Raw genomic sequence first — 72,089 nt, 5'->3', positions numbered from 1 at the left:
GACAATAATCCCCTGGCCCACCTTGAGAATGCTAAACTGGGGGCCTTAGAACAACGGTGGATGGCTCGCCTGGCCAAGTTCGACTTTACCATCAGTTATGCTACCGAAAACGCAAATGCGGATGGGCTGTCAAGAGTGCCTGTGGAGACTCCAGTGGGGGATCTTGATGAGCAACTCGAAGAGGAGGAAACCCCAGACTTCAATAAGTTCAAGCCCCCAATGGTTGAGGCCCAGTCAAGAAGGGAGGCCTGCGCATTACCCGATCCCTGGGGAGAACCAATGAGGAATGGGGACACGTTCAGGATGAAGACGAAGGGCTGAGACAGATGAAATGGGTAACGCAAAAGCGGAAGCCTTGCAAACAGGAGAGAGATAATCTGGACTCTGTAGTGAGGAGTGTGTTGCACCAGTGGGATAGACTGGAAGTGTGAGAGTCAGTACTATATCGTAAGAGGCAACAGCCAAAAGATATGGAAGTAAGGTGGCAAGTGGTCATTTCAGGAAGAATAGCTCAAGAAATAGCTAAAGAGCCCACGAATTCGGAGCGCACTTCGGCCCCGCAAAGACCTACCAATGGTTGCAGCGGTATGTGTATTGCCCCCGGTTGGAGCTTGTGGTGGAAGAGGTTTGCCGGCAGTGTCGAGTATGTGACCTCATTAAGAGTACTGAACAGGGGGCACCCATCCAGACCATACAAACTAAGGAACCGTTGGAAGTCTTGATGATCGACTATCTCCTCGTGGGACACTCGGCCCGGGAGCTGCAATACTGTTTGGTGATGACCGATCATTTCTCTAAGTTCGCAGTAGTCACTCCGACTAGAGACCAGACTGCGGAATCGGCGGCGCGAGCCATCTGTCAAGACTTCATCCGGGTGTATGGGTGCCCAAATCGCATCCACTCCGACCAAGGCGCATGTTTCCAAGGCAAGGTGATGGAAGAATTGTATCGCATGTATGGCATCGAGCGGTCCCGGACCACCCCTTACCATCCTCAAGGCAATGGAGCTTGCGAACGCTTCAACAGAACCTTGCTTCAGATGCTGAGAACATTGGAAGAGGATAAGAAGGTGTGTTGGCCAGACTATCTGCCAGAATTGGTCTGGACCTACAACAATCGGGTCCACTCCACTACGGGTTATACCCCCTATCTACTGTTGTTTGGAAGAGCTGGACGAGAGATCATTGAGCTGAATTTGGAACAGCCAGAGGAGCTGATGGAGCGAAATGTCACCTCATGGGTGAAAGAGCATCGGCAACATTTGCAAACGATACGGCGGTTGGCGGGTCAGCAACTGCAAGAAAAAGAACATACGGCCCGCAAACCGACTCAAGAGTTACCGCTCCAACCTGGAGACCGGGTATTGGTCAGAGAGAAACGCCCTAAGGGAAAACTAAGTGTGATATGGGAAGTACAGCCGTAGAAGGTTATCAAACGAGTGTATGCTAACGGCCCTGTCTACAAGGTACAGATTGAAGATGGGGCATCCGCCCCTAGAGTACTTCACAGAAATATGCTGCGGCCTTGCCGGTCTGATGTCTGTTCTATGCCATTGTCGCCTGGAGGCGCCACTCCACTTCCTGAATCTGTCATGCCTGATGACCAAATCGATGATGAGTGGTGGACCGTCCCTGACACAGTAAGGGGTCCTCAGCCGCCCAGAGATGGTAATCTCATGAATGTACCAGTACCGCCATGCGAGGATGAGACCAGACAAGAGCGCACTATGTCCCCTGCAACAAGTGTTCCTCTGGAAGATAGTCAAGCCTTGCCTGACAGCCAAGATCTTCGGAGATCCCAGAGGTCTAATGCAGGGGTTCCACCAGTCCGATATGTAGAACAGTGTGCTCTGTCTGTTTTTACACCTTTGTTGCCTCCTCCATTACATTTTTACCCTGATGCTGTGATGGCCGAGGACGACCACCATTAAGAAGGGAGGCATGTAAGAGGGTGGTGCTGTTATGGACAATAAGAAACATGCTGTCACTTTAAGAGGCTGCATCCTCTTGTCTGGTGTGATGGTATGTTCTGCTGTTCTCCCCTGCTCTTATGTTTGCTATGTACTGGTCGGGGCTGTGTGCAGGGATGGAGCTGAAGCAGCGTGTGGAGGAAAAGTTTCAGAGGGAACTGAGAGAACTTTGTGCTGTTCTGTCTGCAAGGAAGAGTCATTGGCGGCAAGAAAGATTACACAGCTTGAGACGAACTGCGTTTATTAAATAGACTTTCCCGGTTACAGCAAAGGGTGGCTGTTCTGTGCTGGTTTGTGAAGCCATGAAGATACTGAGAAGGGGACTTACGGTTTCCAGGAGCAAGGAGAAGACCACGCTTTGCAGAGCTGACAGGAATCCGTGCGCACCACCGTTTTGGACTTCGGGGGCCCCCTGAGACTGTACCTGTGTCCCCAACATCACCGTGAGTTGTTCCTGTTTGGTGCACCTGTTAGGGCCTAGTGCAGGCTTCAGTAGTTAGAGCACAGTAGCCGTGTGGCCTGCGTAGTAAAGGCCAGGGAGGTTATCTGCAGAGTAGCATCTATATATGTTTTATTGTGCAAAGTTTCTTGTGAGACAGATTCTGAGTTTGTAATTGTTGATGCACTGTGCTATTTTACAGACAAGATAACTCATGTGCAATATCTTTTGCTATTGTAAACCCCTGTTTGCACCTTCCTTGTCCCTTCCATTCCCTGTCTCCCAATAAATCTATCCTTTGTTGTTTGCACTTCATCTTGTGTACAGTAGTCTTCCTGCACCGTGGTGGTCCCCCGGCCATCGCTTCATTAGGACCATCCCAATTTGGGTCACCTTGACGCTGGTGGGATGGATTTTCTGAGAGGTCAGAAAAGCTGCTGTAGGGGGATGTGGTGGGGGCACATACTTTTCTCAATATATTGGAATGTATCAGCACTTGATATCTGGAGTAATGTCCTCTTCTAGCCTGACATGGCAGTTCTTATCCAATTCCAAAGTATATGGGCAGGAGACAGCATTTTGGTGTAATGTCCCTTTAATTGACCATGTTTACATGCTCAGTAGTTGGACCCGAGGTCACGTGCTCTGAAAAATGACATAGTTCACATTCCTAGGAATGTTTTGGCTTTACAGCAACATAAGGGTTGAATGAAATAGCAACCACATAACTTTATATCAATGACGCCTGCATAGATACCAAAGAGAGCACAAATTGCAAAATTGAAATATATAAATAGCAGAAAAGATGGAGAATAACTGGAGTGTGGGGGAGGGGAAGGGACAACCTTTATAAGCTGCACATTTCAGGTTGGATTTATGATATTCTTTCATGACAAATTAAATACAGTAATGGACCTCTAATGAGACAGCGGTCCAGAAATCTTAATAATAGACCTCTGGACTCAGAGAGCTCTGGGGGACTTGCCCTGTCCAATATAACTAAAGAAGAGTGAATCGATCCCCCGGACGCCGGTCTAGCGGAGACATCAGTAGTCCATTGCTGTCGGACGGGAACTCGGCAAACTGCCTCCTACCTACCGGCGGAGCTTGCTTGCTGACAATCCACTAGGCCTCAAACTGCGGGTATCTCTCTTTTTGTCCACCTCCTTACAGGAAGAAGCTGAGTACAGCGCTCCACTATTTCTAGCCATCCCATAGACAATGCATGGAGAAAAGTTTCAGCTCTTCACTCAAGGATGGGGCTCCGCAGAGTTCTGATTCATGGGATCAAGAACCACATTCTCCAGATTGCTGAGGTCTCTATCCATTGGTTTTTATTCTGAGAATAGCCCATTATTGTCTCCTATGGTGGCAGTGCTGGCAAATTAAACACATAGGGCCTGATTGATGATTGCATTTATGCAGCGCCCCAGGGTCCTGGTCGTTGCAGTGATGTCATTCTTCCACCAGGGGGAGTGATGTAATGTCTGAAGGCAATAAAGGAGATCACTTTACCAGGTATCACAAACCATGCAACACACTTCACACTCCAGCCCACTGGGGGAGCTATGCTCCTATTTATTAGGGCACTCTTCACAATTAGGTAAAACTGGTGGTCTGGATAGGAAGTTAGTCAGAAGCTGACTGGGCTTCACCCAGGCAGTACCTGTCAGGCAGACAGAGGAAAGGAGGAACATCTAGCAGTTGTCGACAGAGTGGTCCCTGACAGGGGTGGGATCATGTCAGAGGCCTAGACAGAAGGCCACGGAGCTGCGACTGCCTACTGATGCGGCAGAATCCTAAGGAAGGACACAAAAGAGAATTGTATTGTAGAGGGTGAGAAACGAAGTCATAGCAAAAGGAGAGGAAAACCAGAAGGAGTTCTGCCCTATACAGGCTGCCTCCTTCTGAGGCGCAGGATCCGGTAGCCGGAACACCAAGGGAGCAATCGTCTCCATGCCTTGCTGCAGAGACCGGCAGGACAGTTAATTTCACATTGCTGATCCGCACCTATGCCCAGGAGGCACGGTGGCAACTTGTGGGGGCTGGGGCGTGCTAGAGTCCCTGTAAAAAGCCTCAGGCCATCAGTCATACGGGTTTGTTCCTATCCATCTGGGGGACAGAGAGAAAGACACTACAACAACCAGGCGCTAGAGGAAGGCTACTGATTTCCACCTGGATAAGGGGACTCTGGATTTGCCTTCACACCGGCCGGACTCTGCCTGCCCTGTGATCTGTGCTCTGGACTGTGGACGCTGAAGCCTTCAGTAAAGGTGAAGAGACTGCAACCTTGTGTCCTCGTTATTCACTGCACCTTACACCATTCATCATCTACACACTGGGAAGCCCTAGGGATACACTTCACCTGTGGGAAGGTATACCATCTAGCTGCCATAACATCACCCCAGCGGACCCCTAAGCAGCGTCGGTTACCCTGACCGAATACCACAGGTGGCGTCACGAACATTTCCCCTTTAAAGACCTTTCCCCCCATTTACAACGGACCTCCCGAGGGCCACGGACCGGGTCAGCCACCGTGACATTCCCCTTGAGAACCGAAGGGCCCGGTACCGAGTACCCCACTGCCCTAGGGGGGCGATCCAACTACTCCTATTTTTGTCTATTTTTTTCACCTGTTTCTCATTTGCTCTTTATTCTTCTTTCAGTTTGCACCTTATTTAAAATCTATTCCGCCTCTTGTTTTTTTGTTTTCATCACTGAGGGCAAGGTTTGGGCTTTCCAGATATTTGAGACTGATTTGTCAATCGCGACTTCTTAAAAGATATTTCTGCAAATGTATTCCAGTCCACCCCCATGGTTTGATTCTATATGGTTGATATTGTTTCCACAACGTTTGCAATATTTTACTACATTTTTAGAAGAACATGCAATTTTTTGCTGTTAACCCCTTTCCGACATCGGATGTAATAGTATGCCTATGTCGGACTCCCTCCCTTTGATGTACGCTCCAGTGCTGAGCCCACATCTTTTCTGGCACATATCAGCTGTTTTGAACAGCTGACATGTGCCTCTAACATCCGCAGGTGGAATCGCGATCCACCCACGGCTCCTAACCTGTTAAGTGCCGCTGTCAATCTCTGATAGCGACATTTAATGCTCGCTTCCGGCAACCGCACTGGAAATCCCGCCCAGTGGTGAACCCATCACGTGATCGTGGGTCACCGATGGGTTGGTATGACAACCTCTATGGTTGTCAATGCCAGATTGCTATGAGCGCCGCCTGGTGAAAGTCACCAGGATGCTGCAAAATGTTGAGCAAATGTGGTGTGCTTTATGACTTTTTTACGCCAATTTTTACCCAATTTTTTACAAAAGCTTTGTATTAGAAGCAGTAGGTAACTGCACCAATTTTGCTTTGCACCAGTTTTGATGAATCCCATGCTATCATTACATAGGAATCACAAATTGGAACAGAAAGAAGCAAGTAAGCGGTGACTCAGACAATAAACAGGAAATAAGCTTCCTCCATGACCTCCATGACACTGGAGCTCTGTCTGTGCTAGATAAACTGCATGACCTGAAATAAACTAGGCCTCTTAAAGGGGTTATCCATGACTAGGACACTCATGATGGGAATATGCTGCAGCACCAGGCGCTCATGTGGAGCTGCTGTGCCAATGTAAACCACCAATGGACATGGCGCTTGCAGTTATCGCACCAATGAAACGTAGTAGGCTATCCTAGGATATGCCATCTATAGTCTAGTCCTACAGGTCCCCTTTAATGGTGTTATAAGACATGCTTCTAGTTATGGTAAATACTAATTGTGGAGACATGAGAGTCATTGGGTGCACTCGTCCACTAGCCTGGCTGTCTTTATAAAGACCGCATGGACCGTGGCTCATTTCACTTAATGCCCGCTCTCCTTCTCCGTGAGCATAACACTACTCAGACAACACAGGGTGAGGGTAGCACAGTGTGGCAATACTTTATTGACCATCAACAGTCAGTAACAGGTAGTATAGTCGCAGCAAATCAAAGGCATATCTGGGGGGGCAGACGGGCCATCTGCCCCGGGCGCAGCCTGCAGGGGCGCACAGTCGAGCCGCCTAATGCAGCGGTTCAAAGTGTCTCCCCCAGCAGCTGCATATTGCCGCCTCCAGACTAGAATTTGTGAGCGGGCTGGCTCCTAGAAGGTGCAGCGCAGCGGCTCCCAGTGATCAATTGTACTCACCTCTTGGAGACACATGTACAATTGAAGCTCTGACCGCTGGGTAAGGGTGACATCAGCAGCGTGATCAGGTCACGTTACTAATAACGTCTTCCTGCACCTCCCCCTGTTCTTAAATCCATTATAAATCCCCTGCATCCCATTATTGCCCTCTTCCCCACCCCATGATTGCCCTCTTCACAACCTCCATTATTGCTTTCTCCCCATCATCCCATTATTGCCCATTCCACCACCTCCATCATTGCCTCCTCCCCACCACCATCATTGTCCTTTCCACTGCCAACATCATTGCCTCCTCCCCACCACCCCCATCATTGTCCATTCCACTGCCACCATCATTGCCTTCTCCCCCACCACCCCATCATTACCCATTCCACCACCTCCATCATTTCCTCCTTCCCCACCACCCCTATCATTGCCCACCCCATCAACCCAATCATTGCCTTCGGCCCCATCACCTGCATCATTGCCCTCTCTGTCAAGCCAATCATTGCCTTCTGCCCCATCACCCCATTGTTGCCCTCTCCTCCACCTACACACACAGACACAGACAGCACCATTCACCTCGCAGCATGCACACACACACACACACCACCTATGTGCACGGTATCCTGAAGCCGCACCATTGCCGGCAGTTTCCTTTCTCGCACAGCCGCTGCGCTGAATGATGATGTCATTCAGCCGCTGCTGTGTGACAAGAAGTGCGGGCAGGAAGCAGGATGGATCCGTTCCCTGCAGCTTCGCTCCGCTGCCTTCTTCTCTTGCAGGCAGCGGAGCTGCAGGGATTGCTCCCTGCCCGCTACACATGAGGGCAATCTGGCCAGGGGCCCCCCGGGGCCAGATGAACTGGCCAAATTACCCTCATTATTAGCCGCCCTGCAGGCAGAGCCGTTTTTAGGCAAAGTTGGGCCCTAGGCAAAGTTTAAAATGGGGCCCCAAATGCTAACATATTGCACATCACACAGAAGCATTTTGGTTGTATTTACATGCGCTGAATTCAAGCCGCTAAATGAGTGTGATTGACAATATTTATATCGTTCAACGCTTGTTTCCCAGCCTCTTTCCACCATCTGAGAAAGAATGATGGGAACAGAATGATCACTAATAGATCACTAACAGATTACCACATTACCACAGATTATACATTGTCTGGGTGTTATGTTTGACTCTGATCTCTCCTTCACCCCCATATACAATCTCTTGCCCGCTCGTGCCGCTTACACCTAAAGAGCATCTCTAGAATCCGCCCTTTTCTCACCATGGAAACAACAAAAACCCTCACTGTCGCCCTGATCCACTCCCGCCTGGACTACTGTAATGCTCTATTGATTGGCCTCCCCCTCACACGACTTTCCCCTCTCTAGTCTATCCTTAATGCGGCAGCCAGGGTTGTCCATCTAGCTAATCGGTATTCAGACGTGTCCGCTCTTCGCCAGTCGTTACGCTGGCTTCCCATTCATTACAGGATACAATTCAAAGTACTTGTTCTCACCCACAAAGCTCTCCACAGTGCGGCACCCCCTTACATCTCCTCCCTCATTTCTGTGTATCGGCCTAACCGACCGCTGCGCTCTGCAAATGACTTTTGACTAACCTCTGCACTAATCTGTACCTCCCACTCCCAACTCCAAGACTTCTCCCGTGCTGCGCCAATCCTCTGGAATGCTCTACCCCAAGAAATTAGGACCATCCACAATTTGCATAGTTTTAGGCGCTCCCTCAAAACACATTTGTTCACAGCAGCTTATCACGTTCCCTAATCAAAGTAATTTTATGTTTGTGTGTGTGTAGCCCAATTAACTATCAAATACATCATTGTAAATACACACCTGTACTTTGTATTTCCCCACCTCATTGTAGATTGTAAGCTCTCACAAGCAGGGTCGTCTTATTTCGCTTTAATGTTAACGTTGTTACTTATGACTGTTGTGTTGAAACTGTTACACTGTAAAGCGCTGCGGAATATGTTGGCACTATATAAATAAAGATTATTATTATTATTACATTATTTACTGTGGTGGGGGAGATTTAATGTAAAGGGGCAGTAGCGTAGCTACCGGGGGGACAGAGGGTGCGGGCGCCCCTGGCCCGGTGCTCTGAGGGGGCCACCCGATGCTACGCTATTGTAACTGTACTTTCTCAGTTACTTTCTGCGGCAGAGCAGGGAGAATTGAGCAGGTAAAAGAGATACTTCAGTTAAAGGGGTTGTCTTTAACATTGATGGCCTATCCTTAGGAATGTCTGATCAGTGCGGGTGCAACACTTGGCACCCCTAACGATCTGCTTTTTTCTGTGTCGGCGGCGGTCGTAACTACTCAGTTATGGAGCTGGACAGCACAACTCTATAGACGGAATAGTGAGAAATAGCCAGAGATGTGCGCAATTTCTAATAAGATTATTTCTGAAGATGAATCACCTTTAGTAGTTTTACTGAACTGATAAGTTCTGGCTCAGGATCCATGATTCCAAAGTGTTATATTTCCTGTCCCAAGTCCTCCTGACATGCAGTACACATACTGCCCTGGTGGTGTGATAGCATTTACTATATGCCTGTTCAAAGAATGGGCCAACCCAATGAAGAGCAGACCACTCGATGTCACAACTGCTGAGAACAGAACACTAAGCACCCCTGGTCGTGCCATAATTCATTCCTTAACACTGAAATTGCAACAACAAGAAGGCAAAATTATGAAATTCTGGAAATCACAGGATTTATAGACATGTTGCGTTTATGCACCTATTCAGTGGCACTGTTGGGATTTATGTCCTAATCCTCCCACAAAATGGAATTAGGATGAATGCACCGATGGGGCCATAGACTATACATACAACATATGGACCTTTGCAGTCCAATAGCTCATCGTAATGCACAATGCAACCTGTTTTGGAGTTGGAAATGGGCCCCCTCACCTTTTGGGCCCCTGTAGGCCTGCACAGGTTGCACCAATGATATATCTGCCCCTGCATGGGAGCACTTTTAATTTTACTTTTTTGAATGACATGTGGCCTGCAGTTGCTACGTGGAAAAATGGCTCCTGGGACACTTTAGCGAAATTGCCAGAAAGAGAGCGATAAGGGAGTCATCCATTTATCCATAGCCATATACAGTTGTTATCAAAAGTTTACATACCGGCTTTCTTGGCCTTAACCATAAACGTTACATTTGCAGAGAGGTCAACAAGGCCTATGATGAAAGGAACACCATTCCTACTGTAAAGCACGGAGGTGGATCGATGATGTTTTGGGGATGTTTAAGCTGCAAAGGCACAGGAAACTTGGTCAAAGTTGAAGGAAAGATGAATGAATGCAGCACGTTATCAGCAAATATTGGAGGCAAATTTGCACTCATCAGCCCAGAATCTGCGCATGGGACGTACTTGGACGTTCCAACATGACAACGATCCAAAACAAAAGGCCAAGTCGACCTGTCATTGGCTACAGCAGAACAAAGTGAAGGTTCTGGAGTGGCCAGCTCAGTCTCCTGACCTCAATATCATTGAGCCACTCTGGGGAGATCTCAAGCGCGCAGTTCATGCTAGACAGCCCAGGAATTTACAGGAACTGGAGGCTTTTTGCCAAGAAGAGTGGGCAGCTTTACCATCTGAGAAAATAAAGGTCCTCATCCACCCCTACCATAAAAGACTTCAAGCTGTCATTGATGTTAGAGGGGGAAATACACGGTATTAAGAAATGGGGTATGTGAACTTTTGATCAGGGTCATTTGGATGTTTTGGGTTATCATTATGATTTAAAAAGAGAAAACACAGTGGTTTGACAATAAATGGCTTCACCCAACCAATAACCATGAGTGGAGAAAATGTTTTGGTGTTATCATTCATATTCTCTGAAAAAAGGCCAAGAAAGCAAAAACTATGCCGGGGTATGTAAACTTTTGAGCACAACTGTATGTTAAGGTCAATCTGACATTACTAAGAGCTCGGATCACAATGCATGGTCTAGCCGGGCATCTTCCAACCCCGAGAGTGACAGCTTCATATATTTCTACGAGGCTACCTGGGATGTGAGATTTGTGGCTAGTCCGTGCATTGTGATCAGAGTATGGACCGATGATCTTGGACGTCTTAAAGAGCCCTAGGGTTGTGTTTGTGTTAAAGACCTCGGAAAGTTATACACGTCTTTTTCTGGGGAATTGGAAATTTTGTAGTACCGTACTTTCAATTTGCCGCAAATCAAATTTTTTGTAAAATGTTGGCGAATCCGACTTACAGCAGATTGGCTCATCTTAACCTCTCTCTCTGTGACATGCTGTATTTGTAATTTATCTTACTGATCTAACCGGATTGGAATGTTAACCTGAGTAAATATTATCAGAATATCGTTATACTACAATCATCACAAGACGTTGTAAACTTGTAAATAATTTTTTATCTCAGCTGAACTCCTTTATCCCTTCGGCTAGAGCAGCAAGTAGCGCCACCGAGGCCCAGAAAACCTGTAGAATAACAGCTCCATTTCTATGTTATAATTCGTCTTGTGGCCATCTGAAAACCGTGCCATGTTTAGCTTTTTTTTTTTTTTGCTCTAGGAAAAAATTTAAGCTGAATCAGTTGCGGTAATCGCATGTATAACTTTCCTACACAGTTTCATAACATACCCTGGTTCTAATCTCACTCTTCCCACGTGACCAATTTCCGTTTTTGCATGTTTGTTTGTATTTTCTCTTCTTTTCCAAGAGCCACATCATTTTTTATTTTTCTGTCCACATAGATGTGTGAGGGTTTGTTTTTTTGTTATACTTTTGAGTAACACCATACATATTACCACGTAACGTACTGTAAAACATGAAAAAAAAATTGCAAGTATGGCAAAATTGCCTAAAAAAATGCAATTCCGACATGGTATTTTGAGAATTGTTGTTACAATGTACATTACATTTTAAAACTGACCTCGCAATAGGATTCTCCTCATCAGGACGATTGTAGTGACACCAAACTTGCCAAACTTTTAAAAATTATTTTAGCAGGAAAAAAAAATCATAAATTTATAAAAAAAACTTTTTTAGGGGGGATTGTGTCACCATTTTCAGAGACTTGTTTTCATTTTTCGGTCGATAGAGCTGTGTGAAGGCTTGATTTTTTTTTGTAGGGGCGAGACGACATCTTTATTGATGCCATTTTGGGATATATATACCATTTTGCTCGCTTTTTGCTGCATTTTTTTGCAAACAAAAAAACTTCTTTCTGTTTTTACCGACTAGTTAATTTTAATTGTTGATTAATTTATTGAGTTCATTTTATATTTTGATATATCAGATTTTTATGGATGAGGTGATATCAAATAATTATATTTTTTTACATTTTTTATTTTTAATGGGGGAAAAGGGGAGATTCAAACATTTATTTTTTTATGTTTTTCATATTTTTAAAACTTTTTTTTTAGGTTTCACTGTATTTGGGTAGTCCTCTTAGGCGAGTATATTTTACTCTGCGATGCTGCACTGTTTCAGGGAGGATACGGCCAGGGACTATGCATGTGATATGACTAATCCAAGGTGGCTTCTCTCCGTCCCGAGCTCATAGACTGACCGGTCTCTCCTTCTGTGAGTATTGGAGAATTTATCGACCTTGGACTTCCTGGAAGTCTTTGATTGGATCCTGAACCGACCGAAGTCTAAAGGTACCGTCACACTGAACGATATCGCTAGTGATCCGTGACGTTGCACCGTCCTGGCTAGCGATATCGTTGTGCTTGACAGGCAGCAGCGATCAGGATCCTGCTGTGACATCGTTGGTTGGTGCAGAAAGTCCAGAACTTTATTTCGTCGCTGGACTCCCGCAGACATCGCTGAATCGGCATGTGCGGCTTTACCATTATTAGGCACTGCTGGAATAAGGGTGGTGGACAATGGCTGTCCACCACATAGTGTACAGCATAGTGTAAAGGTACCGTCACATTTAGCGACGCTGCAGCGATCTAGACAACGATCCCGATCGCTGCAGCGTCGCTGTGTGGTCGCTGGAGAACTGTCACACAGACAGCTCTCCAGCGACCAACTATGCGAAGTCCCCTGGTAACCAGGGTAAACATCGGGTTACTAAGCGCAGGGTCGCGCTTAGTAACCCGATGTTTACCCTAGTTAACAGCGTAAATGTAAAAAAAAACAAACACTACATACTTACATTCCGGTGTCTGTCCCTCGGCGCTGTGCTTCTCTGCACTGACTGTGAGCGCCAGCCAGAAAGCACAGCGGTGACGTCACCGCTCTGCTTTCCGGCCGGCGCTTAAACAGTGCAGAGAAGCACAGCACCGGGGGACAGACACAGGAATGTAAGTATGTAGTGTTTGTTTTTTTTTATGCTTACGCTGGTAACCAGGGTAAACATCGGATTATTAAGCGCGACCCTGCGCTTAGTAACCCGATGTTTACCCTGGTTACCCGGGGACTTCGGCATCGTTGGTCGCTGGAGAGCTGTCTGTGTGACAGCTCCCCAGCGACCACACAGCGACGCTGCAGCGATCGGGATTGTTGTCTAGCTCGCTGCAGCGTTGCTAAATGTGACGGTACCTTTACACCACGCTGTCCCAGAACGAGGTCTTCCTGGGTATGACCTTTGATAGTCCAGCGGTAGGATGATGAAGAGCATCTTGTATTACATGGAAATCCCGTTGATATGAATTGGTACTGTGCATTGTTTTATTTCGCCTGAGGTGGTGTTGCAGAGAAATTAAACACTTTGAAGTTTCCCCATAGATCATAGCTGATAGCTGAGGATCCCAGCATGGCGACACTTTGTATTGTCAGAGCACCAAGAAATCAGGCCGGCCTATTCTCCTCCTGGCTGGATTGTTGTCACGAAGCACAAGTCACCTCCAGTGATGTTTGGTGTATCCACAGTAAAACAATGCTGATCACAGGTTGTTCTGCTGCTTAAACGCTAGTCAAGCAGTGCTTTGATCAACAGATGAAGCCGGCAACAAGTGCGCCACCATAGGAGTCATGCAGTATTACATGGGGTCCACTGAAATCAATGTGCTTGTTGTTTCATCCACGTTCTTTGCACTTTGCATTACTCATGCAACCAAATAAACCCATGCAGATAGCAATATGAGCAGTAGGAAACTTGCACAAGCATAATCATCATGCCGATGTTGCCCTGGTTGATACAAAGAGCCCCAATTTTGCGAGAACTTGTTCACGCGTGCACAAGTTTTTCAAGGTTAAAAAAATAAGCCTTTTACATTTCCAACACAGTAAATAAGATTTCTGAAATCTCGCGCACGTGCTGCTTATTTTTTTTTCTTGAGGATTAACCATCAAAGCGCTTTACTTATATATCTGCAGCGTGTCAATTAATTCATCCATTTAAATGAATGGGGAAAAAATGAATTAAAAAAAAAATATTTAAAAATGTGTAAAAAATGCACATTTTTACTAGCACTCTATTTTTTGGTGCAGATTACCGGTAATTTGCAATTATTCAGTACATGAATATAACCTAAAATGGTTAATACTAGCTACTTACATAAACACAAGCTGCCCGGGTCTGCTGGGAGTTATAGTTTTGCGCTGGATGGCAATAATTGCATTAAGACACATTAAAATGAGAACAACAGCATAATGACCACACTTTCATCAAGTGGATTTTAAACAAAAAAGTTTCCAGAAAGGTTGTGAAAAAGTGACTTCTGTCCAACCGCAGAATTGGAGACTAATTATTTTCGCTGAGGTCATTCTATAGTGTTGATGGGAAATAATTAACTAGAAAGCCACTTTACACCCGCACCCTTGTACATTTTCTACATATCTGCCAAGACCTTCACTATCTATCAAATACAATCAATTACATCTTAGAAATGTTTTCTCAGAGCTTATTAATATTTAACTGGAATGAGATGTGACTCGGCATCCGGGGAATATCATCGGCAAATGGAGGTGAAATCCGCGGCTTTACCATTATTAGGCACTGCTGGAATAAGGGTGGTGGACAATGGCTGTCCACCACATAGTGTACAGCATAGTGTAAAGGTACCGTCACATTTAGCGACGCTGCAGCGATCTAGACAACGATCCCGATCGCTGCAGCGTCGCTGTGTGGTCGCTGGAGAGCTGTCACACAGACAGCTCTCCAGCGACCAACTATGCGAAGTCCCCTGGTAACCAGGGTAAACATCGGGTTACTGAGCGCAGGGCCGCACTTAGTAACCCGATGTTTACCCTGGTTACCAGTGCTAATGTAAAAAAAAACACTACATACTTACATTCCGGTGTCTGTCCCCCGGCGCTGTGCTTTCCTGCACTGACTGTAAGCGCCGGCCGTAAAGCAGAGCGGTGACGTCACCGCTGTAATCTGCTTTACGGCCAGCCGGCGCTGACAGTGCAGGGAAGCAGAACGCCGAGGGATGCGACAAACACCGGAATGTAAGTATGTAGTATAGACGAAAAGAAAGCGGCAGCACTCACCGGTCTTCTTGCAGGTTATTTATTAGTGAAAAGAATCTTCACGACGGCCGTTTCGCACCTCCCAGGTGCTTCAACGGGTCCCGTTGAAGCACCTGTGAGGTGCGAAACGGCCGTCGTTCAGCCCCCACATGTCCTTGTAACCACACACCCCCGTGCCGTGAAGATTCTTTTCACTAATAAATAACCTGCAAGAAGACCGGTGAGTGCTGCCGCTTTCTTTTCGTCTATATTCCATATGGCATGTTTTCAGGCTATTAGCACCCGAGGTCTGCGATCCAGCAAAGGTGTTCTGACCAGGAAGTGACCACAGTGGGTGGTCGGTGGTGCGGGTTGCTGTTTTCTTTTACGTAAGTATGTAGTGTTTTTTTTTTTTTTACATTTGCAGGGCCGCGCTTAGTAACCTCATGTTTACCTTGGTTACCAGTGAAGACATCGCTGAATCGGCGTCACACACGCCGATTCAGCGATGTCTGCGGGAGATCCAGCGACGAAATAAAGTTCTGGCCTTTCTGCTCCGACCAACGATGTCACAGCAGGATCCAGATCGCTGCTGCGTGTCAAACACAACGATATCGCTATCCAGGATGCTGCAACGTCACGGATCGCTAGCGATATCGTTGTTAAATTGTTCAGTGTGAAGGTACCTTTATTTTAGAGCTAATGAGATAAGATAGGTAGGATAAGAAGATAGTGATTGTAGATAGGGTAAGATAGAGTTATTGTTCGGGACTAGCCCATAGTGAGAGGGGCTTATATAGGGACAAGTTGATGTACAAGTGTCTGTAAGCAGTGCTGCCTTTGAGGGTGAACTACAGCAAAGGAGACTAATGATGGAGAGAGCAGCATGACCCTGAAGTGACTGAAGAGGCAGAGTGACCTTCCAGCTTAAATGGTTCCTTTGATAGGACGATGACAGATTGCCTCAGTGGCGCTGTATCTTGCATTAAATGACCCCTATGAAAGCAAATATGGATGATGACGACTGCTGCACATAAAACCTGACGACGCAGATGGCTGAATCCTGTCCATAATTACTGCACATAGTTATTTAATCAAGATTATGTTTCTTCTGCTTCTATATAATTAAAAGCTTCCGTCTGTTAGTGAAATAAGGCTAAATAGCAAGTAAATGGCTACTGCACGAATTAATAGTAAATCAAATATAAGAAACTTTGTTATGTATCTTATTAGAGAAATTTGCTTGTTTCTCCACTCGAGGCATTTCTCCTCCGCCTTGCCTCATAAACTTACTTACGATGAAAAATTGTTAAAGAAGTGGTCCGAAACTAATATTGATTCTCCACCTAAATGTCTCTCTATTTATTTTAATAATAATATAGTTTTTCTGGTATGGTTTAATTAAAAAGTCCCTACACTTCAATCTCTTGTTTAACTGCTTTATTTTATTTATTTATTTTTAGTTCCATTTTGATCATGCTTCGTTTGAAAGTCCCCCAGTGCATTCTGGGATGCTCAAACGGGCGCAGTGACTGCAGTTACTGCCACAGCCTGTGTCCCAACCCTGAAAGGAAGCATCATCAATGGCGTCCATTTCAGGGGCTGGGCTAATCCCTTATGTACTGAACATGTGCCTGTTGTCAGTTCTGACTTATGGTCAGTATCAGCTACTTTTTTACTGTGCAATATTCTTGTCAATGCGCAGTGACAATGCACTCGCTCGCTGGCTCTAATTAGAAGTCATGAGCTGGCAACTGAGCGCACTGTCAGTGTGCATTTTAAAGAGAAAACTCAGCGAGCAGAGATTAGTCCTGCCCCCAAAGCAGATGTCACTTTCAAGAGAGGGGCTGGTCTCTGCTCGCTCGTTCTCACCTTACAATGCGCTCTGTTGCCGATTCATCACTTCTAATTAGAGCCAGTGTGGAAGTCACTGCGTACTGAGAAATATATTTCACAGTGACAAGGGAGCTCACACTGAGCATATATTGGAATTAACAACCAACACATGCTGAATAGAGCAGCCCGACCCCTGAAACAGATGTCACTGTTGAGGCTTCATTTCAGGGGGGAAGGACACAGGCTGCAGCAGTGATCAGAACCTTTGCCCCCTTATGGCATCCCGGGAAGGCAGAGGAAAATGGATAATAGTTAAAGAGCAGGTAGATTGTGCTGCTACTCTTAAGTATTATATCTCACTTCAAAGCTGAATTCACAGCTACACTGCTCAGTAATCACTGAAGATAGTTTGTAGTATCCCAGAATGAAATAAAAATAGGTTATAAATTTAAAAAATGTATACTAATCAAGGAAAAAGATTATAGTATGCATCTATTTGATCGCACTTAGGTGTTAATAAATCAGAATAAACTTTTAACCTATTTTTTGTGGTGCTGTAATGCTAAAAACTATTTTCTGTGATTATCTCACTTGAAATCAGCAAAAACTTATCACCTTTTAGTTCATCTAACTATAAATCCTCTGAAGCAGCTACAGCACACAACAGGAATGGTGGATGATGAAACAACTTTTTTTGCTACTCAATAATGATGCTGTATAATGTCCTCCATTGTGCTGCTGCTCCTGAACATGTGCTACATACAGTAAGGAAAATAAGTACCGTATATACTTGAGTATAAGCTGACCTGAGTATAAGCCAAGGCACCTACTTTTGCCACGAAAAACTGGGTAAACTTATTGACTCGAGTATAAGCTGGGTATGCATTGTCACCTCATCCCTGTCCTGCTATGCGTGGCTCCCCCGCCCTGTCCTGGTATGTGTCTCCCCCTGTCATTCCCTGCTATGCGTGGCTCCCCCGCCCTGTCCTGCTATGTCTGGCTCCCCCCTTCCTGTTCTGGTATGTGTGGCTCCCCCTGTTGTATGCATGGCTCTCCCGATCCCGCATGGCTCTGCTCCCCCTGGTCCCACATGGCTCGGTTCCCCTCATCCCATCATTATATGCATGGCTCACATCCTCCCCCCATCCTACTCACCCTCCTCGCGCCATCGCTGCATCTCCATCCCTGCATTTCCGTTGTCCCGGGTGCCGCTTGCTGTTCTGAGCAGTCATGTGATATCGCTCATTAAGGTAATGAATATGCGCTCCACACCTATGGGAGTGGAAATGCGTACATATTTATTACCTTAATGAGCGGTACCATGTGACCGCTCAGCACAGGAAGAGCTGCCGGGACAACGGAAATGCAGGTACGGAGATGCAGCGACGGCGTGAGGAGGGTGAGTATGATGTCCTCTGTTAGCCGGTGGCTGCAGCTGCAGCAGTCACTGTGCCACAGCTGCTGGCTCCAGCCACTGCTCCGCCACTCCCCCGCCGGCTTTCTGGACAATGACTTGTGTATAAGCCAAGGGGGGCGTTTTCAGCACAAAAAAATGTGCTGAAAATCTCAGCTTATACACGAGTATTTACGGTATTTGATACACTGCCGATTTTGCAAGTTTTCCCACTTACAAAGAATGGAGAGGTCTGTAATTTTTATCGTACAATTCACCTGTGAGAGACAAAATCTAAAAATAAAAACCAGAAAATCACATTATATGACTTTTACATAATTAATTTGCATTTTATTTCATGAAATAAGTATTTGATCACCGACCAATCAGCAAGAATTCCGGCTCTCATAGACCTTTTAGTTTCTCTTTAAAAAGCCTCCTACTCTGCACTCATTACCTGTATTACTTGCACCTGTTTGAGCTCGTTACCTGTATAGTAGACACCTAACCCCACACTCAATCACTCTCCAACCTCTCCACCATGGCCAAGACCAAAGAGCTGTCTAAGGACACCAGGGACACGCACATGGCTGGGATGGGCTACAGGACAATAGGCAAGCAGCTTGGTGAGAAGGCAACAACTGTTGGTACAATTTTTATAAAATGGAAGAAACACAAGATGACTGTCAATCTTCCTGGGTCTGGGGCTTCATACAAGATCACGCCTCGCGGGGTAAGGATGATTCAGTGAAAGGTCAGGAGTCAGCCCAGAACTACACGGTAGGATCTGGTCAATGACCTGAACAGAGCTGGGACCACAGTCTCAAACATTACCATTAGTAACACACTACGTTGTTATGAATTGAAACCCTGCAGGGCACGTAATGTCCCCCTGCTCATGCCAGCAAATGTCCAGACCCATATGAAGTTCACCAATGACCATCTGGATGATCCAGAGGAAGCAAGGGAGAAGGTCATGTGGTCAGATGAGACTAAAATACAACTTTTTGGTATCAACTCCACTTGCCATATTTGGAGGAAGAAGGATGAGTACAACACCAAGAACACCTTGAAGCATGGTGGGAGAAACATCATACCTTGGGGGTGCTTTTCTGCAAAGGGGACAGGACGACTGCACCGTATTGAAGGGAGGATGGATGGGGTCAGCTATCACAAGATATTGGCCAACAACCTCCTTCCCTCTGTAAGAGCATTGAAGATGGAACGTGGCTGGGTCTTCCAGCATGACAATGACTGAAACACACAGCCAGGGTAACTAAGGAGAAGCCTCGTAAGAAACATTTCAAGGTCCTGCAGTGCCCTAGCCAGTCTCCAGATCTGAACCCAATAGAAAATCTTTGGAGGGAGCTGAAACTCAATGTTGCCCAGTAACAGCTCCGAAACCTGAAGGATCTGGAGAAGATCTGTATGGAGGAGGGGGCCAAAATCCCTTCTGTAGTGTGTGCAAACTTGGTCAAGTACTACAGGAAACGTCTGACCTCTGTAATTGCAAACAAAGGTTTCTGTACCAAATTTTATTAAGTTCTGTTTTTCTATTGTATCAAATACTTATTTAATGCAATAAAATGCAAATGAATTATGTAAAAATCATCCAATGTGATTTTTTTTGTTTTTTTATTTTCAGATTCTGTCTCTCACAGGTGAAGTGTACCTATGATAAACATTACAGACCTCTCCATTCTTTGTAGGTGGGAAAACTTGCAAAATCGGCAGTGGGTCAAATTCTTTTTTTCCCCACTGTAGAGACTGGAGAGCAGGAATCACTCACATCTGATTGTATTGTATATTGGAATATCCACCCACTAGCTGGGAGACAATTGAAAATTAGAGATAGAGTCTACAGAGGAGAAAACTGGTGAAAAATGCAGAATACAAGTCATATAATGGCCAGAAATAATGTTATTCCTCTTGGACACATACAGGCCTCTGGAATGACAGGCACACCTTTAGAATTTCATTCATCCCTGGTATAAATATAAGCCACGATACAGAGGAACCTCTTGGCGAGCTCTAGTATTATGAATTCCCTGAATGGGATCATTTCATAAACTTCACCTCATTTTCATTCCACTGTAAGATTCTTAAAAAAAAAGTGCATTGTTTACATAACATAATGTTCCCAGCTAATGTGAAATTCCAGAAAGGCGTTAGTCATAACGAGGAGGAGGAGGGGGGGGGATAATTGTAATCGAAAGTTTAACAAGCGCCGCTGTTCAAGTAGCCGACAAGCCTCATTTATTCATTACCGAAGCCGTGGATAATTTTGCATTCAATTAACAAAAGGGCAATATTACTATTCATGTTCCCTTCCCCAATTGTATTACATGTGAAGCATCAAACAATACATTGCACAATCATGATTTCTCGAAGTCACCTAGTATACAGTGAAGGAATTAAGTACTTGATCCCTTGCGGATTTTGAAAGTCTGCCCACTGACAAAGACATGAACAGTCTATAATTTTAAGGGTAGGTTAATTTGAATATTGAGAGATAGAATATCAAAAATAAAATCCAGAAAATCACATTGTATAAATTATATACATTTATTTGCTTTTTACAGTGAGAAATAAGTATTTGATACCTCGGGCTAACAAGACTTAATACGTGGTGGCAAAACCGTTGTTGGCAAGCACAGCAGTCAGACGTTTTTTGTAGTTAATGATGAGGTTTCCATTCATGTCAGGAGGAATTTTGGTCCACTCCTCTTTGCAGATCATCTCTAAATCGTTAAGATTTTGAGGCTGTCGCTTGGAGCTTCAACTCCCTCCATAAGTTTTCTATGGGATTAAGGTCTGGAGACTGGCTAGGCCACTCCATGACTTTAATGTGCTTCTTTCTGAGCCACTCCTTTGTATGTTTTGGGTCATTGTCTTGCTGGAAGACACAGCTACGGCCCTTTTTTAATGTCCTGGCGGAGGGAAGGGGGTTCTCACTCAGGATTTTACAGTACTTGGCTCTATCTATTCTCCCATTGAGGCGGTGAAGTAGCCCTGTGCCCTTAACAGAGAAACACCCCCAACACATAATGTTTCCACCTCCATGCTTGACATTGGGGACTGCATTCTTTGGGTCATAGGCAGCATTTCTCTTCCTCAAAACACGGCGAGTTGAGTTAATGCCGAAGACCTCAATTATTGTCTCATCTCACCACAGCACCTTCTCCCAATCACTCACAGAATCATCCAGGTGTTCATTGGCAAACTTCAGACGGGCCTGCACATGTGCCTTCTTGAGCAGCGGGACCTTGCGGGCAGTGCAGGATTTTAAACCTTTACACGTATTGTGTTACCAATGGTTTTCTTGGTGACTGTGGTCCCAGCTGACTTGAGATCATTAACAAGTTCGCCCCATATAGTTTTAGGCTGATCTCTCACCTTCATCATGATCCTGGATACCCCAGGAGGTGAAATTTTGCATGGTGCCCCAGATCGATGTCGATTGACAGCCATTTTGTATTTCTTATATTTTCTTACTATTGCACCAACAGTTGTCTCCTTCTCACCCAGCGTCTTACTTATGGTTTTGTAGCCCATTCCAGCTTGGTGCAGGTCTATGATCTTGTCCCTGACATCCTTATAAAGCTCTTTGGTCTTGCCCATGTTGTAAAGGTTAGAGTCTGACTGATTAATTGAGTCTGTGGACAGGAGTCTTTTATAAAGGTGACTATGTAAGACAGCTGTCTTTAATGCAGGTAACAAGCTGATTAGGAGCGTCTAACTGATCTGTAGGAGCCAGAGCTCTTAATTGCTGGTAGGGGATCAAATACTTATTTCTCACAGCAAAATGCAAATAAATGTATATAATTTATACAATGTGATTTTCTGGATTTTATTTGTGATATTCAATCTCTCAATGTTAAAATTAACCTATCCTTAAAATTATACACTGTTCATGTCTTTGTCAGTGGGCAAACTTACAAAATCAGCAAGGGAACAAATAATTATTTCTTTCACTGTATGTGCACACAAGGCATTTCCCCTACAAATGTCCTGTAGCCTGGGGTAGAAATGCTGCTGCCAAAATGGTAATTAATTAACCTATCAAATCGCAAATAAGTTGCAGACAAAACTGACTTGTATTGAAGTCCATGATAAGAGTGTCCCGTGCAACCAGCAATAGAAAATCCAACACAATTGTAGACATTTGTTACTCTTAAGGTACCGTCACACTAGACGATATCGCTAGCGATCCGTGACGTTGCAGCGTCCTCGCTAGCGATATCGTCCAGTGTGACAGGCAGCAGCGATCAGGCCCCTGCTGTGCTGTCGCTGGTCGAGGAAGAAAGTCCAGAACTTTATTTGGTCGCTGGACTCCCCGCAGACATTGCTGGATCGGCGTGTGTGACACCGATTCAGCGATGTCTTCACTGGTAACCAGGGTAAACATCGGGTAACTAAGCGCAGGGCCGCGCTTAGTAACCCGATGTTTACCCTGGTTACCATCCTAAAAGTAAAAAAAAAAAACACTACATACTTACCTACCGCTGTCTGTCCTCCAGCGCTGTGCTCTGCACTCCTCCTGTACTGGCTGTGAGCGTCGGTCAGCCGGAAAGCAGAGCGGTGACGTCACCGCTCTGCTTTCCGGCCGCTGTGCTCACACAGCCAGTACAGGAGGAGTGCAGAGCACAGCGCTGGAGGACAGACAGCGGTAGGTAAGTATGTACTGTTTGTTTTTTTTACTTTTAGGAAGGTAACCAGGGTAAACATCGGGTTACTAAGCGCGGCCCTGCGCTTAGTTACCCGATGTTTACCCTTGTTACCGGCATCGTTGGTCGCTGGAGAGCGGTCTGTGTGACAGCTCTCCAGCGACCAAACAGCGACGCTGCAGCGATCCGGATCGTTGTCGGTATCGCTGCAGCGTCGCTAAGTGTGACGGTACCTTTACAGTCGCGGTAGGTCACAAGTTGCAATGCGACACCTAGAGGTGTACATAGAAATCATAGAACCCCATAGGAAGAGTACTAATTGGGCCCCCACACCCCAGAAAAACAAAACAATATTTGACCGGATCACAGAATAGCATATTTCACAACTTTAAGACACAAAAACGCACAGAGAGGTAAAAAATACTCTGTTGTAAAAAAGTCACAGTAAATAAGCAAGTGCTAGTCAAAAAAATCTGCATAGTACCTGTATAAGCAGGGTTCAGAGAGAAAAAATATACATGTGGACATGCCGGATGGAACAGCTACAATGCAAATGACCCACAGAGGAGTGATGGACTCCCCAGTCTTGTAGAAACAAGAGAACAATTATAGAACCAAAAACACATGGGCTACTTGCATAGTGAACAAGTCTGTAGAAACCTGTTCACACCACCAAAGAATTTGAAGACACAAAAACGCACAGAGAGGTCAAAAATACTCTGTTGTAAAAAAATCACAGTAAATAAGCAAGTGCTAGTCAAAAAATGAAAAAAAAAATACAGGGTATTTAGTTAATACGTTTTTTTGCAAAAAAATGTATGTTAAGCTGCTCCAGCAATCGCCAAGGTATACCCATAATAGAGCAGTCCTATCTAATGTATATAATCCCTATCTGATGTATTTAAAAACCTGATCATCTGTATAGTACCTGAATAAGCAGGGTTCAGAGAGAAAAAATACACATGTGGACATGCAGGATGGAACAGCTACAATGCAAATGAACCACAGAGGAGTGGTGGACTCCCCAGTCTTGTAGAAACAAGAGAACAATTATAGAACCAATAACACATGGGCTATTTGCATAGTGAACAAGTCTGTAGACACCTGTTCACAACTTTGCAGCCATTGCATAGTGATTTTCCTTCTATTGATGCCCTAGATTCCCCTTTCATTACCCCCATAAAATATGATGTCAGCAAGTGTCCCCAAACAGTATGATACCCCCACAGTGAATTCCTACACAGCACCCTCCACACACAGTTTGATGACCTTACTGTTCACTCCCCCACCTGCAAAGTATGGTGACCCTAAGGCCTCTTTCACACTTCCGTCTTCCAAATCTGCACAGGATCCATCAAGACATTGAAATGACGGATCCTGTGCAGATTGTGAGCGGTGTAAGCATGGACTGTGGTCATCAGGGCCTCCACAATGCCAAAGTTGTCATTGATGACCTTTGCAAGAGGAGCAAGGCAGTTTGTGGTGCAGGAGGCATTGCTGATAACCTTGTGGGAGTTATCATAGGTTTCATGGTTGACACCAACGACAAACATGGGAGCATCTGCTGATGGTGCGGAGATGATGACGCGCTTGGCACCTCCTTTCAAGTGAGCAGAGGCATTGTCAATGGTAGTGAAGACACCGGTGGACTCCACTACGTAGTTGGCGCCGGCATCTGCCCATTTGATGTTAGCTGGGTCAAGTTCCTGAGAGACGGTGATGGGTTGGCCGTTGACCACCAGCTTTCCATTTTCTTTCTGACGGACCCTTCGAGGCTTTGTGCACCTGTTGTGTATGTGTTTTCGCAGCGGTTTTCCAATGCTAAAACGCATACACAACACAAACCAGTGTTTGCAGTATTCTCACCTACCGGTGTTCCCGCGCAGCGATGCTCCCGGCAGCTAGTGTTCCTAGTAATACATTGCAAAATCTCGCAAGAAGTCGCGGTCTCGCAAAACCACGACTTCTCGCGAGATTTTGCAATTTATTACTATGAACGCTAACTGCCGGGAGCATCGCTGCGCAGGACTCCGATAGGTGAGGATATTGCGATTTTTTTTTATTATTATTATTTTTCACATTCTATCTTGTTACTATTGATGCTGCATAGGCAGCATCAATAGTAAAAAGAGAAAGAGAGCGAGCGAGAGAGAATTTCCCTGATGGGAAATTCTTCCACGCATACTCTCTTTGAAAAGATGGGACCTGTTGCTGGATTCCTGCTTTTCACAGGCAGCGACGCATCCTGTGCCCATAGGGTTCCAATGTAGCCAGTGACGGGCAGTGCAGGATCCGTCGCTGACCGATTTTCCGACGTGCAGAAAAAACGTTCCTCTGAATGTTTTCTCTGCCCGACGGACTGGTTTTTTATGCAGGATCCAGTGAAAGACGGATGAAACGGATGGCCATCCGTCATAATCCGTCGCTTAGGCTACTTTCACACTTGCATCGGTACGGGTCCGTCGCTATGCGTCGGGCCGACATTACCGACGCACGTTGTGAAATTTGTGCACGACAGAGGGATCTATTTCAAGTGTTTATTTCTGTTAATGTTGATGATTATGGCTTACTTTCAAGGCTGCGGTTATCCCGGATGATTGTGCACCTTATTCTACCACACTTTTTCATTCTGCTTAACTTTCCAATAATATGCTTGAATACAACACTCTTTAGCTTCTTTAGCAATGACCTTTTGTGACTTACCCTCCTTGTGGAGTGTGTCAATGTCTGCCTTCTGGACATCTGTCAAGTCAGCAGTCTTCCCCATGATTGTGGAGCTACTGAAACAGACTAAGGGACCTTTTTAAATGCTTAGGAAGCCTTTCCAGGTGGTTATTGTTAATTATTCTAATTTACTGAGATAATAACTTTGGGGTTTTATTTGGCTGTAAGCCATAATCCTCAACATTAACAGAAATAAACACTTGAAATAGATCACTGTCTGTAATGACTCTATATAATATAGGAGTTTCACTTTTTGTATTGAAGAACTGAAATAAATTAACTAAATTGAATCTCACATTTGGGAGAATGAAAAAAAATTGTCTTTTTTCTGGATGAAAATCGGACATTTTTTTCATACTCTAGTGTAAACTTAGGATATGTACATTTACAGTTTTTTTTTACTGAGCTTTCAGAACACAAACTCTCCACTACTATGAGCACATGACGTTGTATAGACATCTTTTTTACATTCTGTTTGAATTTCTTTCTATACTGTTTTTATGTCCCTATTCTATTCTTGCACTACTTCCATTTTTCAGTGCATGCCATAACATGTCACACTTCCCGTCTCTCACATGACCATCTTTGCTGCACATTGGGCAGAAGCTTGTCATCGCGATCTACGAAAAGTCACTTTTGGGTCAAGACATTAATTTAAAACGCCACGAATTGGAATTTGATAAATGCCTGTCTGTACCTCTCTCTATGGTGTTTCATATACCTATATCACTGATTCTAATCAGATTATCGTATCTTCAGCCAGTCAACTTTATGTGTTACCATTTTGCCTTTATCAGTCCTCTTGCTGCTATGAAGGGATGTCTTCATGTTGATACTTACCTAAAAATGTAACAGCGTTTGTTCTTCTATTCTCTCTTTTCATGGCCTAACAAAGCCCATTCATAGAAATAAATAGACACCTCAGACAATGTTTGGAAGAAATGGCCGTGTCATTTATTTTTGAGTTACTTGAATTTCCATATACACCAACTTCTTTAGATTAACTCTTAAATAACCAACAGTTTAACCACCATAGAACCAATCCACCCGATAAGGGTGACTTTCCAAACGCCATGGCTCAAAGAGACGTGGCCCCCCCACTAAACCACAGCGATTTTTCCACCATTGCGTGGAGATTCAAATTGAATATATCCAGGCCAATATCTGACAAATGAATTAAATCGTTCCTGTAAAACCTGGGTAGAAATCCTTCTAAGTCCTCATGCCTAAAGGAAAAACTATTAATTTAGACATCTCCCTGTTAACCCTTTCTCGTATTTTTTCCAAAAAGGAAAGGTTACCTTTGTTCCATAGTAATCTGGGAATGATCTCTGAAAAAAAAAAAAACAAACGCAAGGAAAAGACTGTTTGAGGTGGGTAAAGTCAGACCTCAGAATAGCCAATAAATCGAGAATTTTGATTTTTCCAAGATCATTACCCGATAAGTGAAGGATAACTAAATCAGGATAAGGGAGATTGATAATGCATCTTTTGAATTCCAGAACTACATTACGCCAAGACATTCCTCTAATGCTGTGCCAAAAAAACTTGTACAACTTCTTGGCTAAACGAAGGGTTCTCAGAGTATGAACGTTGGCTGGCTCTCTTCTGCGCCTAAAACACATAGGAATGTCCCATAATCCAGACAACTTTGGGACCTGAAAACAAATTCAGAGTTAATTGACATATAAATCGTGGCGGACATAAATTTTAAATCTACCCGATTCCCATCTGCCCAATTGCATAATCTGAGAGTCTTGAAGACCCGATCTCGCTGCCTCCGTTGCTGCACCTATCCTAAAGGAATGTAAGGTAAATCTCAAATGTCCTTTCCCCAAAAAATTTAAACACTTTTTCAAAACGGAGTTAAACTGAAAAACAGTTGCAGAGGTGCCATCCAAGTGAATAAACAACGGGCCAGGAAAACAAGGCCTAACGAGTAACCAATTCTTGGTGTTAGCTAATGGGCAAGAAACTTGTTCTGATGTGGGGTCAATTTTTTATCTAAATCCTCTACCTAGCTGATCGGTCTTGGATCTTCTAACAAATAAAATTAAATGAGAATCAAATAAAGTGACATCTGAAACCATCAGCCCCGACGGTTTGGACTTTCTTACTGATACTATTTCACCTACCCGTAAAGCCCCAAAAAAGGCTAGAGAAAAAGCTGAGGAAAACAAAAGTGTTTCAAACGAATTGAGACACACCTTCTGAAGGGCTAGACAAAGGTCTTTTAAAAGTGGAAGGGAAATAGGGCGTCTAGAATCCGGTTTAAAATTAATTCTCTTGAAACCCTTTAAAAATTACTTAATTGGGAATAAACCCGTTAGCGGGGCTTTGCCAAATAAATTCAGAAAAAATGAAACGCCGGCAAGGGATTTGGCCACCGCCGAGTATGATAGCCCTTTGCTACATAAAAACTCCACAAAACGCAATCCAGAAATAGGACTGGTAATACAGAAATTAAAATTATTCAGACTACAAAACGCGACCCATTGTTGCCATGCCGCTGAGTAATCAGCCCATGTTCGTGCAGACAATGAATGCTCAATAAAGTGAGGAATTAGTTCAAGACTATGTCCCAAAGCCCTTGTGGGCAGGGCGTCGCCTCCACGTCCGCGTTGGGCACCTGTTGGCGAAAGATTTGCCATTGTTGATAACAAAGAGAATCCGTAATTGAGGTTAAAACACTTGACCTCATTTTAGCTTTCAACCAGATATTAAATTTCAGGCAGGTCAAAACTAATTGTCTTAGGATCCTAGTAGCCCATAAATTTTTGGAGGAAAGGGTATTAATAGAAAAATTGATACCTTTGTTATTGGATAGAATTAATAGCCTAGCATTTTTTAATTGAGGACCCCATAGCTTTAAGCTGATGAGGATAGCAAATAGTTCCAAGACCATTGCGTTTCCGGTTACTTGGTTCGCTACCCATGAATCGGACCATGGGTGAGTAAACCAATGAGTTGAAAAAAGAATGCCAAAGCCGAAGCTGCTATTGACGAAAAAAGCAAGAGGTAACGTGTCAGCCAAAACAAAAGAAGATTGCCAACAGGATTTGCCATTAAATTCCGAAATGAAAGAAAGCCAAATTTTCGCGTCTTCTCTTAAATCCGATGAAATTCTAATATGGGACCCGGGGGATAAAAGGCCTATAGTATAAGTGTAAAGGCGCCTAGAAAACACTCTGCCCATAGGGATAACGCGTAAAGCGAAATTAAGGAGGCCTAATAAAGATTGCATGTCCTTTAATGTCACCTTCTTTTTTGCCACGAATATCTCTAGAGAATCGTGTAACTTAGAAATTTTGTCCTCGGGCAACCTGCATTCCATCTTGTTGGAATCCAGAGTAATGCCTAAAAATGCAATCACGGTCGTCGGAAGGCATGTTTTGTCGTGAACCAGGGGAACCCCGAAGTTGTTGCACATACTAATAAAGCTGTTTAGGGTCGCCAAACAATCTCCAGAACCAGGAGGACCAACAAAAAGAAAATCGTCCAGGTAGTGGAGAATGCCTGCATTATTGGTGCTGGATTCTAACACCCAATGTAAAAATGATGAGAAAGTTTCAAAGTAAAAGCAGGATAGGGAAAAACCCATGGGGAGACATCTATCAAAGAAAAATTGATTATCAAAATGAAAGACCAAAGAATTAAAACCTGACGGGTGAACTGGAAGCAGCCTAAACGCGGATTTAATATCAGATTTCACCATGAACGCATTCCTGCCAAATTTTCTGAGTAAATCATTAGCTGTATCAAACGATGAGTAGGTGACTGAACATGAGGTTTTATCAACTTCGTCATTTAGGGAGGAACCTTGGGGGTAAGATAAGTGGTGGATCATACGAAAGCTACCCGGCTCCTTTTTTGGAACAATGCCAAAGGGGGAAATGCGGAAATTAGTAAAAGGGGGGAAGGGAATGGACCAGCAATCCTGCCCAATTTTAATTCCTCAGAAATCTTTTTTCTAGCCACCTCGTGGTGAAGATTTAGGGATGACAAATTTTTCACTATTGAACAACCCGGACCTTTAAATTGAGGGATTTCGAAACCCATGGAAAAGCCATTAAACAGAAGTTTACAGGTCTCCTTGTTTGGCAAGCTGCTTAGCCACCAACGCATTTCTGCCAGCTTCACCGGAGTCTGAGCTCTTTGTGTTAGAATCTCTGGCAGATAATTGAGAGGACTGCTTACGAAAGTATTTAAACATGGGATGTGCATTTCCGCAGAAGGAGCATTCATGGCGAAACCTGCATGAGTAATTCCATTTGCACACTGTCTCGTTGTATGCAAAACAGACGCCTTTCCTCGTAACGCTGGCAGCCGGTTGTTTGCTGCTGTAATGCCTCTGTGGGAGCATAAGGTTGATCCATAATCCCACATCCTTCACGCCCCATTTAAGGTCAGGGTGAACCGCCAGCTTTTGCCTAAAAGCTTCATCATAGTGAAGCCAAGCTAGGCCTCCAAAATTGTGATAGGCCTCTAACATAATATCCATATGTTGGAACAGTTTGCTGCATAAGTTGGGAAACTTTTCCCCCAACACGGCTGAGTAAATTGAAAAAGCCTGGATCCAGTTGTTAAACGACTTAAGAGAGGCGCGTTTAGAATCATCACTGTCAGGCTTATCCTCCTTCTTTTCCAATCTACTCAGGTGGTCCTTACGGAGAAGTAATGAAAATAAATCCACACCCATTATTCCAAATGAGATCCTTAACTGTAGAGCTCAGATGGAATCCTAGGGGTGAAAGGTCGCATGTCAGAGCCTCCTTAAATGGGTTCTGAGGGTAAGGGCTACACTCCGTTACAGGGCTGACTAGGGAAGTTGTGGGGGGGGGGGGGAACTGTTTCCCCTAAAGCTTCCTCTACAACACTTTTTATAATGTCCCTAAGCTGATTGTGTGGCACAGACAGGGGTACATTTAGCATCTCACCCCTCCCTGCAGGCTGTCTTCTGGTCATCTGTTCAGTTGGGCAGCCAGCGCTCCAACCCTGAAGAGAGGGCAAGCACAGCTGTGGGTTCGCCGTCTGTGCAGGGATCTGACCTTCGTCCGACTCCTCTTCCTCCATGTTGACAGGCGACGCTGAGGGATTGGTCCCGGAGGCCGGAGTTACAGCGGAGCATACTGCCTGACAGGCCGCTGCAGCGCTTTTACGGCTGCGGGGGATGGGCGGCCTGCCGGCAGCTTCAGATGTGTTTCACAACATTTTTTCCTGTAAAATTCATTAAATCTTCGGTTTTGTATGTTTTATTGTCAGTTTGTAAACCTGGAGTAATACTCTGACAACATTGCACCCAGCAGTGACAGCTGCTTCCAGGCATCTTACCCATTCTGTACCCATTACACATGAGCGTTGTTTACATCTAATTTTGCGATTTTCCATTTCCCCCAGCCCTCCTGGTAGGGTCCTCCGGAAAATGATTGAGTTTCCCATTGACTTCCATTATACTCTGTACTTGAATTGAGACCCGTCCAAGCCTCCGACCTGCTCAATTCCAGTCGTAATCACTCCAACATTTTAGTACTCAATCATCACAAGTGTTTTGCCATTATTTTTGCTTAAATAATGCTAGTAGTTTCTTCAGTATTCAAAGAAGGGAAAAAAAGACTGGAAAACGACGATAAAGAAGACATCACAAAAACCATGGGAAAACCCTTCAAAAAAAGTTCACTGCAAATTCCTTGCCGTGTTTTCCGCACATGAGAGTATATACTAGTCATATTCCTTCAATAGTTAAATTTTGAAGCCTTCCTTTGAAGCAAAACTGTCTCAAGAAGTTTACATGACTTTTTTGACTTGTGCCACAATTGTAACACTCTGCTATATAGGAAAAAGTTGAAATCAAACTTTTCATCTTCCGAAAGGAATCAACCTTGATCTGCAAGAACCAGTTTCTATAAGAGACATTTATTTCTGTTGCAAAGGTAAATTAACCCGTGACCTCATCGGTAATGTTGATAGAATAACAGACTGATGGTTGATATATGGGAGAGTCCAGAACCTCTGTATATAAAACAGTATAATGATTCCACAGCGCTCAACTAAAATGTCAATGACGCCCAACCTACGACACCGAAATACATACTGATAAACTCAGGAACTGTGTTGGCCAACATCCATGTTAAATGATTTTAAAGGAGCATAGAGCGATGTCACAGTACAGGGATAATACACACAGCGATGTCACAGTACAGGGATAATACACACAGCGATGTCACAGTACAGGGATAATACACACAGCGATGTTACAGTACAGAGATAATACACACAGCGATGTAACAGTACAGAGATAATACACAGTGATGTCACAGTACAGAGATAATAAACACAGTGATGTCACAGTACAGGGATAATACACACAGTGATGTCACAGTACAGGGATAATACACACAGCGATGTCACAGTACAGAGATAATACACACAGCGATGTCACAGTACAGGGATAATAAACACAGCGATGTCACAGTACAGAGATAATACACACAGTGATGTCACAGTACAGAGATAATGCACACAGCGATGTCACAGTACAGAGATAATACACACAGCGATGTCACAGTACAGGGATAATACACACAGCGATGTCACAGTACAGGGATAATACACACAGCGATGTCACAGTACAGGGATAATACACACAGCGATGTCACAGTACAGGGATAATACACACAGCGATGTTACAGTACAGAGATAATACACACAGCGATGTAACAGTACAGAGATAATACACAGTGATGTCACAGTACAGAGATAATAAACACAGTGATGTCACAGTACAGGGATAATACACACAGTGATGTCACAGTACAGGGATAATACACACAGCGATGTCACAGTACAGAGATAATACACACAGCGATGTCACAGTACAGGGATAATAAACACAGCGATGTCACAGTACAGAGATAATACACACAGTGATGTTACAGTACAGGGATAATACACACAGTGATGGCACAGTACAGGGATAATACACACAGTGATGTCACAGTACAGGGATAATACACACAGTGATGTCACAGTACAGGGATAATACACACAGTGATGTCACAGTACAGGGATAATACACACAGTGATGTCACAGTACAGGGATAATACACACAGCGATGTCACAGTACAGGGATAATACACAGTGATGTCACAGTACAGTGATAATACACACAGTGATGTCACAGTACAGGGATAATACACACAGCGATGTTACATTACAGGGATAATACACACAGCGATGTCACGGTGCAGGGATAATGCACACAGTGATGTCACAGTACAGGGATAATACACACAGTGATGTCACAGTACAGAATACAAGGACCGCAAGAGGTAAGGGGGCCTGCTACCTTCTCCAAAGCTGGAGGAATTGTGCATTAATATGAACTATTGGACTGCAAAGGGCATATGTATTGTTCTTCCACAGGGGCCCTCTCCTGTCTGTTGGCACAGAAAAGTAAGCAGAAAGTGAAGCTCTTACTAATAAATACTTTATTTACTAATCCAAAGACACATACAAAAAGAAGAAAATCATTTAAGATTAAATTCAAGGGACAGTCTATGTGTGACCAGGATAGGTCAATCACCCAAGAATAGGCCTTGCAAAATTCAAGCCTTCAGAAAGCGCTGTGAAAGGGAAATATTAAAAGCTTTAACTATCAGAATATGTTGACGCTGTCATGGATACACAGCCGGGGAGATCACGCTGATCCCACCACTGTTACCACTTCTGCAAAGATGAAGCCAGAGAGATCACAGAGATCCCACTGCTGCCACCAATTGTCATGGGATTGCAACTCAATCGTCAATCGTCAGGACAATTACGCAATGAACTGACGAGTGATGGGCGAGGTAACGGCTGCTTCTATTACAAGGCTGGATATTGGGGAACTCCCAGTAAGCGCATGGTATACATAGATTATATGTATATACCCCCCATACAGTCACTGATAACTTCGCAATAACAAAAAGAACTACTAGCTGTCACCACTAGGGTTGAGCGAAACGGGTCGGCCACTTTCAGAAGTCGCCGACTTTTGGCAAAGTCGGGTTTCATGAAACCCGACCCCTGTGTGGGGTCGGCCATGAAGTCGGCGATCTTCTGAATCTGGAATCGGAATTCCGATACCGATTCCCGATATGTTTAAGATATCGGGAATTGGTATTGGAATTCAGATTTAAGTGTAAAATAAAGAATAAAAATAAAAAATATCGCTATACTTACCCTCTGACGCGCCCTGGTACTAACCGGGAACCTTCCTTCCTTCGAATCAGCGCTTTCAGGACCTTGCGGTGACGTCGCGGTGACGTCGCGGCTTGTGATTGGTCGCGCGACCGCCCATGTGACCGCCGCGCGACCAATCAGAAGCCGTGACGTCACCGCGACGTCACCGAAGGTCCTGGAAGCGCTGATTCTTAGGAAGGAAGGCTGCCGGAAAGAAGCAGGGCGCGTCCGAGGGTGAGTATATACCTAATAGGAATATACTCACCCTCGGACGCGCCCTGCTTCTTTCCGGCAGCCATCCTTCCTAAGAATCAGCGCTTCCAGGACCTTCGGTGACGTCGCGGTGACGTCACGGCTTCTGATTGGTCGCGCGGCGGTCACATGGGCGGTCGCGCGACCAATCACAAGCCGCGACGTCACCGCGACGTCACCGCAAGGTCCTGAAAGCGCTGATTCGAAGGAAGGAAGGTTCCCGGTTAGTACCAGGGCGCGTCAGAGGGTAAGTATAGCGATATTTTTTATTTTTATTCCTTATTTTACTTAAATATGGATCGCAGGGCCTGAAGGAGAGTTTCCTCTCCTTCAGACCCTGGGAACCATTGGAAACCCAATGCACTGCATTGGGTTTCGAGTTTCGGCCGACCCCGACCCCGACTTTTTTATAGGATGGGCCGATTTCACTCGACCTGACTTTTGAAAAAGTCGGGTTTCGTGAAACCCGACCCGATCCTATAAAAGTAAAGGTCGCTCAACCCTAGTCACCACCGATCATTTCTACAGGCTGATTGGACACCCGTTACAGGTAGCGTATGGCTTTAGGGGTTCGGTTTACAGGGCAAGAGGAACAGAGCTATTACATTTTATATTTAATCCAGAAAGATAGGCAGTGTATATAAAAATATACAAAGGTGATGCAGAATGGGAACAAAACAATACAATATATACAATTACATAAAATAAAAAGGGATAACAAAAGACTAAACCTGGACACGGAAATGGCTCAGAGCTTAGCGAAGGGTAGCACTTTCATTGAGAAAATGGACAGAACCTCCATAGCGAACTATTTCTTCCAGGGGCTAACAAAGACCCAAACCCAGTTTCTGCTTTTTTTGCTCTAAGTTATGTAAACATACCTCCCCTTGGTGACCTTGTATGGGGGTTGATTGTGGGATGTTCTCAGCCCTTAAGGATTTTTATGAGATTCCCAACATACAGGATACAACCCCTGGCAAAAATTATGGAATCACCGGCCTTGGAGGATGTTCATTCAGTAGTTTAATTTTGTAGAAAAAAAGCAGATCACAGACATGGCAAAAAATAAAGTCATTTCAAATGGCAACTTTCTGGCTTTAAGAAACACTAAAAGAAATCAAGAACAAAAAATGTGGTAGTCAGTAATGGTTCCTTTTTTTAACCAAGGGAAAAATTATGGAATCACTCAATTCTGAGGAAAAAATTATGGAATCATGAAAAACAAACAAACCAAAAAACACTCCAAAGCATTACTAGTATTTTGTTGCACCACCTCTGGCTTTTATAACAGCTTGCAGTCTCTGAGGCCTGGACTTAATGAGTGTCACACAGGACTCTTCATCATTCTGGCTCCAACTTTCTCTGATTGCTGTTGCCAGATCAGCTTTGCAGGTTGGAGCCTTGTCATGGACCATTTCATTCAACTTCCGCCAAAGATTTTCAATTGGATTGAGATCCAGACTATTCGCAGGCCATGATATTGACCTTATGTGTCTTTTTTTCAAGGAATGTTTTCACAGTTTTTGCTCTATGGCCGGATGCATTATCATCTTGAAAAATGATTTCATCATCCCCAAACATCCTTTCAATTGCTGGGATAAGAAAAGTGTCCAAAATATCAACATAAACTTGTGCATTTATTGAAGATGTAATGACAGCCATCTCCCCAGTGCCTTTACCTGACATGCAGCCCCATATCATCAATGACTGTGGAAATTTGCATGTTCTCTTCAGGCAGTCATCTTTATAAATCTCATTGGAACGGCACCAAACAAAAGTTCCAACATAATCACCTTGCCCAATGCAGATTTGCGATTTATCAATGAATATGACTTTTATCCAGTAATCAACAGTCCACAATTTCTTTTCCTTAGCCCATTGTAACCTTGTTTTTTTCTGTTTAGGTGTTAATTATGGCTTTCGTTTAGCTTTTCTGTATGTAAATCCCATTTCCTTTAGGCGGTTTCTTACAGTTCGGTCACAGACGTTGACTCCAGTTTCCACTCATTCGTTCCTCATTTGTTTTGTTGTGCATTTCCTGTTTTGGAGACATATTGCTTTAAGTTTCTGGTCTTGACGCTTTGATATCTTCCTTGGTCTACCAGTATGTTTGTCTTTAACAACCTTCCCATGTTGTTTGTATTGGGTCCAGATTTTAGACACAGCTGACTGTAAACAACCAACATCTTTTGCAACATTGCGTGATGATTTACCCTCTTTTGAGAGTTTGATAATCCTCTCCTTTGTTTCAATTGACATCTCTCGTGCTGGAGCCATGATTCATGTCAGTCCACTTGGTGCAACAGCTCTCCAAGGTGTGATCACTCCTTTTTAGATGCAGATCTAATTTGATGGAGGTGTTATTTTTGGGTATGAAAATTTACAGGGTGATTTTTTCCTCAGAATTGAGTGATTCCATAATTTTTCCCCTATGCTTGGTTAAAAAAGTAACCATTACTGACTACCACATTTTTTGTTCTTGATTTCTTTTAGTATTTCTTAAAGCCAGAAAGTTGCCATTTGAAATTACTTTAGTTTTGTGCCATGTCTGTGATCTGCTTTTTTCTACAAAATTAAACAACTGAATAAACATCCTCCAAGGCCAGTGATTCCATAATTTTTGTCAGGGGTTGTATCTTTGCCTCTGAAGGTCCCAGATGTTAGATATTGACGTCATATTTTCTATTGTGATTTTACCTTTGCATAGAGACCAAAAATGACCTGGTCCACAACATCTATCCGACTGATATTAATTTGGAGTGTTTCTAGTGGCCCTACGGCCATGTGAATGATTGCGTTCCTTTCGTCCCTTCCCTACGATGCCAAAAATCTATACCCATAAATATAAGATCAATACAAACTGCAATATTCTTATCCGGAGTCCGGAGACTAAGTGTCTAAGAACGATGCTTTAATGAGAACAAAAGCTGCCTCCATGTAAACAGATCTCATTTTGGTTTCTAGTTCATTTTTTTTTAGTTCACAGAAAAGATTTTTCCAGTTTAAATACCTGGACACTGCAGGGAGATGCTTCTTCAAAAGGAGCTTGAAGCTTGTTCTAACTATGTGTCACGATATTGTATGAAATATAATATGATTTTGTAGCTTTGCCCTTCAGACCCATGCTGCGAGCTAAATCCCCCCCCCCTTTACTCTGTGTTTAGCTTTTCTTTTCAATGGGTGTAGAAGAGCTTTTATTGCTTCTTGCTGCATTCCTGACTTTCAGCTCCCAAACCCCTCGTGCCCCTCCTAAAGGAATTTTTACGATCGGTATAGATGCATAGACAGTTGTACCAGCTGAAACTGGTCGGATCTCCCTTTTAAAACATGAGGTTCTTTGTCCTAATATTGCAAGATATTGGGCCAACGACTTGGGCTAGGAGAATAATAAATACATATTGCTAACGTCCATCGGCGGATCTGTCCGCCACTGTAAGCAGGAGCTTCCAAGTCCAACAGGGACAAAGTACGGATTTCTCTTGAACTGAGTGTCCCTACTAGCCTGAATTTAGTATCTATAGAGAGCAAATCTTAATACAAGATGAATGCTGGGTGTGTTATGATTCTGACATGTTCTGTAGCAGAGATACAGGCATTAGACAAACTTGTGGGAAATTTACTAAGACTGAAAAGAGAGGAGGGTCTGGGTGAACCAGCCCTGTTGGTGATGTCACGGGCTGTGGTTTATAAGTTTCTGCCAGGCCCCCAGCAGTTAGTTTTACCTGAGGAGCTCTGACTGCCAGTCCTGATGCATTGGGACATATGGAAACTCCACCCACTAGCCTGGTTGCCTGCAATGCTCTGAACACATGTAAGTGTTGATTTCTCATTTAATCCCTTTATTTTATAATTACCTTGTACAGCTTTTCAATTGTCTCATATTGTAACATCTTATATGCCTTTTTATAAACACTGCCTTAATCTTTAATGGAGTAAAATATTTAAAATATTAGATTCGTTCTCCTGTTCTAAAACGTACCCTAAGTCTTCTGAAGGGAATTACGCTAATGTTTTGGGTTGGCTTCGGACCGTTTAATCGAAGCTGGTGGCAGTATACCGTGGGCTGTGCCTTTGGGAGTCGTTGTGGCCACTGCGGCGTTGATAATTATTGTTCCTGCCTGAGTGGGAGTATTTATATCGCCTCGCTGCAGCGTGCCCAATAGCCAGAACATAGCAGGCAGCCTTTCTGGTGAGTAATTACCCTAGGGGCAGTACCTAGTCTGACCTGAGAGAAAGGGGGGCGCCAGAGAGCTGCAAGTTTCAAGTGGAACTGTAAGCGGGATATACATAAATTCCTGCAGTTCATGGTATATTGAAGAGCAGTGGGATACCTAAAATAAGCCCCTGCTGTAAAACAAGAGGTCAATGGCCTTGTGTGTTTTTTCATCACATTGTAGCTGGGAGGGGTAACTAAGATAAGCCCCCTGCACATGTGATAGCCATCTGTTGGCCTAAAGTCACCCCGATCCGTGACGTGGGGGTGACGGTCACGGTGTGAATCGTGACAAATTGGTGGCAGCGGTGGGATATCTTAGAGCATTAGTGATTTGGCTTGGGCAATCATTCCTCTCACTAAAAACTTGCAAAGTTCTTGCGAGGACTCTGCGCAAATAAGATAGGAGAACAAACTCAGTGTTTATTAGTCCTGAGACAATTGTGTGTACTGGTAATTATCCCTTCCCTTTCTCTTCATTTTTCTGTCCTATCTTTTATTTGGCAACCATGGTTGTGCTGGGAGAAACCTTTTATGAGCAGCAGACCAGAGACACCCTTATTGCCTTATGCAGGTCACAGCATATTTACTTTGCAGGCAAAAACAAAGGCCAACTGGTCGCAGATCTGGTGCAATGGGAAGCCGCTCTAGACCAAGCCAGGCCACAGAGCCCAGAGGCCGCAGAAGCCAGCACAAGCGAACATGGTGCTGCAGCAGAGGTCCAACCACTGAATATGGGCCCGACTAGCAACCAGGGTGGTTTGGACCCCAGTCTGCTGCCGGTCTTGGAACTACTCCCCGCCGATGACCGTGTTGGACATCTGCAGCTGATCCAGCAATACCATGAGAGAGCCGAGCAGGAGGCTGAGAGAGCAGAGCGCCAAGCCCAGCGAGAACATAAACGGGAGATGCCCTCCACTGCCCAGAGCCGTGAGCCCAGCAGCGCTCAGATGCCTAAGCCCCGGCCCGATCACTTTCCTGTTATGGAAAAGGACGGAGACTTGGACACTTTTCAGCAGGCCTTTGAGAAAGCCTGCAGGCAGTACCAGCTGCCTACTCAAGAATGGGTATGATACCTTACCCCTGGGCTGAGAGGCAAAGCTCTCGAGGCATTTGCTGCCCTCCCACCAGAACAAGATGGTGACTATGAGGCAATCAAACAGGCCCTCATAGCCAAGTACCAGCTTACACCTGAGGTTTACCGTAGAAAGTTCTGGAACCTCCAACGTGGCCCACACGACAGCTACGGCGATGTGGTGCATGGACTCAGGACCCACTTTGACCAGTGGACCCAAGGACTGTCAGTGACCACCGTTGCACAGCTGCGAGACCTGATGATCAAAGACCAGTTCTTACATCTTTGCCCACCTTAGGTGCGACAGTTCACGATGAACAGAGAACCAAAAGACGTGACGAAAGCAGCGCAGATTGCCGATGCCTATGAAGCCAACCGTAGATCGGAAGTGCGGAAGCCAGTCACGGCCAGCTGGAGAGGGAGTAAGCCTGCAACCAACGCCAATACCCCTGCCAGCCAACACACCAGAGGTCCTGTCTCCGTGGCCAACAGCACCAGACCTACCACCGAACCTCGCCAGTGTTTCTTCTGCAAGCGGACTGGTCATATCAGTCCCCACTGTCCAGACAGGCCGAAGAACCCACCATCCAAGGCCCCAGGGCCTAATGCAGCAGTTCTTTTGGTGGGTGGTGTGGCTGGGAGGGTGTGTGACAACGTACCGCACGTCACTGTGGGAGGCCATGTTGCTACAGGCCTCAAGGACACCGGGGCTGAATGAACCCTCATCCGACCCGAACTGGCAGCCCCTGAAGAAATCATTCCGGGGAAAACCCTAACTGTCACTGGGATTGGGGGCATCAGCTGTCCCTTACCAATGGCCCGGTTTTATACTGATTGGGGTGTTGGGAGCGGGGTGAAGGAAGTGGGGCTGTCTGATAATTTGCCCACTGATGTTTTGTTGGGGACTGATTTGGGGAGGATGGTTACATACTACGTCCCTGACACCCCTCCCCAATCTGCTAATAAGGGTAACGTTAACCCTGATGATGATGATGGGAAATCGCATGTGTTACCTGACCATACTTTATCTTGTAAGGATGCATCTGATAACCATTTTTTCCCTAGGATTGATGGTGAAAATGTTGTACCTGTGCCCAATGAACCTGATAACCATTTTTCCGCAAAGGTTAATGTACTGGCGTGCTCAGCCACATCGCTCTGCTGAGTGAGATGGCTGAGGAACCCCTAGCAGGGGCAAGTGTCGGTGCTACAAGAAATGGGGAGATGCATGGGAACCGTGAGGAAGGTGATGCCATGCAATTGACCAGTGCCAACGAGGAAGGTAACTGGCCTATAAGTAGCAATGCTCCTGAGGTAATGGGGGTGGATGGGGAGGTAGAACCCATAGCAGCGTCGGCTGATGGGTCTGTAGAAATCCCCGGGAAGACAGCCTACGTAGCTGCTGTCATCCGCAGTCAGAGTGCCCGGAACGCAGATACCTGTCTGCCTTCCAGACCCTCCTCAGTCATCATGGGGACTGAACCAGAGGTGGACCCAGAGCAGGTCCCAGAGGGTTCCCGTGGGGAAGGGACCCTGACATCACTTCTGGCTTCCCCTAACCAGGAGTTTCAGGCCGCTCTGCGCGCAGATGCGAGCCTAGAGAGTTTAAGACAACTCGCCGAGACATCCACCTCCGTGACTGATAAGGAGAGGGTGTTCTGGGAACGAGGAAGGTTGTACCGGGAGACAGTACCCGGAAAATAGCAAAAGGAGTGGTTGAGGGAAAGACAGCTGGTCGTCCCGCAGCAATTCCGGGGTGAGTTGTTACGGATTGCCCATGAGATCTCGCTAAGTGGACACTTGGGGATCAGCAAAACTAAGGCCCGGCTGTCTCAACACTTCTATTGGCCTAAGATGGGGACAGATGTGTCAAACTACTGCCGCTCCTGTATCACCTGTCAAAGAGTGGGGAAGGTGGGGCCTGCTCTTAAGGCTCCCCTGATCCCTTTGCCAGTGATAGAGGAGCCTTTCCAGAGAATCGCGGTGGACATTGTGGGCCCGCTGGCCGTCTCAAGCAGCTCTGGAAAGCAATACATCCTTACTGTGGTAGACTACGCTACCCGGTACCCAGAGGCAGTAGCTCTGTCATCAACTAGGGCAGATAAGGTGGCGGTGCCCTGTTGGCTATCTTTTCACGAGTAGGATTTCCCAGGGACATGCTTACTGCTCAAGGGACCCAATTCATGTCTCGCCTAATGGAGGCTCTCTGTAAGAGAATGCAGGTGAAGCACCTGGTATCGAGTGCGTATCACCCACAGACCAATGGCTTGTGTGAACGCTTCAATGCTACCCTCAAACAGATGCTACGCATGCTGGTTGAGACCCAAGGGTGTGACTGGGAGCGGTACCTCCCACACCTGCTATTCGCTTACCGAGAGGTCCCGCAGGCCTCGGCGGGGTTCTCCCCCTTCGAGCTCCTGTACGGCAGGCGAGTCCGGGGACCCCTTGGGTTGGTAAGAGAATCCTAGGGAGAGGAGCTGAACCCTTCTGAAGTGTCCATAGTGGAGTATGTCATGTGCTTCCGTGACAAGATGCAGACCTTGATGCAGTTGGTGCATGACAACATGACGCAGGCTCAGGCTGACCAGAAGCACTGGTATAACCAGAATGCCCGGGAGCGGACCTACCACGTGGGTCAAACGGTGTGGGTGCTGGTCCCCGTGCCAACGGATAAGCTTCAGGCAGCCTGGGAGGGCCCGTACGTCGTCCACCAACAGCTCAACCCGGTCACCTACGTGGTCACGCTTGACCACGCTCGGGGTAGGCGAAAGGCCTTTCACGTCAACATGATGAAGGCTCATCATGAACTTGAACCTTTCGTACTACCGGTCTGCAGCTTACCCGAAGACGGGGAGGAAGACACCCTCCTGGACATGCTGGCCCAAGCCAAGGCTGGTGGGTCCATCGAGGACGTGGAGGTAAGCGCCTCGTTAACTGAACCCCAGCGGTTGCAATTGCAAACCACACTGGAACCCTTCCGGGTCATGTTCTCCAACCGACCTGGGAGGACTGAGTTAGCAGTCCACGAGGTGGACACCGGGAATCACGCCCCACTACGGCGAACACCCTATCGAATCTCCGACCAGGTGCAGCAGGTTATGCGCCAGGAGATCAATGAGATGTTACAGCTGGGGGTGATTCGACAGTCAAAGAGCGCGTGGGCCTCACCTGTAGTTCTCATGCCAAAGAAAGACCGGACCACCCGGTTCTGCGTGGACTACAGGGGGCTCAACGCCATCATAGCCTCTGACGCGCACCCAATGCCGTGCATCGAGGAGCTGCTTGAGAGGTTAGCTGGCGCAAAATACCTGACAATAATGGATCTGAGTCAAGGATACTGGCAGATTCCCCTGAGCCCCGAGGCGCAGGAGAAGTCCACCTTTATCACACCCTTTGGACTGTACGTGAAGAAGAATGCCCCTGCCACTTTCCAGCAGATGGTCAACCTCCTGCTTCAGGGACTGGAGAAGTACGCAGTGGCGTACTTGGATGACATTGCCATCTTCAGTTCCTCCTGGGAGGAACACCTACAGCATCTCGAGGAGGTGCTCAGGCGAATTCACCGAGCAGGACTGACTATCAAGCTGGGAAAGTGCCAGATGGGCATGAGGGAGGTCCACTACCTGAGGCACCGGGTAGGTGGAGGCACCCTAAAGCCAGAACCTGAGAAAGTGAAAGCAATTGTGCACTGGCCTACCCCCAGGACCAAGAAACAGGTGATGTCCTTCCTGGGCACTGCAGGGTACTATAGGCGCTTTGTACAGCACTATAGTAGCCTGGCAAAACCTTTGACGGACCTCACCAGGAAGAAGCTACCCCGCATCATCAACTGAACAGACGGCTGTGAGGGGGCCTTCCAGGCATTGAAAACAGCACTGTGCAACGCCCCTGTGTTGAATGCAGTCGTCAGCAGACGACCGTTCTTGGTCCAGACTGATGCCAGCGAGTTTGGCCTTGGTGCTATACTCAGCCAGGTTGACTCGGAGAACCAAGAGCACCCTGTGTTGTACCTTAGCCGGAAACTTGCCGAGGGAAGTGGCCTACTCCACCATCGAGAAGGAGTGCCTGGCCATGCTACTTGTACGGTCGCACCTTCACTGTGGTGACCGACCACAACCCGCTGCGCTGGCTAAACGCCATGTGTGGAACCAACGGCAGGTTGCTACGCTGGAGCCTTGCCCTTCAGCAGTTTGCCTTCACCATTGAGCACAAAATGGGCAGGGATCATGGCAATGCAGATGGACTGTCCCGCAAGGGTGAACCTACTGAGGTGCGCATGGAGACATACTGAGGGGTTCTGCCTCCGTAGCGCAGACTAAAAGGGGGAGGTGTCACTATATTGTATGAAATATAATATGATTTTGTAGCTTTGCCCTTCAGACTCATGCTGCAGGCTAAAACCCCCCCTTCACTCTGTGTCTAGCTTTTCTTTTCAATGGGTGTAGAAGAGCTTTTATTGCTTCTTGCTGCATTCCTGACTTTCAGCTCCCAAACCCCTCGTGCCCCTCCTAAAGGAATTTTTACGATCGGTATAGATGCATAGACAGTTGTACCAGCTGAAACTGGTCGGATCTCCCTTTTAAAACATGAGGTTCTTTGTCCTAATATTGCAAGATATTGGGCCAACGACTTGGGCTAGGAGAATAATAAATACATATTGCTAACGTCCATCGGCGGATCTGTCCGCCACTGTAAGCAGGAGCTTCCAAGTCCAACAGGGACAAAGTACGGATTTCTCTTGAACTGAGTGTCCCTACTAGCCTGAATTTAGTATCTATAGAGAGCAAATCTTAATACAAGATGAATGCTGGGTGTGTTATGATTCTGACATGTTCTGTAGCAGAGATACAGGCATTAGACAAACTTGTGGGAAATTTACTAAGACTGAAAAGAGAGGAGGGTCTGGGTGAACCAGCCCTGTTGGTGATGTCACGGGCTGTGGTTTATAAGTTTCTGCCAGGCCCCCAGCAGTTAGTTTTACCTGAGGAGCTCTGACTGCCAGTCCTGATGCATTGGGACATATGGAAACTCCACCCACTAGCCTGGTTGCCTGCAATGCTCTGAACACATGTAAGTGTTGATTTCTCATTTAATCCCTTTATTTTATAATTACCTTGTACAGCTTTTCAATTGTCTCATATTGTAACTTCTTATATGCCTTTTTATAAACACTGCCTTAATCTTTAATGGAGTAAAATATTTAAAATACTAGATTCGTTCTCCTGTTCTAAAACGTACCCTAAGTCTTCTGAAGGGAATTACGCTACTGTTTTGGGTTGGCTTCGGACCTGTTTAATCGAAGCTGGTGGCAGCATACCGTGGGCTGTGCCTTTGGGAGTCGTAGCGACTGCGGCGTTGATAATTATTGTTCCTGCCTGAGTGGGAGTATTTATATCGCCTCGCTGCAGCGTGCCCAATAGCCAGTAAATAGCAGGCAGCCTTTCTGGTGACTAATTACCCAGGGTGCAGTACCTAGTCTGACCTGAGAGAAAGGGGGGCGCCAGAGAGCTGCAAGTTTCAAGTGGAACTGTAAGCGGGATATACATAAATCCCTGCAGTTTGTGGTATATTGAAGAGCAGTGGGATACCTAAAATAAGCCCCTGCTGTAAAACAAGATGTCAATAGCCTTGTGTGTTTTTTCATCACATTGTAGCTGGGAGGGGTAACTAAGATAAGCCCCCCTGCACATGTGATAGCCATCTGTTGGCCTAAAGTCACCCCGATCCGTGATGCAGGGGTGACGGTCACGGTGTGAATCGTGACACTGTGTTGTAGTTCTTCTCACTTCCCCATATGTTCAATGTGAGGTCATGCTTCCAAATGCAGTTTTAATTGCCAGCTCTTCTCCTTTCTGTGTAGATGTCTTGTGGATTTAAATTTTTCTATGACATATGCAAAAAAGGATTAAGCCTATGCAGCATCAATAGTAAAAAGATCTAATGTTAAAAATAATAAAAAACAAAAAACCTGCTATTCTGACCTTCCGTCGTCTGACGATGCGCTCACGCCTGCCGCCAGCTTCCGTTCCCAGAGATGCATTGCGAAATTACCCAGAAGACTTAGCGGTCTCGCGAGACCGCTAAGTCATCTGGGTAATTTTGCAATGCATCTCTGGGAACGAAAGATGGCAGCAGCCGAGCGCGCATCGGCACAGCTTTGCTGGACCCCGGCGGGTGAGTATATAACTATTTTTTATTTTAATTACACAGTGAGTGGCCGGACCCGGGCATAGTGATCTATGCGTACGGTGGCCCCAGCTGTGCGAAGTAGTCGTGTATCATATGAAGCTGTATGGGACTATTTACTTCTATGGCCAGTGTTAGATATTATGTGGGCTGTGCTATATATTACGCGGGCTGTGTTATATACTACGTGGCCTGTGTTTTATACTACGTGGCCTGTGTTACATACTACGTGGGCTGTGTTATATACTGCATGGCTGCGATATACTGCGTTGGCTGTGTTATATACTACGTGGGTTATTATTTACTGCGTGACCTGTTTTTTACGCATCGGGTATTCTAAAATATGTATGTATGTATATAGCAGCCACATAGTATATACCACAGGCCACGTAGTACTCCTATATACTACGTGGCTTGTGCTATATACTATGTGGCTGCTATATACATACATACATACATATTCTAGAATACCCAATGCGTTAGAATCGGGCCACCATCTAGTACAGTAGATAACACAGAATCCACCATTCACAATGGGTGATATCACAGCTCACCTCCTCCTCCTGTATAATGACTGATAACACCTCTATATACAGTAGATAACACAGGATCCACCATTCACAATAGGTGATATCACAGCTCACCTCCTCCTCCTGTACAATGACTGATAACACCTCTATATACTGAAGATAACACAGGATCTACCATTCACAATAGGTGATGTCACAGCTCACCTCCTCCTCCTGTACAATGACTGATAACACCTCTATATACAGTAGATAACACAGTATCCACTATTCACAATAGGTGATGTCTCAGCTCACCTCCTCTTGTACAATGACTGATAACACCTCTATATACAGTAGATAACACAGGATCTACCATTCACAATAGGTGATATCACAGCTCACCTCCTCCTCCTGTACAATGACTGACAACACCTCTATATACAGTAGATAACACAGGATCCACCATTCACAATAGGTTATATCACAGCTCACCTCCTCCTCCTGCACAATGACTGATAACACCTCTATATACAGTTGATAACACAGGATCCACCATTCACAATAGAAGATATCACAGCTCACCTCCTCCTGTACAATGACTGATAACACCTCTATATACAGTAGATAACACAGGATCCACCATTCACAATAGGTGATGTCACAGATCACCTCCTCCTCCTGTACAATGACTGATAACTGTTGTGAATTCTGTTGTCGAGCTCCCTCCCGTGGTCATGAATGGTACTTCGGCGAGTTCTGTCTATGGGCTCCCTCTGGTGGCTATGAGTGAAGCTGTGGCTTCTGAGGTTCCTTACACAGGTGACGTGGTTTATCCTTTGGTTGGCTGCTCTATTTAACTCCTCTCAGATCGTTACTCCATGCCAGCTGCCAATGTTTTTCCATTTGTTCAGTTCGCTCCTGGATCTCTCTGGTGACCTGCCTTCTCCTGCAGACGCTAAGTTCCTGATAGTCATTATTTGTTCACTGTTTTCTTGTCCAGTTGGTTATCATGATTTTGTCTTGCTAGCTGGAAGCTCTGGGATGCAGAGTGGTCCCTCCGCACCGTGAGTCGGTGCGGAGGTCTTTTTTGCACACTCTGCGTGGTCTTTTGTAGGTTTTTGTGCTGATCGCAAAGTTACCTTTCCTATCCTCTGTCTATTTAGTAAGTCTGGCCTCCCTTTGCTGAAACTTGTTTCATTTCTGCGTTTGTGACTTTCATCTTTACTCACAGTCAATATATGTGGGGGGCTTCCTTTACCTTTGGGGAATTTCTCTGAGGCAAGGTAGGCTTTATTTTCTATCTCTAGGGCTAGATAATTCTTAGGCTGTGACGAGGCGCCTAGGTCTGGTCAGGAGCGCTCCACGGCTATTTCTAGTGTGTGATAGGATTAGGGCTTGCGGTCAGCAGAGTTCCCACATCCCAGAGCTCGTCCTGTATGAGGTTTAACTATCAGGTCATTCCAGGTGCTCCTAACCACCAGGTCATAACAGTTAACACCTCTATATACAGTAGATAACACAGGATCCACCATTCCCAATAGGTGATGTCACAGCTCACCTCCTCCTCCTGTACAATGACTGATAACACCTCTATATACAGTAGATAACACACGATCCACCATTCACAATAGGTGATATCACAGCTCACCTCCTCCTCCTGTACAATGACTGATAACACCTCTATATACAGTAGATAACACAGGATCCACCATTCACAATAGGTGATGTCACTGCTCACCTCCTCCTCCTCCTGTACAATGACTGATAACACCTCTATATACAGTAGATAACACAGGATCCACAATTCACAATAGGTGATATCACAGCTCACCTCCTCCTCCTCCTGTACAATGACTGATAACACCTCTATATACAGTAGATAACACACGATCCACCATTCACAATAGGTGATATCACAGCTCACCTCCTCCTCCTCCTGTACAATGACTGATAACACCTCTATATACAGTAGATAACACAGGATCCACCATTCACAATAGGTGATGTCACAGCTCACCTCCTCCTCCTTTACAATGACTGATAACACCTCTATATACAGTAGATAACACAGGATCCACCATTCACAATAGGTGATATCACAGCTCACCTCCTCCTCCTCCTGTACAATGACTGATATCACCTCTATATACAGTAGATAACACAGAATCCACAATTCACAATAGGTGATGTCACAGCTCACCTCCTGTACAATGACTGATAACACCTCTATATACAGTAGATAACACAGGATCCACCATTCACTATAGATGATGTCACAGCTCACCTCCTCCTCCTGTACAATGACTGATAACACCTCTATATACAGTAGATAACACAGGATCCACCATTCACAATAGGTGATGTCACAGCTCACCTCCTCCTCCTGTACAATGCCTGATAAAACCTCTATATACAGTAGATAACACAGGATCCACCATTCACAATAGGTGATGTCACAGCTCACCTCCTCCTCCTCCTGTACAATGACTGATAACACCTCTATATACAGTAGATAGCACAGGATCCACCATTCACAATAGGTGATATCACAGCTCACCTCCTCCTCCTCCTGTACAATGACTGATAACACCTCTATATACAGTAGATAGCACAGGATCCACCATTCACAATAGGTGATATCACAGCTTTGTGGATGACAAGTTCAGGAGGTGAGGTGAGGAAAAAGTGACTTGTTAGAGAGGAAATAAGCAGACTCCTCTGATAAGATATATTTAAAGTTTTTTTTATTCTCTGGTACTATTGATTCATGCAAAGCTGGTTTTACATACATTTCCACTTTAAAACCAGAATTATATTCATGCTTTCTTTATGACACATATGGGGAGACACTTTGAAACATCAGAGCTCACTGAACCATATCAGGTTGGAGACATTGGACTTTATAATCCCAGCTGCTTTTTTTTATAGTGTTTTTATAGTGTTTTATACTGTTAGTGTTTAACAACATTGTTGAATGTTTGAGGAATGATTTAACTTGTTTACTAACCACATAAAATGGTGTCCTACCCCTTTAAAAGTGTTTTATTATTATAAATTTATGTATTTAGCTGCAATATTACATACTACAAAAAAAAAATCTTTACACCTTTGTCAGAGAAAGAGAAGGTGATGGTGAGACAACGAAACACAAGCTTCAATACTGAAAAATAGGATGAGGAAAAAGGTAGCAGCCTCACGGGGAATGCCCACTGAGCTCTGAACCTGCAGCTCCACAAGCAGGCATGTCAGAGGAAGCAGCTGCAGAACAAAATAGAAGCAATGCAGGCATTGAATGTTAGGGTAATCTCTCCAAGCGCATTAATGTTGCCCATACTCTGGCCCAAATCCACTGCAAAATAAAGCTTTTTGGCTGCAAGAAGAAAAATAAAGAACTAAAATATTCTGGTTGCAGAAAATGCACCTGAATTTATGGCAGCATTCATTCTCTTTGGGTAGGAGCATGTCAGCGCGGCACATCTAGAATTGTCAATCTTTGCCCACTATTCCTTGCAGTAGCTCTACATCTGACAGATGGCAAGGGGATCTCCTGTGTACAGCGCCCTCTTCAGGTCACCACAGATTTTCAATTAGATTAAGATCAGGGTTCAAGACGTTTCATTCTAAAACTTTGATCCCTTTCTGAAGATGTCATTCATTTGTAGATTTGGAGGTCACTTAGGGGCGCCGTCCTGCTGAAAGGTGAAAGTCATCTTCATTATCAGCTTTTTAGCAGCTGCCTGAAAAATTTGATACAAAATTTGCTGATATTTGGAACTGTGTATAACCCCCTCCAACTTGACTAAAGCCCCATTTGCAGCTATGGAAAAACTTTGCATGATGTCCCTTTGGTGATGAGCAGAATTGGCTTTTCCCCAAGAATACCTTTTGACTTACAGTGGGGAGAAGAAGTATTTAGTCAGCCAACAATTGTGCAAGTTCTCCCACTTAAAAAGATGAGAGAGGTCTGTAATTGACATCGTAGGTAGACCACAACTATGAGTCAAAATGAGAGAAAAAAATCCAGAAAATCACCATGTCTGATTTGGCAAGATTTATTTTGCAAATTATGGTGGAAAATAAGTATTTTGTCACCTAAAAACATGGAAGATTTCTGGCTCTCACAGACCTGTAACTTCTTCTTTAAGAGACTCCTCTGTCCTCCACTCATTACCTGTAGTAATGGCACCTGTTTGAACTTATCAGTATGAGACACCTGTCCACAACCTCAAACAGTCACACTTCAAACTCCACTATTGCGAAGACCAAAAAACTGTTGAAGGACACCAGAAACAAAATTGTAGCCCTGCACCAGGCTGAGAAGACTGAATTTGCAATAATCAAGCAGCTTTGTGTGATGAAATCAACTGTGGGAGCAAAAATTATAAAATGGAAGACATACAAGACCACTGATAATCTCCCTCGATCTGGGGCTACACGCAAGATCTCACCCCGTGGGGTCAAAATGATCACAAGAACGGTGAGCAAAAATCCCAGAACCACACGGGGGGACCTAGTGAATGACCTGCATAAAGCTGGAACCACCGTAACTAAGGCTACCATCAGTAACACACTACACCGCCAAGGACTCAGATCATGCAGTGCCAGACATGTCCCCCTGCTTAAGCCAGTACATGTCCGGGCTCGTCTGAAGTTTGCTAAAGAGCATTTGTATTATCCAGAAGAGTATTGGGAGAATGTCATATGGTCTGATGAAACCAAAGTAGAACTGTTTGGTAGAAACAAAACATGTCATGTTTGGAAGAGACAGATTGCTGAGTTGCATCCAAAGAACACCATACCTACTGTGAAGCATGGGGGTGGCAACACTATATTTTGGGGCTGTTTCTCTACAAAAGGGACCAGGACGACTGATCTGTGTACATGAAAGAATGAATGGGGCCATGTATCGTGAGATTTTAAGTGCAAACCTCCTTCCATCAGTAAGGGCATTGAAGATGCCAAGCACACCACCAGGCCAAATAAGGAGTGGCTTCATAAGAAGCATGTGAAGGTCCTGGAGTGGCCTAGCCAGTCTCCAGATCTCAACCCCATAGAAAACCTTTGGAGGGAGTTGAAAGTCCATGTTGCCCAGCGACAGGCCCAAAACATCACTGCTCTAGAGGAGATCTGCATGGAGGAATGGGCCAACATACCACCAACAGTGTGCGCCAACCTTGTGAAGACTTACAGAAAACGTTTGACCTCTGTCATTGCCAACAAAGGATATATAACAAAATATTGAGATGAACTTTTGTTAATGACCAAATAATTATTTTCCACCTTAATTTGCTAAATAAATCTTACCAAATCAGATAAGGTGATTTTCTGGATTTGTTTTCTCATCTTGACTTTCATAGTTGTGGTCTACCTATGATGTCAATTACAGGCCTCTCTCATCATTTTAAGTGGGAGAACTTGCACAATTTTCTTCAGTTTTTTTCACCAATTTTTGGGGAAAGTCAAGTTTAGGTAATGTCACTGTTGTGCCAAATTGTTACCACTTCTTGAAGATAGTCTTTACTGTGATGCATGGTATATCTAATGCCTTGGAAACATTTCTGCACTCAATAATTCATATTTTTTTAAATGAGATCACTTTGCTGTGTTGTAAGCTGTTTATTGACCATGACTTTTGCTGTAAAATGCAACTAAAAAAAAAATCTGAAAAATCCTCCTAGAACAGCAAAACTTTCCATGGGGTTAATCAGAATCACGGTAAATGATGACAGCGGTGCTCTGACTACTATGTAACATGAGTATTATAAGAGGGTGTTCACACTTCAAAATGATTTCAGTTTTTTTCTCAGTTGATTTGTACAGATTATGTATAAGATTGTACAGGACATAAACCAACAGAGGTGTGTAGACTGTAGACTTTTCATATCCATCGTACATCTAGTTGGGTATGAGTAATATCCGGCATACAGATGTTTTTGGTAGAGGTCATGTATAGGGGCTCTTCAGCTTGTATTCCTTGGGGAGGTATGACGTTTAGGGAGGTTTCAAATTGACACTGGCAGTTGTTATATAAAGTTTTGGTATTCGATGTTTTTGCTTTTTTTTTGCTTATTTCTACATCTACATCATATTGCACTCAGAATATAAAACTTTGGCTTTGCTTTCTGCCGTTGCGTTTGGATCTGCAAAAGTTTTCCTAGCCACACACCAGCAGCTAATCATTGGATTGTGAACTCAACCAGAAAAATCCATAACTTCTTCTCCGGTTTGTAAAGTCAAGAAAGAAAGGATTCCTTAAGTTGTGCACTTTAATTTAATGGCTGCCAAACTGAAGTAGTCCTCTTAGCAGGGCTTGAGTGTATCCCTGGATTTCTAGCTTTAACCTTTACACAGTAATTTAGTCTTTGCTGCAGGGATGCCCAGGTTGGGTCTGCGGAGTAGCTGCTGACCAGTGCAGCAAGCTGAGGGAAACCATCAAAGAAGCCAGATCAGAACCAGAGAGTCAGAGACAAGGACAGAATAAGGGATAACAGGGGAAATGTCATACACATTTAGCAGGAAGCAGGTCGAGCTAGAAGTGTTCTGACAGTCCAAGGTCGAAGCGGGCATCCAAAGGGTCAATCAAAGAGATTCATCAGGGTAGTAAAGAAGGTAAATAGCCAGCATGGTGTAAGCATGGGGAATTTAAGTAGGTGCCAGGAGCCCCTTATTGGCTGCTGACCAAACCCTGCTATTAGTCCATTGATTGTGTCTTATGATTCACCGGTCAGTTTAACCTTGGGAATGACCAGTTATCTGAGCTTCGCAGAGAGGCTTGCCGATGGGTGAATATATGATAAATACAGTATGACATCTAACTATATTTCTTCCGCACTAGTTGGCCCGTGCACAATTTTTGCACATTGGTTGTCAGGGGGGCAGAAAATTTCAGGAAAATAAAGCTGTCAAATGTAAATGTATTTAATGAGATGATGAACACAGAGAGGTATGTGTCTCACTGACATATATATATATATATATATATATATATATATATATACAGTTAGGTCCATATATATTTGGACAGAGACAACATTTTTCTAATTTTGGTTATAGACATTACCACAATGAATTTTAAACAAAACAATTCAGATGCAGTTGAAGTTCAGACGTTCAGCTTTCATTTGAGGGTATCCACATTAAAATTGGATGAAGGGTTTAGGAGTTTCAGCTCCTTAACATGTGCCACCCTGTTTTTAAAGGGACCAAAAGTAATTGGACAATTGACTCCAAGGCTATTTCATGGACACGTGTGGGCAATCCCTGCGTTATTTCATTCTCAATTAAGCAGATAAAAGGCCTGGAGTTAATTTGAGGTGTGTTGCTTGCATTTGGAAGGTTTTGCTGTGAAGTAAACATGAGGTCAAAGGCGCTCTCCATGCAGGTGAAACAAGCCATCCTTAAGCTGCGAAAACAGAAAAAACCCATCCGAGAAATTGCTACAATATTAGGAATGGCAAAATCTACAGTTTGATACATCCTGAGAAGGAAAGAAAGCACTGGGGAACTCATCAATGCAAAAAGACCGGGGCGCCCACGGAAGACAACAGTGGTGGATGATCGCAGAATAATCTCCATGATAAAGAGAAACCCCATCACAACAGCCAACCAAGTGAACAACACTCTCCAGGAGGTCGGCGTATCAATATCCAAATCTACCATAAAGAGAAGACTGCATGAAAGTAAATACAGAGGGTTCACTGCACGGTGCAGCCACTCATAAGCATCAAGAATAAAAACGCTAGACTGGACTTTGCTAAAAAACATCTAAAAAAGCCGCACAGTTCTGGAAGAACATTCTATGGACAGATGAAACCAACATCAACCTCTACCAGAATGATGGAAAGAGAAAAGTATGGCGAAGGCGTGGTACAGCTCATGATCCAAAGCATACCACATCATCTGTAAAACACGGTGGAGGCAGTGTGATGGCTTGGGCATGCATGGCTGCCGGTGGCACTGGGTCACTAGTGTTTATTGATGATGTGACACGGGACAGAAGCAGCCAAATGAATTCTGAGGTATTCAAAGACATACTGTGTGCTCAGATCCAGCCAAATGCAGCCAAACTGATTGGTCGTCGTTTCATACTACAGATGGACAATGACCCAAAACATAAAGCCAAAGCAACCTAGGAGTTTATTAAAGCAAAGAAGTGCAATATTCTTGATTGGCCAAGTCAGTCACCTGATCTCAGCCCAATTGAGCAGCATTTCACTTGTTAAAGACTAAACTTCAGACAGAAAGGCCCAGAAACAAACAGCAACTAAAAACCACCACAGTGAAGGCCTGGCAGAGCATCAAAAAGGAGGAAACACAGCGTCTGGTGATGTCCTTGTGTTCAAGATTTCAGGCAGTCATTGCCAACAAAGGGTTTTCAACCAAGTACTAGAAATGAACATTTTATTTAAAATTATTGAATCTGTCCAATTACTTTTGGTCCCTTTAAAAACAGGGTGGCACATGTTAAGGAGCTGAAACTCCCAAACCCTTCATTCAATTTTAATGTGGATACCCTCAAATAAAAGCTGAAAGTCTGAACTTCAACTGCATCTGAATTGTTTTGTTTAAAATTCATTGTGGTGATGTCTATAACCAAAATTAGAAAAATGTTGTCTCTGTCCAAATATATATGGACCTAACTGTATATACTGTATACATACAGTGCCTTGCGAAAGTATTCGGCTCCCTGGAACTTTTCAACCTTTTCCCACATATCATGCTTCAAACATAAAGATGCCAAATGTAAATTTTTGGTGAAGAATCAAAAACAAGTGGAACACAGTTGTGAAGTTGAACAAAATGTATTGGTTATTTAAAATTGAAAAGTGGGGCGTGCAATATTATTCGGCCCCTTTACTTTCAGTGCAGCAAACTGACTCCAGAAGTTCAGTGTGGATCTCTGAATGATCCAGTGTTGTCCTAAACTGTGCAGACTGCGGGACGCCCCCAGAAGAAGCAGAGGGCGAAACGCGCATCGGGGCGCCAGAGTGGAACCACCAGACAGACCACTTGCACGTTTTCTTCATATATCCAGCAGCCTAGGGTAAGGTAATATTACGGGCTATCTAGAATGCACTTTTAAGATGTACTATGATTACGTCATTTGATCAGTCATTATACTATAGACGGATCAGTAATATGGATGCTATCTAGCACCGTTTATTTTCTTTCTGGTCCTTGTTCTTTAGTAATAAACATTGTTTTGTATTATAGTAATAATTTATATATTTACATTTGTCTGCACAGTTAGTTCATTTTTTCTCTTTCCTATGCATGCTATACTACTAGATCCCTATTATTAGGGTCCTGATTAGGTGTTCCTCTCTGATTTGGGGTACATGTTTGTGAAAATTATTCATGTGGTCATTTGGATCTTTTTACAGTTTACTAAATAAATTATATATTTTAAAGAATTTTGAATTGGTTGGCTTCATTGGGTTAGCGGTGTAATTACTGCTACCTGTGTTGTACATGGCTATAGAAGAACCAATGGGCTTCTGAGTTTAGGACAAATTTGTGATTATTGAACCTTAGAAGGAAGATAGACTTTTCAATGACTGTCCAATAATACGTGATATTTGATGGTTCAGAACCTGTCCGGTCCCTTTTAAACTGCATTCATTTATATCTTCAGTTTTAAAGCTGAAGTCTTAGACGGGTAAAGTTTTACTTTTATTGTACTTCCACATATCTAGCAAATATTTTATATGTACCTGCCTGAAATTGGCTGGGCAAGGAGTTCGGCAAGCTGGAAAGCCCCCAAGACAAATGTTAGGATTTGTTTCAGCCTTGTGGTATTGTGCTTTGGGGTAGTGTGGTGCCACCTGCAGGTCATTTTTCCTTACTGCAGGTATATGAAAATTAATGTTTATAATATGTTTTGTGATCACATCGTGGATGTGTGGTTTGTTTGGCTATTTTCTTGCTGAAGGGGGCAAGTTTATCTTTCAAATGGTGTATAATTTGTGTGTGTGTGGGTGCAGTATGAATGGAGATACAAAGTAATCACTGAAAAGAGTGTTTTGGAATAATATAGAAGGATTGTTGATGATCCATCATGGTGATTGTTATGGAGAAGTCTGGAGAAGGGTGGCTTTTCTCCTATGACGTTAACTTGTTTCCAATTGCGGAGAAAAATTCATAGAAGGATTCTAGATCTTATCCAGATAAATCTCCCCAGGAGAGAATCTCATCTTTCCTCAATGCTCCTCAGTGCATGTACCGTGCCTGCTCTTGACTTCCAGCTATTATGAGAGTAATGTGAAACTGCAAGTTACAGTAATTGTGGATTTATACAACGTCTTTGTATTTTCATCCAGCTGTAACAAATCTTTCCTAGATAGATTGTGGGGGATTCAGTTACCAAACTGTATACCAAATGGAAAATATGCCAAACTTGACATTTTTATTTTTCACCTCCTCTTTCATTGCTTAATTTTCTGCTAAACAACTAAAGGGTTAACACATTTCCCAAAATCCTTTTTTTAATTCTTTGAGAGACACAGTTTTTAATGTGAGATATTTGTAGGGTGGTTTCTAAGAACTAAATAACACATTTTTTTGCCAAAATGTGAAAAATTGCTGCTAAACATACAAACTTTATAGCGGATCACCCCCCAAGGGCCGTGGGGTACTTTGTACCGGGTCCGATGTTCACTGGGGGATGTCACGGTGGCTGACCCAGTCCATGGCCCTGGGACATCCGTATAAAAGGGAAAGGTCTTTAAAGGGATAAAGTTTCACATAAGGGTCTCACAGATGTGCTCTCTCTGTCCAGCATTTAGGATAGGACAAAACCCGTATGACTGGTGACTTGAGCCTGTTTATAGGGACTCTTAGATAACCCGGCTCTGCAGGTGTCACCATGCCTCCTGGGTGTAGGTGCGGACAGGTAACCTGCAATTAGCTGTCCTGCCGTCCTCTGAAATAAGGCGTAGAGGTCCTTACTCCCTCGGTGTTCCGGCTACTGGGATTCTGCGCCTCAGAAGGAGGCAGCCTTAGCGGGGCTGGTCCCCTTCTGGTATCCTCTCCTTTGCTTCAACTTCCTTCATGCTCGCTGCAATACAATTCTGCCTTTACATAGTAACATAGTAACATAGTTAGTAAGGCCGAAAAAAGACATTTGTCCATCCAGTTCAGCCTATATTCCATCATAATAAATCCCCAGATTTACGTCCTTCTACAGAACCTAATAATTGTATGATACAATATTGTTCTGCTCCAGGAAGACATCCAGACCTCTCTTGAACCCGTCGACTGAGTTCGCCATCACCACCTCCTCAGGCAAGATTCTCACTGCCCTAACAGTAAAGAATGCTCTTCTATGTTGGTGGAAAAACCTTCTCTCCTCCAGATGCAAAGAATGCCCCCTTGTGCCCGTCATCTTCCTTGGTATAAACAAATCCTCAGCGAGATATTTGTATTGTCCCCTTATATACTTATACATGGTCATTAGATCGCCCCTCAGTCGTCTTTTTTCTAGACTATATAATCCTAATTTCGCTAATCTATCTAGGTATTGTAGTTCTCCCATCCCCTTTATTAATTTTGTTGCCCTCCTTTGTACTCTCTCTAGTTCCATTATATCCTTCCTGAGCACCGGTGCCCAAAACTGGACACAGTACTCCCTGTGCGGTCTAACTAGGGATTTGTACAGAGGCAGTATAATGCTCTCATCATGTGTATCCAGACCTCTTTTAATGCACCCCATGATCTTGTTTGCCTTGGCAGCTGCTGCCTGGCACTGGCTGCTCCAGGTAAGTTTATCATTAACTAGGATCCCCAAGTCCTTCTCCCTGTCAGATTTACCCAGTGGTTTCCCGTTCAGTGTGTAATGGTGATATTGATTCCTTCTTCCCATGTGTATAACCTTACATTTATCATTGTTAAACCTCATCTGCCACCTTTCAGCCCAAGTTTCCAACTTATCCAGATCCATCTGTAGCAGAATACTATCTTCTCTTGTATTAACTGCTTTACATAGTTTTGTATAATCTGCAAATATCGATATTTTACTGTGTAAACCTTCTACCAGATCATTAATGAATATGTTGAAGAGAACAGGTCCCAATACCGACCCCTGCGGTACCCCACTGGTCACAGCGACCCAGTTAGAGACTATACCATTTATAACCACCCTCTGCTTTCTATCACTAAGCTAGTTACTAACCCATTTACACACATTTTCCCCCAGACCAAGCATTCTCATTTTGTGTACCAACCTCTTGTGCGGCACGGTATCAAACGCTTTGGAAAAATCGAGATATACCACGTCCAATGACTCACCGTGGTCCAGCCTATATGTCTCTTTCTGGGAGCTGCAGCTCTGAGGGCATGCACAGCTCCATTAACCTTCTGTCCTCCTCAGACTACTGTCTGGAACTTTCTGAGCTGAGCTCAGCCAGCAGCTAACTTCTGTCTGGAACTAACTCACTTTCCCTACAGACTACCAGTTATATATATATATATGGGGAGTGACCTAATAAATAGGAGCAGGAGCTCCCCCTGGTGGCCTGGAGTGTGAATGTGTTGCATGTTTGTGATACCTGGATGCAGTTATCCTTCTTTGCCTCCAAAACGCAGCATCACTCTCCCCGAGAGGAAAGCAATGCCACTGTGACAATCAGGACCCTGGGGCACCACATAGCATCATATAAAACAAAGTTATAAAAAATTATGTCAACAAACAGTGGCCGCAATCTAAGCACATAGTCTCGTAGGAGATATAGCACCTATAAAAATCACACCTTTAGTGTTTTTTTTTCACTGCCTCCATTCTGCAAATATGCTAATTAGGGTGCACCATGCACCCTTGGTGTGGCAAAGAAGCTCAGACCACCTACTGATTTTGTATACCCACCTCCCTCACTGGTGATTCATGGTGCTGACTGAAACCAGTATTCGCTCCAGGAAAGCCAGTGCTGTCAGTCACCATTGAGGTAGCTGGGGACATAATAGTAGATGGAACAGTGTACGGAGCCTCTTGGCCATGCCCAGGTGCACCAATTCTTCGCGACAGATCTAATTAAACTTCAGTTTTTGCAGAATGGAGACATCAAAACAATAAGGGTGCAATTTTTAAAACAGTTATATTCTCTATAAGGCTTTGTGCTTAGTTTATGCTGTCAGTTTGGGTTAACAGATTCCCTTTAAATGAATCTGTCAGTAGGATCAATCCTTCTAAGCCATCTATATTGGCATGACGGTCATAGAAATTTGAATAAAATGATATCTTAATATCTGTGATTTGATGTCTTATTCCAGAGAAGTCCACATTTTTTCTTACATGCAAATGAGCTGTTAAGATCTATGTACAGAACACAGATCTCCCCGAGAATCTAACTCTAGAGCTTATTGTAAATCAAAGAAGGCATTACCAGTGGGAGACTTGTAATGACTGACACTACTCTCATAATCCCACACAGCTCTGCAATGAGATCAGAACTAACATATTACAGCAGAGCTAACATTCCCTTTTGATAAAGCCTACGCGAAACGCGCGTCAGGGGGTGGATACGGTCCCTTGGCATCTCTTTTCACGCTCACCATGGGTAAGCCTTATAGTTATTAGACATATCGCATTCCTCTCTTCCCTATATGGAGGCACATAGTCACTGTGACAGCCCCAGGGAAATGCGGCATTAGGGGGATATACATGCCGATACTGAGGCTAATATTGGTATTTAATGCTTTATGAACACTATGTATATTACATGTCTTTTAAGATTATAATGCACTATATCAATACCATGATGATGGTTATCACTAGTTTTTATGTCAAGGACTTATTTGGTTCTCATTAGGGTTTTTTACATCTCTTGTTCGTGCTTCAGTTTTTGTGATATTTGTACAATATTATGGTCAATAAAATATACTGCTAATTTTATTATGTGTATGGAAGTCCACTTTTCTTAGTGTTTCAAACATGGTACAGTAGAACAGAACTCTGACTCACAAACACATTTGCAGCTGCAGTTGTCCTCTCACAGATCTTTAGCTTCCATTTCACAGGCAGCCAATGTGAGGGAAGAGTAGTACAGCAGAGCTGATAGCTCTGTAAGAGGACAACTGCAAGTGTGTTTGTAATAAGACAGGGTTAAACTCTGCCGTACTGTGTTGGTTATAATCAGGCACAGCTCTGCAGCAGAGCTGAGAGCACTATAAGAAGAAGAATTCTGCTAATGCTCCTTCCATGTCCCTATTGCTAGTGGCACCCTAGCTATCCCTGATCCCCAAATTTCTTCTGTAGGTGAATGTGCCAGAGCCACGAACCTTGCTGAACTCCTGAATCATCCCTATATCTGTCCCCCTCCCAGGGAAGTGGAGTGTAATAGTGCATGTACATGCTGAAACCAGACAAACAAGGAAGGACGTACAGGGATAAAGGAAAAATACCAATCATACAAATATGCACTCACAGATAACTGAGGGGAACACCAGGGAGAACATCAATGTAAACAAAATAGGAGAGGAAGATGAATTGTACACAGCCAAAAACTCCAAGCACCAGTCACAGAACAATAATCCAAATTCCTCTACCAACAACCGACTCCACTCCACACCAGACAGTGCAAAAACTGCAACCAAAGGAAACAAAAATCAGACCTCATATTGTATGGAGATCAACCTCTATGGAAGTTACCTGTGCAGAAAATGCAGCTCTTAGCAAGGATCCAGAGGGGTGTGTGTGCTCGCCCCAATGGGTTGGTGATGATCCAAATGGATTTTCACCATACATAAACTGACGGTGCGCCACCTGCCTGCATGCGCATGTGTGCTCTGCTCCCGCTGACCCCTCCAACTCTCATCATCTTACTGCACTGATTGGCACCATGTAGCCGCTCACATGACACCGACGCCGGTGGGTGTTGCGGTTGGCATAGCGATGCACGCGTCACTTCTAGCCGGGGACGCCACTTCCGGTCGTACACTGTCACTCCTGGACCAGTGTGGACACGCCAAACATCCTATAAATACTGCACCAGAGATAGGTGAAGTATTCACCCTGATGAAGGGAGGACCACATCGGTTAGGATAAAGTGAAATCAGACGCTGCAGTCTTCTGGCCCCTCTCAGTTGTGGTAAACCCATGGCAGCACCCCCCTTCTAAGAGAGACCTCCGAAACCTTAGGGCCAGGTTTATCTATGTGCTGTATGGAAGGACCTGATCTGTCATGATCCCAATGGCAGGGGATCACAAAAGGACAAGCACAAAAACAAAACAAGCTTTAGGGTGATGGAACCTGAGCTGACCGCGATCCTGAACCTAAACACACAACTAGCAGTAGCCGGGGAACGTGCCTACGATGATTCCTAGAAGTCTCGCGCCAGCCGAAGGATTAACTTCCCCTATAAGAAGAAACACAGACCTCACTTGCCTCCAGAGAAACACCCCACAGAAATAGCAGCCCCCCACATGTAATAACGGTGAAATGAGAGGAAAGCACATACGTAGTTATGAAAATAGAATCAGCAAAAATGAGGCCCGCTAAAGCTAGATAGCAGAGGATACAAAAGTGAACTGCGCGGTCAGCGAAAAACCCTTCAAAAAACCATCCTGAAATTACTTGAACTCATGTGCCAACTCATGGAACATGAGGAGTAATTTCAGCCCACTAGAGCAACCAGCAGCAAGGAATCACATCTCTGCAAGCTGGACTAAGACAAAAATTAAGCAAAACGTGGAACAGGAAAATCAAAACTTAGCTTGTCCTGAAGATAACAGACGCAGGGAGCAGAGGTAAAAAGACACGCTGATTACATTGATAGCCGGCGAGGAAATGACAAAAAAGCCAGGTTAAATAGGAAACTCCCATAACCTGATGGAACAGGTGGACACCAGAGACCGCAGAGAACACTAGTCACCCAGTACCATCAGTAACCACCAGAGGGAGCCCAAAAACAGAACTCACAACAGTACCCCCCCCTTGAGGAGGGGTCACCGAACCCTCACGAGAACCACCAGGGCGACCAGGATGAGCCCTATGAAAAGCACGGACCAAATCGGCAGCATGAACATCAGAGGCAATCACCCAAGAATTATCCTCCTGACCATAACCCTTCCACTTGACCAAATACTGGAGTTTCTGTCTGGAAACACGAGAATCCAAGATCTTCTCCACAACATACTCCAATTCACCCTCCACCAGCACCGGAGCAGGAGGCTCAAGCGAAGGAACGACAGGTACCTCATACTTCCGCAACAACGACCGATGGAACACATTATGAATAGCAAACGATGCCGGGAGATCCAAACGAAACGACACAGGGTTAAGAATTTCCAAGATCCTATAGGGACCGATGAACCGAGGCTTGAACTTAGGAGAAGAGACCTTCATAGGAACAACACGAGAAGACAACCACACCAAGTCCCCAACAAGAAGTCGAGGACCCACGCGGCGACGGCGATTAGCAAACTGCTGAGCCCTCTCCTGGGACAACTTCAAATTGTCCACCACATGACTCCAAATCCGATGCAACCTATCCACCACCATGTCCACTCCAGGACAATCAGAAGGCTCCACCTGACCAGAGGAAAAACGAGGATGAAACCCCGAATTACAAAAGAAAGGAGACACCAAGGTAGCAGAACTAGCCCGATTATTAAGGGCAAACTCGGCAAGCGGCAAAAAGGAAACCCAGTCATCTTGATCAGCAGAAACAAAACACCTTAAATAAGTTTCTAAAGTCTGATTAGTTCGTTCCGTCTGGCCATTCGTCTGAGGATGGAATGCAGACGAAAAGGACAAATCAATGCCCATCTTAGCACAGAACGTCCGCCAAAATCTAGACACAAACTGGGATCCCCTGTCAGAAACGATGTTCTCCGGAATGCCATGCAGACGGACCACGTTTTGAAAAAACAGAGGGACCAACTCAGAGGAGGAAGGTAACTTAGGCAAGGGTACCAGATGAACCATCTTAGAAAAGCGGTCACACACAACCCATATGACGGACATTTTTTGAGAGACAGGGAGATCCGAAATAAAGTCCATGGAAATATGCGTCCAAGGCCTTTTCGGGATAGGCAAAGGCAACAACAATCCACTGGCCCGAGAACAGCAAGGCTTAGCCCGAGCGCAAACTCCACAAGACTGCACGAAAGAACGCACATCCCTCGACAAGGAAGGCCACCAAAAAGACCTGGCCACCAAGTCTCTAGTACCAAATATTCCAGGATGACCTGCCAACACAGAAGAATGGACCTCGGAGATGACTCTACTGGTCCAATTATCCGGAACAAACAGTCTTTCCGGCGGACAACGATCAGGTTTATCCGCCTGAAACTCCTGCAAAGCACGTCGCAAGTCTGGGGAGACAGCCGACAAAATCACCCCATCCCAAAGGATACCAGTGGGCTCAGAATTTCCAGGGGAGTCAGGCACAAAACTCCTAGAAAGAGCATCCGCCTTCACATTCTTTGAACCTGGCAGGTATGAAACCACAAAATTGAAACGGGAGAAAAACAGTGACCAACGAGCCTGTCTAGGATTCAGACGCTTGGCAGACTCAAGGTACATCAGATTTTTGTGATCAGTCAAGACCACCACACGATGTCTAGCACCCTCAAGCCAATGACGCCACTCCTCAAATGCCCACTTCATGGCCAAAAGCTCCCGATTACCAACATCATAATTCCGTTCAGCGGGCGAAAATTTTCTAGAAAAGAACGCACATGGCTTCATCACTGAGCCATCGGAGCTTCTCTGTGACAAAACCGCCCCCGCTCCGATCTCGGAAGCATCGACCTCAACCTGAAAAGGAAGCGACGTATCTGGCTGACGCAACACAGGAGCAGAAGAAAACCGGCGCTTAAGTTCCTGAAAGGCCTCCACAGCCGCAGGAGACCAATCAGTAACATCAGCACCCTTTTTAGTCAAATCCGTCAAAGGCTTAACAACACTAGAAAAATTAGTTATGAAGCGACGATAAAAATTAGCAAAGCCCAAGAACTTCTGTAGACTCTTAAGAGATGTAGGCTGCGTCCAGTCACAAATAGCCTGAACCTTGACGGGATCCATCTCAATAGTAGAAGGGGAAAAAATGTACCCCAAAAAAGAAATCTTCTGGACTCCAAAGAGACATTTAGAACCCTTTACAAACAAAGAATTGGCCCGCAGGACCTGAAACACCTTCCTGACCTACTGAACATGAGACTCCCAGTCATCAGAAAAAACCAAAACATCATCCAAATACACGATAATAAATTTATCCAGATATTCACGGAAAATATCGTGCATAAAAGACTGGAAGACAGAAGGAGCATTAGAAAGTCCAAAAGGCATCACCAAATACTCGAAATGGCCCTCAGGCGTATTAAATGTGGTTTTCCACTCATCACCCTGCCTTATCCGCACAAGATTATACGCACCCCGAAGATCAATCTTAGTGAACCATTTAGCCCCCTTAATGCGAGCGAACAAATCAGTCAACAATGGCAAAGGATACTGATATTTGACTGTAATCTTATTCAAAAGACGATAATCTATGCAAGGCCTCAAGGAACCATCTTTTTTGGCCACAAAAAAAAAACCTGCTCCCAAAGGGGACGAAGATGGACGGATATGTCCCTTTTCCAAGGACTCCTTAACATAATTCCGCATAGCAGTATGCTCTGGCACTGACAGATTGAACAAACGACCTTTAGGGAATTTACTGCCGGGAATCAAATCTATAGCACAATCGCAATACCTGTGAGGAGGAAGCGAACTGAGCTTAGGCTCCTCAAAAACCTCCCGATAATCAGACAAAAATACCGGAACCTCAGAAGGAGTAGATGAAGCGATAGAAATTGGAGATGCATCATCATGAACCCCCTGACATCCCCAGCTTAACACAGACATTGTTTTCCAGTCCAGGACTGGGTTATGAGTTTGTAACCATGGCAGACCAAGCACTAAGACATCATGTAAATTATACAGTACCAGGAAGCGAATCACCTCCTGATGAACGGGAGTCATACGCATGGTCACTTGTGTCCAGTACTGAGGTTTATTCATAGCCAAAGGTGTAGAGTCAATTCCTTTCAAAGGAATAGGAACTTCCAGAGGCTCCAGACTAAACCCACAGCGATTGGCAAATGACCAATCCATAAGACTCAGGGCAGCGCCTGAATCTACATAGGCATCGACGGAAATGGATGATAATGAACAAATCAGCGTCACAGACAGAATGAACTTAGACTGTAAAGTACCAATGGCAACAGACTTATCAACCTTTTTTGTGCGTTTAGAGCATGCTGATATAACATGAGCTGAATCACCACAATAAAAACACAATCCATTTTTCCGCCTATAATTTTGCCGTTCACTTCTGGACTGAATTCTATCACATTGCATTATCTCAGGTACCTGTTCAGAAGACACCGCCAAATGGTGCACAGGTTTGCGCTCCCGTAAACGCCGATCAATCTGAATAGCCATAGTCATGGACTCATTCAGACCTGTAGGCGCCGGGAACCCCACCATAACATCTTTAATGGCCTCAGAAAGGCCATCTCTGAATTTTGCAGCCAGAGCGCACTCATTCCACTGAGTAAGCACCGACCACTTCCGAAATTTCTGACAATATATTTCTGCTTCATCTTGCCCCTGAGAGAGAGCCAATAAAGCTTTTTCAGCCTGAATCTCTAGGTTAGGTTCCTCATAGAGCAAACCCAATGCCAGAAAAAACGCATCCACATTGAGCAACGCAGGATCCCCTGGTGCCAATGCAAATGCCCAATTCTGAGGGTCACCCCGCAGGAAAGATATAACAATCTTGACCTGCTGAGCAGGGTCTCCAGAGGAGCGAGATTTCAAGGAAAGAAACAACTTGCAATTGTTCCTAAAATTCAGAAAACTAGATCTATCTCCAGAAAAAAACTCTGGGACAGGAATTCTAGGTTCAGACATAGGCGTATGTACAACAAAATCTTGTATATTTTGAACCTTAGCAGCAAGATTATTCAGGCTGGAAGCCAAACTCTGGACGTCCATAATAAACAGCTGAGGTCAGAGCCATTCAAGGATTAAGAGGAGGAAAGAAGCAGTAAAGCTGCAATTAAGGCTAGGCAGCAAACACTGAGGAGGAGAAAAAAAAAAAAAAAAAAACTTCCTCAGACTACTTTTCCTCCTACTTCAGCCAAAACGATGACCAATTTTTTCGGGCCGGCTATACTGTCATGATCCCAATGGCAGGGGATCACAAAAGGACAAGCACAAAAACAAAACAAGCTCTAGGGTGATGGAACCTGAGCTGACCGCGATCCTGAACCTAAACACACAACTAGCAGTAGCCGGGGAACGTGCCTACGATGATTCCTAGACGTCTCGCGCCAGCCGAAGGATTAACTTCCCCTATAAGAAGAAACACAGACCTCACTTGCCTCCAGAGAAACACCCCACAGAAATAGCAGCCCCCCACATGTAATAACGGTGAAATGAGAGGAAAGCACATACGTAGTTATGAAAATAGAATCAGCAAAAATGAGGCCCGCTAAAGCTAGATAGCAGAGGATACAAAAGTGAACTGCGCGGTCAGCGAAAAACCCTTCAAAAAACCATCCTGAAATTACTTGAACTCATGTGCCAACTCATGGAACATGAGGAGTAATTTCAGCCCACTAGAGCAACCAGCAGCAAGGAATCACATCTCTGCAAGCTGGACTAAGACAAAAATTAAGCAAAACGTGGAACAGGAAAATCAAAACTTAGCTTGTCCTGAAGATAACAGACGCAGGGAGCAGAGGTAAAAAGACACGCTGATTACATTGATAGCCGGCGAGGAAATGACAAAAAAGCCAGGTTAAATAGGAAACTCCCATAACCTGATGGAACAGGTGGACACCAGAGACCGCAGAGAACACAAGTCACCCAGTACCATCAGTAACCACCAGAGGGAGCCCAAAAACAGAACTCACAACACTGATCAATCTGACCGCATGATGGTACCCACATCCTCTCTTCAGGACCGTAAACTTTCCAGTGTACCAGATACTGAAGAGACCAACGAACCAAGTGAGATGGAAGTGGTGGTAATGGTTCAGAGGACACAGCGTATTTTTTAAGCAAAGACCAGTGAAACACATCATGCATCCTTAAAGTACATGGGACAGCAAGGCGGAATGCTACAGAATTAACTCATTTCTTGTAATTTTGTTCAATAAAGATTTGTCCTTTATTTTTGGTTATATTCCTGTGTCTCTAGAGGTTTGAAGACTGAGCCCTTCAGGATTTTATGAAATTCCCTACTTATGAGATATCTTTGCCTCTGAAGATTCCAAACACTGCCATATTTTTTTATCGGGATTTTAGCTTTCCATAGATAGTAAACATGGCATGGGTATTGCCAGCTATTTGGCCATTATTGATTTGGGGCTTATAGACAGGTGTCACAGTTATGAAAAAAAATGTGCACATTCTTCCCAATTAGTCCTGAAGTTGAAATTGTATGTCTCATCACTATCGAATCTATGCAAATCCCAATATTCAGAACTTTCCTTGGGAGACATTGAGATCTAGAACTCCCCGACCAGATTTTGTTTTAGACATAAAAATAAAATATATTGACCAAAATGTAATTACCACTAACATAAAGTCCAATGTATTACTGAAAAAAAGTCTCAGAATTACTGGGATAAGTAAAAGCTTTCCAAACGCATTATTGCTAGTGTTGAGCCATATGATTTACAGGACACTGTGGCACCTGGGTAGTCCGTGGCCATCATACTGAAGCCCTGTGAACCTCCTCCTATCTCATCTCTAACATGACATTGCACTGACATGCTAATCAGTAGAGGTGTCGGGGAACCTGGCAGGTTGAAGGAGATTTGCAGGGCACTAGTTGTTGGGAGGCCATAGTTTACCCATGTGGACACTGATCGAGGGACCTGTGAATAATTTTGCTCAACTTTAATTACCACGTACAGTGACATAGCTCAGTTCTCAACAGGAGCTAATAGGAATTATTATATAAAAGGCCTCCATCCCTAGACCACAGGGCTATTACTAACTACCCTAGACTACCAGGGATTTTGGTAATGACTTTTGCTATACCCCAAATAATCAGGAAATCTTCCGCTCCTCTGTTCTAAACCACCAGGGATGTTAATATTATTCCTATTCTGTACACTAGACCACCAGGATTGATACAATTTACCTATTAACTACAGGTCACTACATGTTACCTACAGTACATCCAAATATAAGGGTCAATGTCTTTTAAAGGGGCCCAGAAATGTTATGGTCTGTGTAAGGTTTACAAGATGCTGTATGCAATTCTTATATAGCTGAGTATGTTGTGTAGATTATTTTATACGAGAAAATGTAGATTACAAGGAGAACAAAAAAATAACTCAAAGACGTGGCAGATACTCTCTGCATTCTAAGCTTCTTTTGCAAATCCAAGCGCATTACATTTGCATTTCTCATTTGCGTCTTGGGTGATAATGAGCAGCAGCACGGTGCATATTTACAGCTGTAGCAATAATATATTCTGTGTTGCTGCGTTCTGCAAGTGATCTGGCAGCCGGCACTTTGTATTTATAACAATTCCGTGTCTACATCTCAAGACATGGTATCAAGAATGTAAAAATGTAGAAAGGAAAGGAAGAGCATAGAGTTAAGAAGAAAACAATGAACAAAATTGTGATGACCACTAGGGGGAGCACTCTCCAATGGCAGCTGTCTGTACTCCTGTGCTGTCAGCTCCCTCTAGAGGCAGGGGAAGGAAGACACAATTTTATTATTTTCTTAGTTGTAGTAGAGAGAAGAAGAGAATTTGGAGCTCTGAATCAGAAAACTAAACCCAGGTTTCCATAAGAAGTCGTGAAAGAAATTAAATGTGCATTTTTGCACCTTCATCTTTAGAAACCAGATAATATTAAGTGATAGACTATTAGGTCGGTACTCGGTAGGGATCAGAATGTTTGCATCCCTGTAGATTTGCTGTATGAAAGGGCCGTGGCACCTTGTCCTTACTACATGGCTACCTATAATCAAATACATCTAGGTGAATTAGTCTCTGCATGTTACCCCCTCATTTCCTTTTCTAGCGCAGAACATAAGGTATGCGGACCCCACACACTCTATATAGACAAAATATTGAGATACTACACATTGCACCTCTCAGAGCTTTTCTGACCTCCCATCCTACATCCATAGACAATAATATGGAGTCTTCCTCTCTGCAGATATAAGAGCTCCTAGTCTTCTGGAAAGGATTTCTGCCAGATTTTGGGAATTTCAGCCCCTTCATCCAGAAGATCATTAGTGACATCAGACCCTGATGTTGGGGGCTTCGGGCTCACACTCTCCATTTATAGGTGTTGGATGGGGCTGAGGTCGGGGCTCTGTGCGGCCACTCATGTTCTCCCCCTATGTGTGTATGGACCTTGTGCACTGGGCACAGTCATGAGGAACAGAAAAGGGTCTTCCCCGATCTGTTCCCACAAAGCTGGAAGCTACAATTGTCCACAATGTCTTGCATGAAGGATTAATATTTCCCTTCACTGGAACCAAGGGACAAGGCCGCCCCCTGATAACAGCCCATAGTGTTATCCTCCTCCACCATCTGTACAGGGTGCACAATGCGGTCAGGGGATAATGTACTCCTGGAATCACCAATCCCAGACTCCTCCATCAGACGCCATATAGAGAAGTGTGGCCCGTCACTGCACAGAACTTGTTTCCTTCAGAGTCCAGTGGTGGCGGCTTTACACTACTCCATCTGACTGTCATGCAACAGAGAGGAGCCATAAGACCGCAGCGTCTCATTGCTCCTGCGCAGAAAAGAAGCACTTCTCCTTTTTAAATGGTGTTTATTTCTTTTGGCAGAACAGGGGTTAATCGGCCATTTTGGAAACTTTGTGAGTCTGAGCTCTCAGCTGAGCTCGGTTACCCACTCCCTTCCCCTTTATAATCTGGGTCCTGATTCAAACCCATGTCAGACCTAACTTATGCTGCATGGCTTAGGAGGAGAGGTGTTTATGAGAAGGAGTTTTGGAAGAGTTATCTGTGACTGTTGCTTGGTTTGTATGTGTGATAATTCCCTTCCCTCCTCTTACTTTGGTTATTCCCTCATCCTCCACTCCCCGGTGTATTCCTCTGTTATATGTGAGTAAATATTTGTATGCTTGCTATTTTCAGTTACCCTTGTTTATAAAGCTTTATTTGTCAGGTTGGTGTACTGCGGTACACAGTAGTGCCCCTCTTCCCTGGATGGGGAAAGGGAACAGACAGAAGGCTGATTCAGGAGATAAGGCAAGGGTGGCGGCACCAGCATCTTCACCTTCAGAAGTATTCTGGGGAATAGGGAGAGCTAGTGGTAGGGACAGGGAAGGTCCCGGGTCACCCGACAGGTGGATCGTGACACCAACGCTCAGCATTGTGCTTGGTGATGTAAGGCTGCATGCAGCTGCTCGGCCATGAGGCTCCTGACGGGGGTGCAGTGTTTTTGTTGATGTTAATACCAGAGGTCTGGACTCTGCAGTTATGGAGTCAGCAGAATGGTGATGACTTTTCTGCCCTCGGCTCTTCAGCACTCGGCCCCCCGCTCTTTAACATTATGTGCCTCATACATTATACATTATACTGCCTCTGTACAAATCCCTAGTTAGACCGCACATGGAGTACTGTGTCCAGTTTTGGGCACCGGTGCTCAGGAAGGATATAATGGAACTAGAGAGAGTACAAAGGAGGGCAACAAAATTAATAAAGGGGATGGGAGAACTACAATACCCAGATAGATTAGCGAAATTAGGATTATTTAGTCTAGAAAAAAGACGACTGAGGGGCGATCTAATAACCATGTATAAGTATATAAGGGGACAATACAAAAATCTTGCTGAGGATCTGTTTATACCAAGGAAGGTGACGGGCACAAGGGGGCATTCTCTGCGTCTGGAGGAGAGAAGGTTTTTCCACCAACATAGAAGAGGATTCTTTACTGTTAGGGCGGTGAGAATCTGGAATTGCTTGCCTGAGGAGGTGGTGATGGCGAACTCAGTCGAGGTGTTCAAGAGAGGCCTGGATGTCTTCCTGGAGCAGAACAATATTGTATCATACAATTATTAGGTTCTGTAGAAGGACGTAGATCTGGGAATTTATTATGATGGAATATAGGCTGAACTGGATGGACAAATGTCTTTTTTCGGCCTAACTATGTTACTATGTTACTATGTGGTCTCCACGTCGTGGCTGAGTTACTGCGGTTCTTTCAAACTTCTCAATAATATCACTCACAGGTGATGGGGAAGATTCAGGAGGAAGAAATGTCATGAATGGACTTGTTACACCGGTGACTCTATTACAGGACCACGCTGCTATCAGTGAGCTTTGTGTCACCAGCTATTATGTTAGTAAAGGCAGACGGGATGAGACTATACACTGGGAGAGAGGGGCCGGATTTTATATACCGAGGTTGGGAGGCCGGAGGTTATGCACCAGGGGCGAGTGGCCAGATGTTATACATTGGGGAGCGAGGGGCCGGAAGATATTCACTGGGGGGTAATTGGCTGGATGTTATACATCGGGAAGTGAGGGGCCAGATATTATACATCGGGGAGTGAGGGGCTGGATGTTATACACTGGGGAGCAAAGAGCCAGATGTTAGGCTAGGTTCACATTGCGTTAGGACAATCCGTTAAGCTCATAGCGCTAGCGGATTGCGCTAACGCAATGTGTCTATAGGGGCCGCGTTCACCCTCCCCACTAGCGCAGATCCCCGATCTGCGCTAGTGAGGAACGGGCCTCGGAAGCACCTCGGACGCTGCAAGCAGCGTCCGAGGTCCGTCACAAAAGAACGGCATATCGCTAGCGCGTGCCGAAAATGGCATGCGCTAGCAATGTGTTTCAGCTAAAAATCACATTGCTGTCAATGGCGTTACGGCGCTAATACGGCAACGGCGTTAATTGCGACATTTTCGCCGTGCAACGCAGTCCGTTAGCGTTAACCCATTAACGCAATGTGAACCTAGCCTTATACACTGGAGGGGTTGGGGCTGGATGTTATACATTGGGGAGCGAGGGGCTGGATGTTACACACTGAGGGGGCTT

The sequence above is a fragment of the Ranitomeya imitator genome, chromosome 1 (assembly GCF_032444005.1).
Source record: "Ranitomeya imitator isolate aRanImi1 chromosome 1, aRanImi1.pri, whole genome shotgun sequence".
In the NCBI taxonomy this organism is placed as follows: domain Eukaryota; kingdom Metazoa; phylum Chordata; class Amphibia; order Anura; family Dendrobatidae; genus Ranitomeya; species Ranitomeya imitator.
This window is presented reverse-complemented; position numbering follows the sequence as displayed.